This window comes from Hippoglossus stenolepis, chromosome 19, assembly GCF_022539355.2.
Source record: "Hippoglossus stenolepis isolate QCI-W04-F060 chromosome 19, HSTE1.2, whole genome shotgun sequence".
Classification (NCBI taxonomy): Eukaryota; Metazoa; Chordata; class Actinopteri; order Pleuronectiformes; family Pleuronectidae; genus Hippoglossus; species Hippoglossus stenolepis.
Genome location: NC_061501.1, coordinates 13,189,127 through 13,260,220, shown reverse-complemented (window position 1 = coordinate 13,260,220; position 71,094 = coordinate 13,189,127). Strand labels below are relative to the sequence as shown.

Here is a 71,094-nt window from a genome sequence, read left to right as displayed (position 1 = left end):
AAGGCAATGGGAAAACGCAAATATTTAAACCCCAAAGCTTTGTCTTCTAAAATTGCTCTCATACTAAAATAAGACAATCTTAGAATCCTCCTCTCAAGCTGGAACCAGGCGATTTAAAAAAAGAAATGATCCTCATTAAAAAGCCTCGCCACCAATATAGTGCAACACATGAGGCTATTTGTACTCATCTATCTGAGTCGAGGACGGGGCAGAGTTTCATACAGAGTGTAGATATGGAGAGTTTCCAACAACAGCCATGTGTCCACTTATCCAGTTCCTCCCGTCTCAGCCGCTCTCCACTCCTCGGTGATTAATTAGTCAAGTGAGTGGAATTAGTCTATCAACAGGCCGAGGGAGAGGATGAAAATATTTACAGAGCTCCCAGGAAGGGATTTCATTAGGAGTTGCCTTGTGGCGAATCGCCTCCTCTCTCTTCATGCCGACACAGAGTGGGAGTAACTTGACCCTGAATGTCAAGTTACATGGTAACCATGTTAAACACCGTAAAGGCACAGAGAGCAGACAGACAAGGCCCAACAGTCCCCTTAACTTCAATCAGGCTGCAACAAATTTCACACACTCATAGATGTGAGTACTCTAATTATACCAGATTTTTTTTAATTTAAATTTTAAATTATTCCCTGGTAAAAAATTTCCAAACAACTACAAATGATCACAATAAAGCTGCTTTCAGACAAGCACTGGACTCTGGGTAATCTCCGGAAATCAGCTGTAGGGGCTATTGTGTGTGTCAGTGGTTCCAGACATTCACCGGAGTTCTTCCTGTTAGCCCCCCGAGTACAAAGTCCCTAGAATGTCCAGTGAGCCGATGTGACAATACAGCAACATGCTCTCTGCAGAATTCTCCGAGCCGGAGTGGGCACATGACAAAAGAATTTTACAAATACCTCAGGAGGGAAAAGAGAATGAGATCAACAAAATTCCAGAGCTTTTTCCAGATCCATGCCAAAATGTAATGGGTTCTTTCATGGCCCAGGTCCAATCCTTCCACTATGTTCCACAGTAAATATTTAGTGAGCGTAGTCGTATAATTTGTCAAATCCTGTTTAAGAACCAAAACAAACCAACAGACAGGAGTTAAAACAACCTCCTTGGTGAAGGAAGTTAACAATTATTGAAAGACAAAAGAACAGCTTAAGTCGAGTATATGGTATAAAATATCTGAGGAACCAAAGCACAACCCAACTGAGATTATACGATTCAAGCTATAACCACTTCATCTCAAGGGTGAAAACATCACACAGTCTTGGGAAAAAATCGGTAAGCACCAGTGTTTTGGCTATAGTGTTTCTCTCTTTGCTGTATGCTGATTGGCATGAGGTACCCCGCTGCTGTGTCATTTCCTCTGGCTCTGCTCCTCCTCCCACCCACTGTAGCTCTCTCAGCGGGGGTTAACTGACCTTACACACACACACACACACACACACACACACACACACACACACACACTACGAGCACCCATGGGGCAGATGAACGCTCGGTTATTTTCCCCTGATAATCACAAAGTACATGCTTCTTATGACCAATTTAGGAGCCTGGGATTCCAATCCATAATAACAGCATATAGTATGACAGCTATTTTTTTCTATCGAAGTCCAACGACTTGCACAGATAATACAATATTTTGCTGTGCTGATGTTTAAAAGCTATGCCAACAGGCCATTTAGGGTTAATCCTAAACAGAAAAGCACAGATATTTATGGGGAATCGACTGAGAAAGAAAACTAACTTGAATGCCATGTATTCAATTTACAAATATTTTCCATTTTTCCCTGCGTTTATATTTGTTCTGCCAAGTCTGTTGGCATGATGCATTCTTCATTTGGGAGAAAACGTCGCAACTGAAAACACATCAGGCCGTTGTGGCTCCAGTGAGGGAATTCCCTGGCTTGATTCCTAAAACTTTGACCAACCTGCTTAGCATCATAAGGCCTTTATTTATTCAAACACTGTGCGTATGTGTTTAACATTTCATTTGGAGTCCATTGTTTCATTCATCAGTCTTGTGATGCAAAGTCTATGGGTACAGACCGTACGCATGAGCAGCTATATTTATTTAAACTTCTAAAAACATGAAAAACAATCATGTAACCCCACATTAAATGTTCCCTGGTTTTATGAGCATTCTCATACATTGCACTTTCCTGCAGAATAATTAAACAAATTCAGATGACTCATTGGGACGTATAGTCTGTGTGATACTCAGGAATACACTATATACCCACTATAAAGCTGTGATTTTGGTTTACAATACCACTCTCCTCCATTTACTTCCATTGATAAAATGAGCCTTTTTACACCCTTGGTCTTGAGAAAATTAAACATGGTCGTGTCAAAGTATGAATGCATTTAAAACCTACTTACTTTCTCACTGTGGGAGGATTTAGATGCTGTTCAATGATCCAAACCACTTAGAGGCAAACTGACACTTAATTCTTCTTTACGTTAATCTGATGACAGTTAAATACTTTATAACATTGTCATGTTTGATTTCATGGCCAAAAATCACTTGTAATAATCACTCATAATGTCAATGGACCCAGTAACATTTCCATATGGCTTCCAGAAAGCAGTTTGAACTGAGCACTAAACTTCATTTCCAGAGATCACAAACCCAAAATATCAGAATAAAGCCATAAGGAACTTTAACATTGAAGTATCTAATATAATCTATGTATGATTGACTATAAGGCTACACAGATGAAACCAACAGCTTCACGAAACATTGTTCTCCATAATGTGTTCACATGGTTAAAGGTGCCAGAAGTGCCGTGGCTGTGGTCCTAGAGGCTGCACTATTTATTTCTTCCTCCAGGTGACAGAGGTGTGGGTCCAGCTCTGACAGACTTTTGTTCTCTGGGGATTCACGTTTCCCTGTGGAACGTCCAATTCGAGGCAACCAAATGAATTCCCTGAACAGATTATTATCATCCCTATACTGAAACTATCCTATGCCCACATATTCCTCCAGGAAATCTGTCACATTACAGGACCTATAAGATGTTCTCTCAAATTAAAAAGAGCATAGAAAAGTAAACTGGAATCCAGAGGTCCTCCTTTCCAGGGACTATGTGCTGATTACGAGACCTTGCATGGTACCATCCACTAACTGGCACTCCTTCAAAACACAGCCAAAACAAACTGCTCAGACAAGGCCACCTCAGCAGGAAATGCTGGGAACAGGAACCCAGTCAAAATGTTCAAAGCTACTGTCTTCTTACAGGTCAGCAGACAGAACAGAATCGAACATCTGCGTCTCCATCAAAGTAATTAAGACAAAACATAAACACACAGCATTTCCTAATGTGCTTATATTTGCAGAACAGAGCACGTAACAGGACTGGAGAGATCGGGCAGTAGACTGTTCCGAGCTGAAGTTCTTGACCTGTTGCTTACTTTTAGGTCAAGTGAACTTGGCGTCCCAGAATATGCGACAAACTTGCAGGAACCTGATGACGAACAGGGAAAGGACTGAAAGACGTGAGTTCAGACCATTTTGAAGTTATTTGCCCATATTCCCATGCTTAGCATGAATAAGAATCCCAGTATAGTAATACACAATGGTCTTGAAAAATCTTTCCATTTAGTTATTAGTCATGGCTTTATAACACACACGGGATAAAGGGGACTGAAGAGGAATAAATATGATGGTATGTATGCTGATAACGCCAAAACACACACTTCATCCAATTTTTTCCCCCTTTCAATGTGGCTTCATTTCATTAGACTGATCATAATTATGGGTTCTGAACTGAATAGAATTTTAATAAAAGACGTGATTTTAAATGTTATTTTTGAGAGAATAAAGATTTCACCTTCCCTATCTGGGTCGAGAACAGATAAATGCATTTTAAATTTTTTGATACGATACTGGCGTGAAAACTCATCACCTTATACAATTTTCCAACTTGAAAAATCATGTTAAAACAAAGACAGTGTGTTTATTTGTTGTACCAGCAGGTTATAGAAGACAGAGCCATTGCCTCCGAACGTCTGTCAAAGACTAATCTGTTTGTTACTACAGAGATGAGGACATGACAAAACATCGCCAGCACCCTCTTCCCAGAGGACAGGGGTGTTTATATGGTCTGTAGGGCCCCAAGGCTATTGACTCAGCTGAGCCCAAATTCCCCAGCAGTCCCAGAGAAAGAGCATGGCCGGAGGTGGTTTGAGAAAGGACAGTGGGTACAAGCTGTGATACGGCACATAAAGTCTCAGATATACTGACGCGCAGATGCATCTTGAAAGCAGAAATGTTGTTGAAATCCAGTTGAATTTACTCCACAGCTCCTCAGTACTGGTCCCCTGCCTGGTTGTGGATGTTTTACAAGAGAGGGTCATGGGTGAGAAGGAAAGCTCAATGCTGTTCCCATGCTGTTTACATAAGGAAGGCCTGGCTGGGGTTAAGAACAGGTTCCAGATCCTTAGTGCACCATTGTGCGGGTGAAACTTTGTCATCTTGCACACACACTGAACTTCACTACAGGAACACATACATTAACAGCCAAAGAGCATACAACCATAGCCTCATAGGAGAGTCACTTTAAAAATAAAATCGAGTTCAAATGAATTTGAAGTGACAAGCAATTTGTTAGAATGTATCTGAGCTCAACAGGAAAGCCTTCAGAGTTGTTCTCATGGATGAGGTGGTTTTATGGTACAAAGTTGACAGACAGCGTTACCTTGTTATTCGTTAATTTGCAATCTACGGTGTAAAAAACAACAGTTTAACACACAGCACTTCTCGGATGCCTCGGTGTCGTGATTGTCCACTCCGACTAAGGCTTTCGCTTGCTAGCGTCTTCAGTTTTCGTGGCTAAACAACGTAAAATGAATGGTTTACTAAACGGACAGGTCTAGAGAGGATACGATAGGTCATGCTGATAGTCTCGCCCTCTGCTGGATCATAAGGGAAACTATTTCAGACGTTGTGATCTTCTTCTAAAAAGTAGATTTTGGATTTGCCACCACCAATTTCAGAAAAAGAAAAAAAAACTTGTCACGAAACTTTACAGAAAAAATAACAGACGTAATGAAATCAAGACGCACTTGACTTGAATAACAATTTAAATAAGGAACTACTAAGGAGGAAAGCACATAAAGGCTAATTTATTTGTTTACACTCTTCTAGCCTGTGTCTGCGATGTCTGAACACAATGACGAATCGCTTTAATAAACAGAATAAAACCTTGAGAGCAGCAGCACTCACTTCCTTGCTCGAAGGCAACACTGCCTCTTCCTCCATTATCTCAGTCTATAATGCACCTTTGGCTCGACAGATCGTACCTTAAGGAAGCTAAATACGCCTGCACGACAGCTCGTTGTCTCATTTAATACGAAGGTCAGGCGTCTGATAAACCTTCCAGGACCATGATGAGAGGAAATACAAATGCCCTTTTCTTTCTCCTTTCTTAATCCACTTCAATTCTAATAAAGGGCTTAAAAATATTCATGGGAGAGGTTACACTAATATGGAGCAAGCCTCCCTCAGAAGCACCCCCACCGCGAACCCTTCAGTATTTTCCCATCCCTCCCTGTGTGCATGTATAACTGCAACCTTGGGGAGCTCAGACCAAAACAACGTGACTCTTAGAGGCCTGGTAGAGGCCTTCCCACCACTTTCTCCCGCAATCTCTTGGACACTTCCTGTTTGTGTAAAAGATTTGTCTTTGACATATCTGTTCTTTAGCTCCGATCGAGAGGATTGCGACAGACATATAATTTTACATCTCCGGGGTCGACCCCTGGAGGTCGGTGATTTCCGTGACGCTGAGCAGGAATTGAAATTCAATTGGGCAAAAGGTCAAACCAAAACCAGCGTGATTACAGGTTGTACATGTATCCCTCGCCCCTTACAGTAACAAACAGGAAGAAATACACAGCTGATGTGACGCTTTCTGCTCTGGTACTCTTTGTTCACGTTCCTGCTCGTCCTCCCACATAAGTACAGTTTTTTTGAGTCGGGCTGATGCAGGCAGCAGCGCTAACAAGGCAGGTCCATGCAATGTGTGAGATGCAGTAAATATTTTCTGAGCCTTGACTGCACCAGAGGGATGGTGCGAGAGTTGTCCTTGACACCTACGCAGCATACTGAGAAAATAAAATGCTTGTTAAAGTCACATTGGACAGGTCCTTTATGGGCCATCACAGGGTGATTTATGTCGTGCTGGATATTTAGGCCTGTCAAGAGGCCCAGAAATTAGTTCTGTACAGATGGATGTTTGTTATGTCTATACGAAGCACGACAGAGTGTTGAGCTTCCATTAAATAAAATACACGTTATAAAAAAAAAGGTTGTAGTGGTGGCTTACCCAAGTCCAGTCTCCATTATCTACACTAAAAAAATGAAATGAAATAAAAACACATCATTTCAGAGTTCATTTTATAGCCTTATATAGCCAGATGTATAACTTGCCTCCCCTAGTGAAGTCAATCCTAAACATAAGGCTCATATGTTCTTAACACTTTAATAACTGCAGACGTTTAGAAGAACTATTTGTGAGTTAGGTGGCTGATACAGCTGATAAATACCTAAATTATCCTCCATTTTCATGTCTACATGTTGTTCTCCACATACCAAGGGTGTGTCAATATATGGTATATATTTGTATGTATTGATTTAGTTTTTTAAAATATATAAAATAATGTTTCCCCCGTCTTTAGGGCTTGGAGGAAGAAATGAGTTCCGAACCCAAGTGACAAGACATGGATTCGTGAGAATACAGAGTTCATCTCTGGCATCTACACTCTGACCTCATCAATCTCTGCAAGTATTCACCAAGTTCAGCAAAGCAGGGGGTGGGGAGCAATAATAATAATAATAAACATTCCTCGTCACAGCAACACATGGTATATATGAACAGCTTCACACAGTATATACTGTATTAACAACAACATATTAAAATGACGAACAGCGGCTGCAGCAGACAGTTTTCGCAGCAGTTTTTCGAGTTTGCAAATTATCAGAAAAGCAATGCACAGACAAATCACTTTCAAAATGTTATTCAGCAGCAACAAGAGTGTTTGACCGCCAGGACATGTTTGTAAACTTAATGCAACCAGACAGTGTTGCAACTTCTAAAACCACAAACAGGAAAAGAAGCATGAGGAGAGGAGTATGGTAAGAAAAAAGAAAAAAGCAAGCCGTCACATTGAGCTGTTTTCAGACATGACCTGCGGAGTCCTGAGAATTGGATACAGAGTTTACCCTCGATCGGACACTCAGACATTTATTCCCACGTGTGCCATCTGAAATGTCTGAAAGCAGCTTTATAGCGAGACCCAACATTGCAATGAGAGAAAAAAATCCATTGACATAGTGTCGCAATAATCAGAAAAATTAGTTACGGACTGGGAAAATTAACATGAACACCACCTCAACTTTGATATATTCATCACTAATACACATCATTTTATAATCAGCTCTGAATAGAAGCTTTTAGCGTGAAATAATACACGTTAGGTTCTTGAAAATTGTAAATCAAGCCCCAAATACCAGACTTTTTAGGCAAGGATTTTAGGATTTTTCATAAGCCTGTCACACTCGATCCTTTTTCTTTGATCGTTGTTGTTATACTCATATCGAAAAGAGGCATCAAGCTTTTCCAACGCTCTAAACACATACATACAACATAGTTTGTTTGTGAAGTCCATGTTTTTTTTCCACAGCGTGACTTCGAAACACTTGAACACACTTGTAATCAGAACGATGACTTCACAACTCGATGAAATGGGAGCAGGAAACCGTCACAAAAGCAGCAGCGAAGCAACAACAGCAGCCAAGTCAAACATGAGCGTTCATATATTTCCCCAACGTGCAAAGCAACAGCCAGCAAACGAAGAAATAAACCAAACCCCAAATAACATGAGCACAAACTGACAGTAGCTGTACGGGAAAGTTCAGCAGCAACAAAGACACGCAAACACAAACAGAGCAGGTTTAAATTTGCCGCCTCACATACAAAGGTGCGGCCAAGGTGCGTTCAGTTACGTAGTTTTTTTGTGTTTTTTGTGTGTGTTGTGAAGCAATGCTAGCTGCCTGTCACATATGGAAGAGTATTAGGGCCAAGCTAACAAAATGATTGTGGCTCTGAGGGAGAACAGGAAGATATTCTTTGCCATTTTGTCGAAATGTTGAGAATAAAGTCGAAATGTTTGAGACAAAGTTGAAATGGCGAGAATTAAATCAATATGCTTGAGAATCAAGTTGAAATGTTTGACAATTGAGTTGAAATGTCAAGAATTAAGTCAAAATGTTTGAGTAAAGTTGAAAAGTCAAAAATTAAGTCAAACTAAATCATCATAGAATTGTTTTAATCACTATATATCGAGAATAAAGTCAAAATGTTATAGAATAAACTTGAATTTTTCTCCTCCTTCTCTTAGTACGTAAACACAGTGAGTATGAAAAACATCATTGTCAGTCACTCTTCTAGTTGAATTCGATCGACCTGAGCAGTCGACTTTATTCTTCAGGTTTTGGCTTATTCACTAAATATTAGGCTGTTCTCAACATTATGACTTTATTCTCCAAACCTTGATTAATAAAATGCAAAAAGAAAAAGAAATCTTCTTCCTCTCGTTCTCTTTCTAATGCCTGAACCTTCCACTCTCTCGTAGCCTAAACTTCACAGCATTATTTTGTAACCACGTATCAACTTACTCTGATTTCTTCGCTTGTTTCTGTCTCTTGCGTGTTGTCGTTCCATTTGATTCACGGAGCCAGCCAGTGTTTTTGGGAAACATAAATCCCAGTGGATCAATGAAAAAACTTTTGCAATACCTAAAAAGGTCATGTTGAACAGACCCCTTTCCTCTGCATGTATTATAGCCTGTCAAACACAGGTGTATCTAATAACCTTATGAATCCTTGCATGTCGTTGAGGTGATAGCTGGAGAGCAGCCATTAGTCATTCATCTGCAGCTTTCTTTTCCTGATGTGCACCATGAAAAACTTTCATGTGTGCATTTTATTTGGGAACAATGAGGATTAGACAAAGGAAATATGGGCACGCTTATTCTATAAAACATGGCAGCCAAATCCAAAATATGAAGTCAGGGTTGCTCTCAAGTTCGCTGTTGTACACGAGGAGAGATCTTTGTGTGTGAAAACACTGTTAGTTTGGGCAACGTTGAAGTTTGAGACTAATGAGCAACATGTGAGGCAAGAAAAATGTTCCCCGCATGATGATTTTATTTTAATCAAATTCAGCCTGGCCCCTAGTCACCAGTTAAAATGCAATGGATTCACACATGGGTCTTTTGATGGAAACCATGCAGCCCTGCAGACCTGTAAACACGTCAAATATATTTATTGGCGTATTAAGATGACACAGCAGTCAGCACTGGTCAGCGGTTTACAGTCCGAGCTCCAGACCTCACAGAGTATTGTCTTTCTTCAGCAGGTGGCTGTGTCGTCGTGGTGTAAAAAGGTGCATCCTTTCCTGCAGAGCTGTGTGCTACCAGTAATTACCCCAGTCATCAATTCATTCTACTACAGCTTAGGTGCTAACACAGCTAATCTCATTAGTGGGATTTGATTAGCGAGAACATCCCCCACAATCACAGCTCCGGGGTATGAGCACTTGAGATGAGGCCTTGTCCTTTTTCTGGCCTTACTCGCCCAGAAACGATGTATTACCCAATACGTGATAGATGACCATATCACTTGGATTCTGCCTACAGATTCCAAAATGTTGCAACACATAAATTCATAAATACTCTTGGAAAAGCTACATATGTGTTTTTCTAGAGTGAATTATGGAGTTCATTTTCAGGACATGGAGTTTTTCACTTTGTAAACCAAAACTTGAAATAAACACCACCCATCAATTCTGAGCAGGTACAGTCTCAAAGGAAATGTCATTTCCCACCTATTCTTCTCCCCCCCACATCTCCATTTTTAAAATCGTCAACATCTGTTTCTGCTTGTACCCGAGGAGTGTGAATCAATGTTGTAGTGCCGGGTGTTGCAACAACATCCTGTCCCTACAGGGAATTATTTGTTTTGTGGAAAACACAGAGGCAAAGCTTGATACATAACTCTCCTCACTTCCTGAGAGGTCTCGTGGCGCAGATATAGATTGTTGATTATTCTCGTGGTGGCGGGAGCGAGGCCGTGCGAATGATATGATACCAGACAGATTTTCATTGCTGTGACAGGATATGCAATAAGAAAACATTTGCCTAATGGATGATTCTTATCATTCACAGTAATTGAAGACGTAATGGAGCAGGATCATAATCTCCTGGAGGTGTAAATGGCTCTGTTGCCGTGCAAAGTGAGTTACTCTCGTCCACAACCTGCCCCTCCTGAGCAATGACACGAATAAAGAGTGAGCAGCACTCTGGTGCATGTCATGTATGTTCAGAAAGTTTGCCAGATCCTTGTACCTGTTGCCTTTTGACCCCGTCTGACCTCCGGGAGGCTCGGAGCCATAGAGAGCTCGGTAAATGTGATCATTCTCAAATGACTCGGTCACACCTGACTGAGCAAAAGCCACCAAACAGGACCTCCACTCAGCCTCAAGTGTTTGTTTTTCCTTTCTTTCCTCGTTTGTCTTCATCCCAGGTGATGGCTTTCTTCACCGTCAACACTGCGGACACTGAAACTGAGGGGATTTAGGGGATGACAGCCCGGCCGCCTCATCCATCACTATCCGTCTCCTAGACAGCTGCAAGAGAGGTGAGGATGTGACCCACTTCTCAACACTGTCAGGACCTTGAGAAAGAAAAGAATAGTGAGCGACACGTGACTTTAGCACCAAACTGTGTGTGATGGATGTTTGACGTTTCCAAAAATAGCGATGCCTTCTTATAACAGCCGCTTTTCACAATCGCAGAGTACGAACGCTTCGAATACCTCCCTTTCCTTGCCGATCAAATTCTTTCACACATATTCTTTATTCTTTTTAGTGACATTCAGCAGCAAGGGCCTCAGTCACACTGAAATAGTCTGGACAAAGAGAGCTTGACCATGGGGAGTTGTCAGACAGTCACACACATTCACTCACTCCTAACAATACATCCACCTTGACAAATGAGTGACAACTGAATCACACACTAGAAAACGGGAAATAAGCGAAAACTCCACCCTCCACCCTCCCAGTCCCCCCCCTTTCACGTCGCCCCCCTGATGGACCCTGATCCAAGCCAAGGGCGAGCTGGAGGCAGCTATTAATACAGTGTGTCGACAGGCCCAATCACAATCAGAGCCTGGACGTCCCTTTCATGCTGTGCAGACGACAAGGGACAGAGGGACTGTCCTGGGATGAGAGATGATACTGGTGGAAGAAGAGGGGTGCTCGAGATAATAAAAGTAAAGTTGACCAAAGTGCAATGTGCGAGCGTGTGTTTGTGTGTGTGTGTGGTTACTTAAACTGTGTCGCTGAATTAAAAGCACTCAAAGGGTTGTGCAGCATGCAGGCCCAGATTTGGCACTTTAATCAACCTTACCTGTCAAGAGCAGCAATACATTTTAAATGAAAGAGAGAGTGTGTGTGTGATCAAAAGCAGACGTTAAGAGAGAGAGAGAGAGAGAGGAGAAATGGTACTCTGGGAGAAGGAGGAGGAGAGGACGAGATGTACTATTGTGTAAGATATTGTGTGAGTTTGTGTGTGTGCGTGTGTGTGTGTGTGTGTGTGTGTGTGTGTGTGTGTGTGTGTGTGTGTGTGTGTGTGTGTGTGTGTGTGTGCAGACCAGTCCAGAGAGAATTGGGCCGGGACAATACGTAGCTGACTCCCTCCAGTATAATTCATTCATTATTGTGGTGTGTGTGTGTGTGGGAGAGAGAGAAAGCGTAGTACGAGTGGGTGGGTGAGAGTGTATGTGTGTGTGTGAGAGAGTGAGTTTGTGTGTCAGACGGTATTCCTGCTCGTCTCGCTCCACCAGTTAAGTTGAATCAGAGGCGGTCACTGGCACACTGCGGTGGTCTCTCTGTCTCCCTCTCTCTCTCTGCTCCGAGAGCATCAGCAGCCTCCTGGTTCAGCACCACAGGTAAGATCACACATTACTTTCATCTGAGAAATTGAACTTAACCCACTTTTAAAAAAATACGTATGTTTTATTTTAGACATCTCGAAATGTTTCTGTAGTTATTTATCTCATAATTTCTTTGCTTAAAAATCACTGCTATTATCTCAGGAAGCCACACTTGCAGGGAATGAAAGCAAAAAATACAAAATTGCACGTTATAGATGTATTCTGCGACTTGTCCACTGCCACCTGTTGTTGCTGTTTGTTCAACTTGTTCATGTGCAAATCCTGTGTGTGCAGAGCCTTTAAAGCAGCTACTGAACCCTCGTCTGCTCTGTGCACACTGTATGAAGAGAGGGATGAAGTTCTGAGCGAAAGGTTCTTCTCTAACATGACCTGGTCTCATATGGCTACAAATAACTGGATCCACTTCCTGATAAACACTTGCTCTGCGCTCTTTGAAAATCCTCGCTGATGAAAAATGTAATCCCCGAGACGGACGGGGGAAAATGGGAGAGAGTGAAGAGGGCAGTGGAATAACAGTGACGGGGAAAGCTGGGGAACAGAAATTGAATTTTCAGCCTCATCAGTGTGAGAGACTGTTGCAGAAAAGAGAAATGATACGTGATATTAGGGATTGAACGGGTTGAGAACGAGAAGGAAGAAATCACTGCAGACAATATGCTCGTAAACCAAGAGTTATTTATGTGTTTCACTTTTATAGGTGCTTATTTTCCCCACTATGAGTTAATATGGTCTGTTATTGCTGTTCGGAGAAAGTGCAGGGGGCACGATTCCTAAAATGCATCACAGGAAACGAGGTGAAAGGCTTCACACACAGACGTCGCCGCTGTTTAATTGTGCAAGTCACATGAAAGTGGAGTGTTGTAAACAGAAAAATGCAGGCATGGTATCTGAAGCCAATGTTTCCATTAGCTCCTCTCCTGCAGGACACTGTCGCTCTCTCTCTGTCACACACACACAGACACACACTTAATATACACGTGTGAAATCTATAGATGTTTAATGAGAAGTGTGTTGGTTTGTTGCATCGCACTTCCTCCTGTCTCGTATCTTACAGGGAGTCACTTCAGCTAAAGAGTTTTTGAAGTAGGAAAGTTGACCAGCAGCAACTTCACTTAACTGCTGTGGTGCCAGGCAATTGAGAAATCTGCAATTTCTTTTAAAGATGCACTAAACAACACACTTCTCATTTAATATATATAGATATACCACATAAGTGTGTGTTTGTCTGAAGGGAATATTTCTATTAACTCCTTTGCAGAACAAAGTCGCTTTCTCACATATACACACAAACACACTTATGTGTGTGTTTATTCTAAAGGACAAGTTTGTCAGTTTGGTGCATTTTTAAAACAAATTGCAGTTTCCTTAATTGCATGGCACCACAACACTTTGGTGAAGTTGCAGATGATCAAGTTTCCTACAACCTGCGTTGACTCCCTGTAAGATGAGACAGGAGGAAGTGAGATGTAGGAGGCTACACATGAGGCGCTCCGCACTCTCAGGCAGCCATATTATACCTCTACAGGGAGTGAGTGAGAAATTAAGTTTGTTGATGTTGGGTAGATGGGTGTTAAATTTGTAATCCTTGTCAGAAGATACAGGAAACTAAGGGTCCGGTTCAAAGCAGCGCTTGTTGCAGAACGCGGTGTTGACCCTGAGGCCTAAATGAGCGAGTGATCATGAGGCGGGCGGCTGAGGTGGTGTGTTCCCAGTAAGATGAACCTCACTTTATAATGGGTTGATATAAATCATTAACTCCATCAACCAGCCGTTTTAGTGGCTCGCTCTCTGGGCAGCCAGATGGTGGTGCTCATGTCGGAGCCGTCAGGTGCTCGGGCCGCAGATAGCTCTGTTGATGGGAACTCAGACTCGCCCGGGTTGTGACTTTAAACCTTACTCGATTTAGCTTCTTTTTTTTCCTTTTTTTTTGATGAAATCCCAGGAAGTGGCTGATTTTATAACCCCGGAGAGGGATTATTGCTGGAATGTTGCTTCTGCAGTGTCACTGAGAACTCAGCCACCGCACGGCTGCAGAAAGACTCCCCGTACTTCCTTCCAGACGAGATCTTATTCATTGTGTTTGCTAACAGCGCGGTTCTATTGTCTTGTCCGAGAGGATGCAGCTTGGCCCGCGGACCTTGTGGAGTTACCTTCCTGTTTGTGGTCACTCAGGGTTTATGGCTGTCGTTCAGTAATGTGCCAGTATATAGCTCACCGGACTAAATCACCTGCTTCTGCGTCACCTTCTGCCTGTGCCACCTCACCTTTATTACCGGGCTCACTTACATATATAGGCAGCAATAACTTTCAGCCGTGTTTATACTCACTCACACACATCCTCTTGCCTCGAGCATCTTCCTCATGGAAAAATACTGGCGGACTAAAATGCCAAACCTTCCAATAATGGTAAAAGGCAAGCAGCGTCCATTTTCTGCCATATTTCCATTTGCGGTCACCAGACATCTTCTATAGCGGAGAGATTTTCTAAAATCTTCAAATTGCGATACGTGTTTTGTCGCTCTCGTCTGCGTGGTTTAAATTTACAGCCACCCACTGTTATAATCATTAAAGAGCGAAAACACGCGTATGGCAAATCTAAGCAGTGACATCTGTGTTGGTGCTTTACCCTGTACACCTACTGCACTTGGGCCTGTGCAGGAAACTCTCAGAGATATTTCATTATTGTGTTGCCCTTGGCACCCACACATCTTCCACACTCAACAAGCCCCACATCTGCAACCGATACGGCTGTTGCTTTAGTGCAGCGAAGGTTTTTTTCTTTTGTTTTAAAGAATTCATCCACTGTAATCTTGTGGAAAATGAGGAGATCTCAGACCTGGAGATAAAATAGTTCTAGTGGAGGGGCTCAGACTGTCTTGATGCCAACCAGAGGGCGGCAGGAATGCAGGTATAAAAGGTATTCGTGCAGTCAGATCTCTGGTCAAGGAAAAAGCAACTTTTCAATATTGTCTAAATAAATATACATCTTCCCTATAAGTTGTACACGATGATTTCACTGTAATGGAAGAGAGGCACATCCTGACGTTAGGATGCCATCTTGTGGCTGGACGCCTCCTCAGTTTAGTCAGAGTGGTGATCAGGATTTCTATTTCTATTCAAATTAAATAACATCAAATGTATTATAAAACTAAATATCCAGCTTCCTATTCTAAAAACAGCCCATAATATGTTGTTGTATAATATGTACGTCCATTTCTGCGCTCCGTTTTCTTTGGTTTTTAATATGATCACAAATGTGTTTTAATTTTCAAGTAATTAGTGACTTTGCAGCAACAGCAACATTATACATGAGGCTTATGCTAATATTATTACATCAGCCGCTCTAATGATGCTCACTAAGCTGTTCTATTAAAGATAAAGACTCTAAACAAAGGGGAGAATTTCTTTTCCCTTTTTTTTCTCCCCCATTTCACATTCAGCTCATACAAATGAACCAAAAACTCGCCCTGAGGCATATTTTCCGCAGCACGCAGGTTTTATTTTCTCACAGAGCAAAGTTTCCACAGAGCCGAATCCCTGCTGTCCTGTTTGTTTAGGTGTGTGCTGATTAGAAGTTCTCATGCTGGGTACAATGTATCTCCGCACACCGAGGGTTTGAAACGTGACATGTCTTTTTACAGTGACTGGAGCCTCAACCCGCTCTCTTCGCTTTCCTCCCTGCTCCCTCAGTACCCCTGTGTTTAATGGCGTTGTTATCCAAGCTCGCGCTTTGCCACGCAGCCTTCATTAACACAGGTCATAACACGAGGCATAAACGTTCTCCTTCCGGGTGCTGACGGTCCAGCCAGATGGACGGGCCATTTGATAAAACACTGTACAATTTTACTGTTGCCGTTCATTAGCCAGAGAGACGATTTAAAGAAGACGGCAGCACGCACTCTGTCTGAATAATGACGCTTCAAAGTGCATTTTTGGAATATTGAATAACATGCAACATCTGTTTTTCATGGCTTCTTATTTTACAGAAATAACATAAAGCGTCAGGATGGCTTTAATGTGCAGGTCTTTAATGAGCTGGTGTAGGACGAGCACTTTCATGGGTGCTCGTGTGGATTAGCGTTTATGGGCCATGCCAGCGGTAACGACTGCTCCTCTCCTAGACTGCCTGTGACATTTTTGTTGTGTTTCTTTTATAGGACTCGCTAAGGCCCTCGCCCAAGGCCTGTATCAGTCACCACAGACGCACCCTGCTGACACGGCCCTCTGTTTAAAAAGTCCCAGGATCTGGCACTAAAAAGGGAAAATGTTGAATAAAACTGGAGCAGCGACGGGCGGCATAGATCTGGCATGCGGCATGTCTGGAAACCACAAATTCTTCTTCCTCCTGATACCCATCGTCTATGGCTGCATCTTTGTCATTGGCATTGTCGGGAACAGCATGGTGGTGGCTGTCATCTACTGTTACATGAAGCTCAAGACCGTGGCCCACATCTTTGTCCTTAACCTTGCGGTTTCTGACCTCACCTTCCTCATCACTTTGCCCATGTGGGCCACTTTCGCAGCCAGGGGCTATCACTGGCCCTTTGGAGGATTCCTGTGCAAGGCCAGTGCCGGGCTGGTGATTTTTAACCTTTACACCAGCATCTTCTTCCTCACAGCACTCAGCATCGACCGGTACCTCGCCATCGTGCACCCAGTGCGGTCCCGTAGGTTCCGCACTGTGGTGTACGCACGTATCACCTGTGTAGTGATCTGGCTCTTTGCCTTTATGCTCAGCGTGCCCACAGCTCTTACCAGGGACGTCTACAACATCACGAACCCTAACACTACGGTGTGTGGCACTCTGCACGTGAACAATGGAACCCTACCGCTGAAGGAGCTCCTGCTCACCATCAGCCTCATGAAAAGCTTGCTGGGCTTCCTGGTGCCCTTCATCATCATCATCACCTGCTACTGCCTCATTGGTCGAGCGCTGGTAGGGGCGAGACACATCCAGAAGAGCTCCCGTTCACGGGACGACGAGGTCCTGCGCATGCTCGCCGCGGCTGTCCTGGCCTTCTTCCTGTGCTGGGCGCCCCATCAGGTGTTCCACTTCATGCAGGTGCTCACCCAGCTGATGATGGGGAAAAACTGTGCCCTCTTGGAAATCATTGACACAGCCGTGCCCTTCACTATCTGCATCGCCTACTTCAACAGCTGCGTCAACCCAATCGTGTACGGCTTTGTGGGGCACAACTTTCGCAAAAACTTACTGCGGCTGTTGCACTGCTCGCCAGTGGGACCCCATGGGCCTCACCCGAGCATCAGCTCCAAGATGAGCGCCCTGTCCTTCCGTGCCTCAGAGGTGCTGAGTCTTACAGCCAAAAGTAAGGCCTCCACCGACGTTAAGTGATAAAAAAAAAATGGAAAAACAAAAGAAAGTGGGTACAAATTCACTCTCCCTGCTCTTTTGGTCTTTTGTTGAGAGTCAAGGGATGGAGACATTCCATGTTTTTAAAACCCCCCAACTGTATTAACAAGCACTGAACTATGGAGAATGGCTGTAAAGTTGTAATCATGCTCCCTCTGAGTACATCACCACCAACACGTGTCACATCCATGCAGGCGAGCGCTTCTGTCAGTGTCACAAAGAAAATTTAAAAAAAACTGTAATAAACCATACAGAGAATTCCCTTGCTGGAAAAAATCTACATATACATGATTACAGATTGCTTTTGCCATTATTTATATATAAGATATGTATGTACTGCAGGATTCCGTCACCATTATACCTTGAGGATACAGTGAAGTAGCATATTGTGCAGTGATAACCATTCTGTGTGCTCCTCAGGGCCTCAAACTATCCGACACGTTATCATGCGCTCACCACTCGTGCATGCTCTGCCAGCAGTTGTGTACATGGAACAATTTGATCTGTGTAGCAAAGAACATGATGTAAAATCCTACCTGCTGTTAACATATTCGACAACTTGTGCCTATATGTTATATAATACAGTTAAATCATGTGATCTGTGTTGAAGCTGTATGATAAGTGTTTATAACTGCCTGTAATGCTGTTTCCATGTAACACACTGTATGAATAAGAGTGGTACACACACACACACACATGCACACACACACACACACACACTCCATGTTGGGTGATCAATGTCAATATCTATGGTGGTTGTATTTGTCATATTTAAACATGTTGATAGATTTTTTTTTCTACTCTGTAAGTGTACAGTTTGTGAATATATGAATTAAATAAAAGAATCTGAAAAAACAAAAACCTGAGTTGATTCTTTTTGATTGAGAATAAGAAAATCGAATGGCTTCGGCTCCACGTTTTCCCGAAAAGCGCCTCTCACATCAATTAATCATTGACTATGCATCATGCAGGACCCCCCCGTTCCTCCACCTAACACCTAAAAATAACAGGTGCACATTAGGGGGGGGGTGTATGACACGTTGCTGCATCACAGATGGGGATTGGTGGATGGGCGACAGGTCAGGGGGTTATAAGAGCCGTCCGGGGTCCAGACCGGCCTCACTCCCAACATGAAGGTCCTCCTGCTCTTTGGATTGGTGGCTGTTGCCCTGTGTGACAACACTCGCTTCGAGGGGTAAACTTTGAATTCTGCAATTCATTCTCTTGTATGAAACTATGACTGTAATATCAGGTTTGCAGGGCAGATTGTGCCTCTTTTTTAGCTCTATGTACTACACACAGTGTGTATCATCACCTGCTGGCTGTGTATCATAGTAATGTGGTAGACTCAGGTTCAATGCAATTTCCTTATTAATCTAAACTATGTAAATGTTAATATTTATGCACGTTGCCAAACTAGTTCCAAGCAAGACGGTATTTAACTTTTAACATTGGTCCCATCAGCTGAGAGGAGGCCTTCCAAGAAAGACACCTGACAGCTGTAACTTCGTCCAATTTATAAGAACTTATTTATGGCAGTTCAGAGGTGGAATTTAGCATTTTCAAAATAAAGCAAATAAGACTTATTAGGGTTATACTCTTAAAGAATATGGAGGTTAAAATGTCTCGTTAAAGATAAAACCAAAGACCTCTGCTGCAGTGTCATTAAATAATTGAATAAATCTCCACAGTCCATTTCCCTATTGTGACATTTTTACAGGTTTTGGACTCACAGTGTTTTCGTAGTATTATTTTACTATTACCTGTAACACAAACCATCATTCCTGTGTCTCCTGTTCTGTCTTTGTGATCGTTGTCTTGTTCTTCACCAGTGAGAAGGTCTTCCGACTGAAGCCCGTGCTTGACGAGCATGTGACGCTCATTAAGGAGCTGGCTGAGAGCATCGAGGTACCTGTCATGCTTTCACACACTCACCCCCAACCTTAACAGCTGCTATCCTCACTCACTGCAGGGGTTTCACTGGTCCGTTAATGGTGCTGGAGGAGAAACTGGGCCTACATTCTTCTAATTTACTCAATGAATGATTAAAAATGTCCATACATGCTTAGATCAAATAATTCCTCTGGTATTTTAACATTTAATACGTCTTTCAGTTTGTCACATGAGAGGATGAGGTGCTGTGTTTTGGATTCCATCGCTTGAGCGTTTCAATGTGTCCAAGTGTTTGACTTTGGCGCCATCTGCAGGTCGACTTCTGGAGGCCCGAGAACGCTCAGCTGGTGACGATCGACATCGATGTGGACATCCGCGTGCCTGCCATCTACCTGGATATGGTTTACACCCTCCTGCAGCAGAGTGACATGGAGCAAGAGTAGGTCACGGGACAAAGATACAACAAATAAAGCATCTAGGTTTTACGCATTAGAAGTCTAGGGTGTTGACACTGTTCTAATCCCTCATCAGGGTCCTTATTGAGGATCTGCAGTCTGCTGTTGATGCTGAGGCTGATCAGGGGCCCTCTCCCAGAGCCCACAGCTACACCAAGTACAACAACTTCGACAAAGTATGAAGCAGGAACATTATCAGCCAAAATGTCGACCCATGATGTTTTTGTTTTTTTTCTTATTTCTTATTCGCCCGGCTTTTTAATTTCAGGTCCAGTCCTGGATCGCCTCTATCTCCTCCTCCAACCCCGACCTCATCAGCAAGCAGGTGATCGGAAACACCTACGAGGGACGTCCCATGACTGTTCTCAAGGTATGTCAGGCATAACACAATGATACATTTCTAACTTTCCGTGTAACTCTATCTAACACAGGTTTCATGATTGTGTTTCACAGCTCGGGAAGAAGTCCAGCTCCACCAAGCCCGCTATCTTCATGGACTGTGGCATTCACGCTAGAGAGTGGATCTCTCCTGCCTTCTGCCAGTGGTTTGTCAAGGAGGTAAGGAGGACATGTGGACATGGCAAGCATTTATCCAGATGTTTCCTCTGATTACAACTCAAACCTTTTTCCCAATCCTCCTCAGGCTCTGTCCACCTATGGCAGTGATTCTCAGATGACCAGCCTGCTCAACCAGATGGACGTCTTTGTCCTGCCTGTCTTGAATGTTGATGGCTATGACTACACCCACAAGAGCGTATGTTCCAATTGCAAGCGTATATATATTTATAGTTCAGCCCAACGGAGACTTTACTGTATTGTTGTCTTAGAGAATCTGTTGATTTGTTAGTTGCAAGCCTGAAATGTGTATTTTATCCACTTGGGAACTTTAGAACAGGATGTGGAGGAAAACTCGTTCCAGGAAATCTGGATCCAGCTGCATTGGAGCCGATCCCAACAGGAACTTCGACGCTGGCTGGTGCTGTAAGTGTAACATAATACAAAGCTATATCTTATTAGGGAGTGTTGCACTGACATAAAGTGGGAGTTCCTAAAATGCAATTTGGTTATATCTTCGACTTGAATGATACTCAGTGGAACGGTCCCCTTAAATTCAATCAAGCCGCACCAAATTACACACACTTATAAATATCGGTCCCTTAAATATGCCAGACATATTTCATCAAGATCCATAAATTATTTCCTGAGAATATTGGGAAAATGTTGAAAAATGCCATGTTAAAGAAAGTGATTTTAAAAAATCACCAAAATTTAACGGGGTCTTCCCTGACTGATTTCACATCCTTCCACAGAGTTTCATGTTAATCTGTCGTGCAGTCTTCACGTAATCTTGCTTCCAAACAAAGAAACATACAAGCCAACCAACAAAAAAACAGACACACATATTTTTCCAACTCAGCCCCTCTAGTTTGTTGCTTTCTGTTACAAACGTATAGTCTTAATCAGAAACCGTGAGAACCTTTTCTCAGAAATGTACTCTTTTGCAACGATGCCTTTTTTAATTTCAGCAATGGGAGCCTCAAACAACCCCTGCAGCGACACCTTCTGCGGTTACACCCCTGAGTCCGAGATCGAGGTCCAGAACGTTGCCAACTTCATCCGCAGGAACAGGTCCATCATCAAGGCCTACCTCACCGTCCACTCCTCTACTCCCTTAATATTATTTCATTTCTGCTTCTTGTTATTTGTGATTACAGCGAAATAAGATTATGTCTACATAAGTTGTTTATTTACTAATATTATATAAAATATATACTACTACTAATAATAATAATATTAATACTTTTTATTTGTATAGCACTCTTAACAATTTCCAGACACTTTATTTAGAATTAAAAAACAGATACAAGCAAATAACTATTTACATATATATATATAATACTAATAATCACACATTGAAATAAAGTCATAAAGCATGTGTGAAATGAAGCACTTAATTAGATGCAGACTTAAAGCGTTGAAAGTGTCTTTATCAAAGGGGCCATGTGCATCTTGATTAAAAAAATATCAGCTAATCAGAACTTTCTTATTTCAATCAAATATTCAATGTGTTCTATGAATCGTTTCTAAACCCCCCGCCCCCAGCACCAAGGTGTTTCCAAAAGCTGAAGCAGGAATTCGGCCCATTACGACTCTTATCTAAAGGACACACTTAGCTGCTGCAAATCATTTACTCCCCTGCTCTAATGCCTCGTTCTCATGGCTCTTTCACCTCTCACTGGGGTGTCCGAGGGCTGCGTAGTTAACACTCACACCCCTGCTCCGGCTCTCTCACACCAACTCAGGCATGATCACATGTCTCTGCCTCTCTATTATTCCAATTACTCACTTGTAATTTTACACTCTCTGTCCTGACACATCACAGAATAAAAAAAAAAAAACTAAAAAAGAACTCTGGGGATACGTCATAACTCATCTGTCCGTCCAGAAATATCATTTCCTGCTGGTGCATCTCTCTGAGGGTTTCATTTCCTGCTGGAACTTGCTGAAGCTTTTTACTATTTTGCTGTAAACATGTTTTGTTTGAAGCAGAGCAATGCATGGCGAATGCTGCTGTTGCTCAACTCATTACATTCAGGTGTTCTGCTTGGTCTGGTATGAGCCGCATCTGATAGTCGCTCACGTTAGATGTTGCTGGGTAACTGATGCATGTTCTCTGATGCTGTTAGGGGCCAATAAATTCAGGAGCACAACAGTTTTTTATTCGCCAAAGTGTTCTGTAGTATATATATGAATATATTTAGATTTTATATGGTCAAAACCCTGGTGATTGCTTTTGATATGTGTGTTTTCTCTCTGTTTTGTAGATGGAGGTTGCTGAGGGAGCCTCTGCTGCCCTGCGCAGTCTGTACGGCACCCGCTACACCAGTGGACCTGGTGCCACGACCATCTGTAAGTACAACTGCATAAGTCTCCTTGGGGAAATATTGTATTGAAAGGAACCTTGATCATCTATTTTCACCTCTGCTATTATGCATTCTGATGTGTTCACCATACACGCACCCTTTGTTGCCTCAGAGGAAATCAGGAGCCAAGGCTATTTCCAGCAAACAAAGGATTTTTTGGCCCCCGATTTGCATAAAAACGCACCCAGGCTGACCCAAGTCATCAGCATATCCCACTCTGAATAATCCCTCTCTGCTTGTCTGCCCTCAGACCCTGCTGCTGGAGGCTCCGACGACTGGGCTTATGACCTGGGAGTGAAGTATTCCTACACCTTCGAGTTGCGTGACACTGGTCGTTATGGCTTCCTGCTGCCCGAGTCTCAGATCAAGCCCACATGTGAGGAGACCATGCTGGCCGTCAAGTACATCGCCGCCTACGTGCAGAAGAACCTCTATTAGGGAGCCGAACTGCCAGGACCCCTGCCAACTCAGCTCCTCTGTACCAGCCCCCAGCACCATCCAAGCTCTCAGCCAATCTCCAGCCCGTATCCATGGATACGGCCACCACCCGCCATGTTTCCTCGCTGTGCTTGACAGAATGTCAAGATGAGTGCAAACAATAAAATCAATGATCCATCCCCACATGCTGAATCTAATTTTTTCATGTGTATATGACAGCGTAGTGTCTGGTGGACTGAGAATGGAAATATGCAACAAAACAATGAAAGTTACACCTCATCACAAACAGGCCTGAAAACTGCTCTGCTGCATTTATTGAAATTATAATAATTTACTTCAGAAAATATTTCACGGTCCGGAAAATTATAGTGCGCCACTGAAATTTAACCAAGCAATGGGGCCCTGGAACATTCAATGTCGAAGATTTAAACGAGTCAGTGCTTCAAGAAACAAAAGGCTCCACCAATTTACTGTATCAGCCCCTTTGAACCCCGGTGATCCCTCTTGTTCAGCTGGCTCGGTTCCAGTGGTGGATGCTGGCTGGGCGGGGGATCAGCCTTCAAGGATTGTGGTCCAGCAGCACAGTGTGTGACGACCACAGAGCACGCCTTGGCAGCGTATCCACTCTACCAAGCATCTGCTTGACTGGAGAAAATAAAGGAGCCAAAGATCAGCGGGGAGTTTAACTGCAGTGGCTCAGAGTCGTGAGGCAGAAGGTAGAAAGGTGAAGTTCAGGGACTGTTTATTTTTTTTATTTTATGACAAATGCAACTCTGTAAAATCTGGAAGTTTTAAAAATTAACGATCCTTAAAAATCAGCAGAGAAAATGGTTTTAGGAAACGTTCTAACAAATATTTATTCTATGTGTATTTTAAATACCAGTGGTATTTAGTGGCAACTAGTGGTGAGGTTGCAGATGGCAACCAACTGAATCTGCAGTTATAAGTTAAATTGTCCTCTTGAGATCCAGTTGCTTATTTGGTTTGTCCACTCTGGGCTACTGTAGAAACATGGTGGTGTAACATGTCAGCCTTCATGGAAGAGGACCTGCACTTGATGTAGATATAAAGGCTCATTCTAAAGTAACCAAAACACAGTGAACCTTGTATACAAATGAAAATAACACTATGTAATGTTTCTGGCTAGCGATCCTAATATATATCCTACACACTGGACCTTTAAAGCACACTCATGTCCATCCATCCATTATCTATGACACTTATCCTTGACCTGAGGGTCAGGAGGGGAGCTGGAAACAGTCTCTGCTGACACAGGGCCAGAGGGGGAGGTTCACCCCGGACAGGTCGCCAGCCTATCACAGGACCAACAGAGACAAACAACCATTCATGCACACTCTCACACCTACAGTCAATTTAGAGTCTCTGCTTAACCTAACCTCAGTCTGCATGTCTCTGGTCTGTGGGAGGGAGCTGGGGAAAGCCCAGCCTCAGCCAAGGATTCCAACTTGGAACCTTTTTGCTGTAAGGCAACTACCTTTTAAATTTAAAATTCAAAAATAAATACCGTAGGGCTCAGTTTATGCCCTCTGCTCTGTATTAGACCAGGGTCCAAAAGCAACGCTACAATACTTGAGCTAAGAATTTATACAAGGGCTCTACTGAGGCCACCAAAAATACACCACTGTTGTGTAAGACAGCCAGTGGCTCCCACACTACCCTGCTGGTCGGTCTTTGCACCACAAGATGGGGCCAAAGTGCGAGATTTAAATTATGGAACATCTTGTTCCTGATGTCAGCGCCTCATTGCAGTATCATAGAATAGAATAGAATAGAATAAATTAGATTTGAAATGAAATAGAATGCATTTATTGTCATTGCACATCTGTACAATGAAATTCAGCGTGTCTCCCTCAGCGTTACACACAATATACATAAAACACGCAACAGAATCAGAATGCATCACATATTTAGTCTACAATAAAACAAAAACAGGAATGGATACAAACAATAAATGCTCACATACATACAGTGTATGTGAGCACTTATAAAAGTTGTGTAGTTGTATGAACAGTATATTGGACTGAGAGAAAGATATTGCACAGTATTCTTGCACTAACCCAAAGAAGAGTGACATGAATGACGTGAGTTCAGTTCTTTGATGGCATCAATATCATCATCATCATCATCATCATCATCATCATCATCCTCCTCCTCCTCCCTGTATTGACATCTTGAGTGAACATGTCACCAGGCAGGGCAGCTGCATGGCAGCTGCCCTGCCTGGTGACATGTTCTGGGATTGACATTTTCTGGGATTGTTGAAATTATGTCTGACTGAACCTTAAATCTACCTTTTTCCCACTTGTAAATAACAAATAACTATACTGATGTATCTATGGTATACTTGTGAATAGTTCAACTCCCTGAACTGGTGGAGGGGGCGTGTGCGTGTGTGTGTGTGTGTGTGTGTGTGCAGACTCACGCCAGGGGCAGGTGGGTGTGTGGAGGCGGTCACGTGACGCTGCCTCGCGCTGCTGTCACCCTGGTATAAATCACCTCAGTGGAGCTGCTCAGACCTTCTCTCCACGCCGAGCTGTCGCGTCCTGTCCGGGGACAAAGTAGCTTCGACTCCTTCCTCCTCTTCTGCAGTCATGGCTGGTACGTAGCATTGTAACATTGTAACGTTTCGAACCGTCCACTCTGCGCTGTCCCGTCTTCAGAGAGGAACTGCTCACGCGCTGAAACGTGTTGCCTTTGAAGTTTTTGGAAAGTCTCGCAAACTTTTATAGCGTTTAATTATCAATAGGAGGTCAATATTGTGACAAAGGTGGTTGCAGCCGGTTGCTCTGACTCAACGTGTGTGTGTTGGGTAACTGTGTTTGCACAGCAGCAGCCTCCTCTGGTGAACAGTGACTCAGACTCTGTACATTTTGTCTCCATCTGTGTTTTTCCTCTCTATGAAAAATCACACTGGAACTTGTCGTCTGACCTCCACTTCGTCGTTTTGTCAGACTTTTGTCACATGAGCCATGTCTACCTGTTTACACTGTATTGACCTTATAGTTAGAGAACCTACTGAATGTCATGATTCTCCATTACTCAACTCCCTCTTGTGGTTTAATCTTGTCCACACAAGTCAAAATGGAAGGGGGACATTTGCAGCCTGTACTGTCAACTCACTGAGCCTGTGGCTGTGGTTGAAGTGATCGTCCTCTGTCTTTAAAGCCACACTGTGTCACTTTTTTTACTTTAAAATGGCCGCTTCAAGTTTAGTTTGATGGTTCACAATCTTGGAATAGTTAGAATGGTGCTGCTTTGATTCACACTCCTCACCCTTAATCTCTGCTCCTGTGTGAAGGGGGTGTGATCTCCCGCAAGAAGAGTGTGGGCTCATTTATACTTAGCGTTAGATGCGTATACAGAAAAAAGATGGAGGTGTCTGTCCGTACTCTGCGTTCAGTTTGTCCGCATTTGCGCACGTCTTGTGTAAGGTTACGGATACAGAGGAAACGGAGTAGTACTACAAGAAATAGTGGGGGGGCAGTGTAGCCAATAGTTCAACAATCAGAGGACACGAGGAAGAAATTTCCACAATGGCTATACTTTTTGAGGAGAGACTTTGCGAGTTGAAACTTCACCTTCTCTTTTGCCTCTTTCTTAAAAGAAACATTACAACCTCTTGACTCTGAGCTGCCCTCTTGTGGATGTCTTGCTTAACAACCACGCTAACGTAAAGGGCACGTGGAGGTTCATGTATGTGGGCAGTGGCGGTTACTTCCTTTGAAACAGACGTATTTCTTTTCGTACATGAAGCATAAATGAGCCATTTAACTGACATGAAAACCACTTAATCGCTCGGACAGAACCCAACCGAACTAAGCACCAGGTGTGGCTGCAGATGGCGCTGTTGCTCAGTAACAGTCGCACAGTGTCGCTTGGAAGTTATTCTTGTGTTTCATGCAGGAATACTACACCACAGGTTGTACCAATGGAAGAAGGGGGCGTGAGGGAGAGTAGGTGAGGCAGCAGTGAGAGAGAACAAGTTCTCCTTGGCTCAAATTTACAGAAACATCTAGCCCTTGAACATTTTGTACTTTATACTTGTGGTGTAGTTTATTTGTCCATTGAATCCCAAGGTATTAATGTACAATTCATGTGGCATTCATGTTGCCCCCAGCAGCCACACTGATGTCATCATTGAGTTTAAATGTCCTCTCACAGGCGAGTCGTTGTTCAGAGACGGGACCTGGCAGGTAGCCGACAGATTTCCCCTCCTGCCGAGTACAGAGCAGGCACCACACTGCAAATAAAATTCACTTTAATGAGACATTAAGTCTGGTTCACAGTACTTAACTATTTCTTTTCTTGAAGCAAGTGAGAAATCCTCTCGTGAGGCCAAACCTTATCGCTTGTAGAAATAAAAGTTTTTTTTAAAGTCTAGCAGTTAAAGTGACTGTTGTCTTTAAGCACGTGAATTGATTGGAACATTAAGTTGCCGATTGTTTCAACTGCACAAGATCCACGCAGAGCTATTTACATTGTTGACTAAAGAGGGGGAAAAGTGATTGCTGCTTTGGGCTGATTTGATTGTTTATGCATCTTGATCCTGCAGATAACTTTTCAAGTCATTTCTGTCCCTATATGCCTGATCTGACCTGGAGCTCACGACATACGCATTGTACATTTGCACTAAAACCTGTTTTCTGGAATATCTTTTCAGATTTGGATGATTTTTTTAAATTTTTTTTTTTAAGGAAAGTTGCCTTATATTTAATAAGGACACAAAGATGACAGACAAAAAAAGTAAATGATGTCACCTCAATTCAAACTGAAGTCAATAATCTGAATTTAAGACCTTTATTCAGTAATAAATGTTAAAATATTACGCAGTAGATCATAAATGTGTTTTGGGAGGTCTTAGTTATGTTAACGTAAATGAGTTGGTGTTTTTTTTGGCCTTTGTGAGATAACGTGGGATCTTTTATGTTCTGTTATTCTCTACTCGAATGCTTCCCCTTATCTTCAGTTATGGGAAGTGGAGGTAATTCAATATACTTGACATTAGGATCTTGCAGAAACTCTGTATACTAATACGCAGAAGTGTGCTAGATTAGATTCACTCCTGCTAAACTTCTCTCCTGCTACTTTTCCTTTGCAGACCAGGCTTTTGTGACGTTGGCTACCAATGACAGCTACTCTCGGGGAGCCATGGTTCTGGGCATGTCCCTGCGCAACCACAACACATCCAAGAAGCTGGTGGTGCTCATTGGTCAACAAGTGTCCGAGCCGTGCCAGTAAGTAACCTAACCTCCCACCAGAGGCATCATTGAACATTTCTGAACCACACATGCGGCACCCCCCTCATGTTTTCCAGCTGCGCTCGGTCATTCAAAGTGTTGTGAATCATCAGGTCGGTGCTGAAGAGGATCTACGACGAGGTGAGGGTGGTGGACGTGCTGGAAAGCGGCGACACGGCTCACCTGGCCATGATGAAGAGGCCTGACCTGGGCGTCACCTTCACCAAACTCCACTGCTGGACCCTCACACATTACTCCAAATGTGTTTTCATGGATGCAGACACACTGGTGAGATGAAGTTAGGATTTGTCCTCAACAGTCAAACACTCTAAGATGCTGTATATTATTGTTCTACTCGAACCAGATATGTGGGTGAAGAAGATTGTGTTTATTTGTTTCTGCGTCCCCAGGTGCTTTCAAATATAGATGAACTGTTTGACAGAGAAGAACTGTCGGCTGCTCCTGACCCCGGATGGCCCGACTGCTTTAACTCCGGTGTGTTCGTCTTTTGTCCTTCGATGGAGACTTACGGCAAACTGCTTCAGTACTGTACAGAACACGGAAGCTTTGACGGTAAGCCAGCAAGGACCAACTTCTCACACTTTTGTTTCAGTCAATCTAAAGACGATTCATTGAACGAGTTACTTGTCAAGCTAAATGTTCAAAGTTATTTTCCCAGCTGTTCAGGCAGCGGTGACAGCCAGACGCATTATGTTCTCAGGTTGTCCATCTGTCGCAATGTACATTTTGACCTTTTTCTCCAGTATCCTGCCTGGTCAGCAGAGGAATACAACCACCAGCTGCTCACTTTAGTGTCAGGGCTGGCACTTTTTCCAACAAACAAGTTTGAACGATTTGACATGAAAAGCCTGTTGGTTCACATGTGCTCGCACGCAGTCAGACGAGGCTGGACACTGAAATCTCAGAAAGCAAATAAACCGACATCCATAAATATTCCTAAACTTCTCCTTTTAGTCCACAAACGTATTAGTTGTTCTTACGTGCTGGTATTAGATAAGATTAGTGTCCTTTTACAAGTTTCCCTCAAAAGACATGTTTCACGTCATCACCGAATGTATTACAAGAAAGAATTTAATATGTCAAGGGTTTGTGGTTTACCGCTCAGCTGAGGTTGGATGTCACTGGTCTTTTTTCAGTCGTACTCAAACATTTTTGCTTTGAACTGTTTGGACTAACACTTGGCTCTCGGTAACGTGATGTTAAACTGAGCGTGTTTATCTTTCGCTGTAAGTAAAGTCTTTGTTGAGCCCGGTGCGCTGACACAAGGTCCTCCTGTCACACACCGTCTGGCCGAGTTATTCTCAGGGGCTCACTAGGGTGGGGTGGGGGTTAAATTTGAGAGGGCCTGTTTTTCCCGGAGCGCTGGTTGACATTCAGCAGCTCCTCCCGGCGAGGCACGCTGCAACTGTAACTGAATCGTGGTCGTTGTTCTGCCTCCATGTCGGGTCTGGTCCCTGCTGAGCGGCTCCTGTTCAGACCAGTGGCTGAAAAGATCATTGGTCCACATTTCTTCAGGGCACGTGGTTCTTCTTCTCTGCAGGTGGACTGACTGTTGCTTTTGAGGAAAATCATTACATAAAAACTTGAGTCAGCCATTGGTATTTGGAAAAAAATAGAATGGCTCTATTGTAGAGTGCCGACCTCCGCCAAGGCCCAACAGCCCCCTTATGGAATCACATTAAAATTCACTAGATCCATATTTTTATTTGGATCTGCACCAAATTGCTCACACTCATAAATATCAGTTCCCTGAACAAGATCCACGATTTATCTGCTTGTTAAGTGCGATGTCATGTGATGTTTCTTTTTCTAAAGTCTAAGCTAAGTCTAGCTAGCAAATGTTAGCGTAAACAGGCAAAGAAATGTTTTGTGTCGTATTCAATCAATTTCCCCGGCATCCAAACTTGCAGCGAGGGACACAGCAACATCTTGAAAACACCACAACTCGGACAGATATCACACATCACGACTTAACAACTGAATTCTCTGATGTAATCAAGGAAAATGTCACAAATGCCAAATCGAAATGTTAAAGAAAGTGGGGGAAAAAAATCCTGGATCCGCTCTCTGATCTGGATCTACACCAAAATTGAATGGGTTCTTCTCAAACCCATATCACATCCACGACGTTTCATGGTAATCTGTCCAGTAGTTTTTGTATAATCATGCTAACAACCAAACATACGAACAGACCGAGTTTAAAACATAACCTTCCTGGCAGAGGTCAACATCCTTGCCCTGCCATGACATACATTCATAACCTTTTGAACCAGCTCAAGTATACAGTTGCATAAGGCTCAGAATGACCTACATGTATCTTGCTCATTATGTATCTTTGATCATCTGAAAACCAGCCTTGAATCTGCTTGAAAATCTGGCATGCGAGTTTCCTCGGGTTGTTTCGACCTCATAAATCTCACAAAAGGAAGCAGCTGCAGAACAAACAAAAATAAACTTCTAGTAAAAGCTTGAAAAAAAACGGGGCTTGTCCTTTTTAAAAAAAAACAAATGACAAGCTGCGTTCCCCTTGCGATGCTGTGAAAGAGATTCCATCGGGGAGAATTTGAAAAACCAATTAGTTTGCTGACAAGCAGCCAAACGCTTTCAAGCTCCGACTCATTCTGTCTGCACCGAGCGTTTGTTGGCAGGAGCTTCTCCGTCACAGTCGCATCAACAGACAAGACGCTATTGTCTTAACTCTTGCAGGAAACACTTTGTTTATCACAACTCATGTCTTTTTATTGTCCATTTCTTTTTATATTGAATATTCCAGTGTGACACCGGCGTCTGTAAGCCTGATGGTGTTCTAATGAGTAGAGCTGTCTTATTTATAGCCAGGGACGGGTTTTTTTCCTACGCGCTGGAGCATGAGTTGAGTTGCTTTGACCTTTAGCATTTCAGTCCCGCTCTGCTATAAGGAAAACATGATGTACACAGGCACCTCGCTCTCTCTGCTTGCAGGTCATGGAGGAAACTGAACAATATTGAAAAGATTAATATTTTCTGCATCTGTGCTTCCTCTGTTGTCCGTTGCCAAAACATGCTGGCAGAGTTAGGAGCACATTCTTGCCGAGCTCTGCTCATCCCCTCAAAATGAAAGATACTCGGTTCCATATGAAGTCTAGAATTCCCCCGGCGGAGGTCGCGGGTTTCGGCCACGTGTGTTATTTTAAACTGCAGCAGTCTGTGGGTTTCCAGGCACAGTGCAGTCCTGTGCTTGTCGGGATCTATATGTGAAAGGTCTATTAATGGCTGAAATCTCAGCTTGTGCTTGTGACAGTCCGAAGACTTACTGTATGGTTTAGTGTGTGTGTGAAGCGATTTCAGTAGGAATGAGGTTGTGGTTATTTAGCTTGCGTCAGGTTTTCAGACTTCAGGTCCTGGTTGGTCAGCTGCGGATTTGATGATGTAACACATGCTCGCTGGAGGAGAAAAAAGGTTCAGCTCTGTTTACTGGAAGTTTCACTGACCAAACGTCTCCCTGCACCCCAAACTGTTCTGTGTTTACGTAATCCAGCCCCATGACGATGCCCGGCCCACCTCTACACCAGTCAGACTGAACTGAGCGGTGCATCCCTCCAGTCAGGTCTCAAATACTGGAAACAACTCAAGTGCAAACTTTTTAAAACAAGCCAGAGGGCTTAACGATAATTCACATCAGCAGCACAAAGAGACGACATGTCTTAAATATTTGTGTCTAGTTGTGTTATTTAAACTTGACTAGTCACCAATGGAGCTGTGTATCATGTGGAATGTGTCTGTACTGATACTGACATACACAAGGAGAAGAACTCAAACTGAAGCAGTGACAGTAAATCAGAGAGAACAGTTTCGAGCAGGAGCTGTTTGAGTGAGGAGAGGGTTTCGAGGGAAAGAACTGGATGTGAAATGATTCTAAATCAAAGACAACACTCTTGTACAAAAGAAACTCATGTTTGGGCTGCTCTCTTCTCCTGATGAACCAATGTGAGCAGAATGATTCATTAAGCTGTCAGACGTGTGCACATCATTCGACTGCACTCAGCTTTTCCTGTTTCACCAAAACCAACAAGTCAAACACTGAAAACCAAAGCATTTTATCAGTTTGCACCGCCACCACATCACTGCATCTCCACACTAATGATACAAATCATCTACAGATGAAAGCTCAACTAATCTCAAACTTCAGGTTTGTACAGATTACTGAAGAGTACCAAGTTATAAAGAGCATTTGTCGATATTTAGCTGCCAAGGAGGTCATGTGTTCGAGGTCATTTTTATTTGCTTATTTGTTTGTAAGCAAGATAACGCAAAAAGTACTGGACAGATTATCGCGAGACAAGGTAAAGAGATGCATTATGGGTCAGGGAAGAACCCATAAAATGTTGGGGCAGATCCAGGAATCATTTTCTCACTTTCATGGATCTTGATGAAAAAGTGTCTTTATATATTTTTTCCACTCTCTGTGTTGCAGGCGGAGACCAGGGTGTTTTGAACGGCTTCTTCAACACCTGGGCAACAGCTGACATATCGAAACACCTCCCCTTCATCTACAACCTCAGCAGCATAGCCATCTACACGTACCTTCCAGCCTTCAAACAGTAAGTGTCCGTCTGCCAAGGTCGTGCTTCTGACTGACGTTCACACAGACGTAGGAGTGATTTCTAAAGTTTTATTTTGGTGCGCTTCTACTTGCACAACACAGTTGTATTATACTCCGGCAGACAGACACCGAGCCAAGGCGTAAGCCAACACTCGATCACATGAACGTGTAGATGCATCGTGACGTGACATCAGGTTACGAGCGAGATGAGCAGTGAGATTCCAGCAGCTCTGCCCCAGAGTCGCCCAGCAGGCCGTCGTCTCTGGGTTGGATTTCCACCCTGAGCTCCCAACAGCTGATACCAAACCCTAAAATAGAGCGGTTTATTTAAAGACCTTTTTATGTTCGCCTCTCAGACCCGTTATTGTGCATTGCGTCTTAAGCTCCCCCCCCCCTCCTCCTCCTGCCTCTCTGCGTCTGAACTGCTCTCCCCCTCGAAACAATCCTCATCAACAGGCTCTTAAATTTGGCATTTCCTGGCAACCGAGTCAGAACGACATGATAATAAACATGTATTTAGTTGTTGGTGCTCAGAGGACAAGTTTATTTACGTACGCAAGCAGTAAAAAGATGCTCGTATCTGTTGTTGTCTATTACCTCCGCAATAACAACAAAGTTTTCCGGCGCTTGAAGATATAATATGTAACAATTCTTCTTTTAAATGTCTTAAAACAACGAGACATATACTATAGAATGATAGACACACAGATAGGAGCAGAACTTCACTGACAGAGCCAGTAACAACAGCAAAATATTACTTTTACGGTCCAAACATTTATGAAACAACCAAACAGCATTTGTTTAGAAACGATTCTGTGATTCTTCCACTGTATTTTATTATTGTTCTGATAAAGTGACCCCTGGTGGCTGAAGATGCATATTATACATAATGTATTGCAATCCAGTGCAAAATACAGGCCTCAGACAATCTCATAATTCCGAACCTTGATTAAAGACCTGTTATTATTAAAATGATTCAGGATCTGCATTTTAATCCTCATTTACTGTGCTACTCTCTCCAGATATGGTGGCAATGCCAAGGTGGTCCACTTTTTGGGGAAGACCAAACCGTGGAGTTACACATTTGACCCCAAAGCCAAAAAGATCACGGGGAGTGTGCACGAGGCCACCGAGCATCCCACCTTCCTCATGGACTGGTGGACCCTGTACTCCAGCGCCGTGGTGCCGATGCTGCAAGAGCAGTATGGAGAGAAGCCTTTTCACTCCGGATGTGTGGAGGTGAATAAACGCAGGTTTTACTGCTTCTGTGACACTTCAGTTACACTAGAAACATTATGATCAATCACTTTATCTGATATCTCATCTTTTTTTGCTAGATTTTCTATTTAATCTCCTGTGAGAAGTGTGTAACAGACTGTAGATCAGTTAAAGACTTTTAAAACCGGCGTTTATCTCCAAACATTTCAAATATGAAGAATTCGAAGCAGTTTGGTTTGTTACAGCAGCTCCTCTGGTTCAGGAAGCCGGGGATCATGGGTAATATCCACCGTTCAGTTGGTTCAGTTTAGTGAGTGGGTCAAGAGATCAGTGGGCTTTGATTCTTCTCTACACGAAAACCACTTCATCACTCAGACATGGAGCCCAGCAGGGTGAGTCACCGTGTGTGGCTGCAGAGGGCGCTGTTGCTCAGTAAAAGTTGCTTTAAGAAAGATATTGACAAATTCTTAGCAAAGTGTGGAAACTCTGAACCAATCAAATTGCTTCTTTGGGATTTCCTGTGTAACGTTACTTTTTACACAATACAACTTTATTGAACATCAACATTGACCAACATTTCTAGCTTGTTAAGCTCTATAAGAAATGATAGGATTGCCCTAAAAGATTTGTTTATAAAGTTGCTGTTCAGTTTTCATATAATCACTTGTGTTTCTTCCACCTTTTATTTATTTCATTTTTTTAGCGTTTTGCTCTGACTCTGGATGATTTACGTATTCTCTGTCCTAAACATCTCAAAAAGTTCCAGTATTGTGACATGCTCACTTTTGAGAGCGATCAGGTACGGAGATAGTGATGTGTGCTTTTTATAGCTTAGCGATAAATAACGGTTTGTTGGCACCTGGTTAACGCTGCTGCTACTGTTCCTCTAAAAGCTGAAGCTTCTGCGTTTGTTCGCCTGCAGCCATTAATGTAGAAAAGCTACGAATGGCAAATTGAGCACTTAAAAAAAAGAAGCAATGAACGCACAGTTGGTGTTCTCTGCAGTTTGTCTTTCTTTCCTTTTCGTGTATGACTTTTTTTATATTTCTGCACAGGGTGAAAACTTCTCCTCACTCGCACAAGAGCTACAGCCCGAGCTGTCATCGGAGGAGCGCAAGGAGAAGTGGGAGCAAGGTCAGGCAGACTACATGGGAATGGACTCGTTTGACAATATCAAGAGGAAGCTGGACAGTTTTCTGAAATGAAGAGCGTGGAGATCAACGCAGCTCTTGCAGTTTAACACACTCACCACGTCTTTGCAAAAAAATACTGTAAAACACGTCTTGTTTTTTCCTTCCTGCCCGTTTCCCGACGAAAATTAGTCTCAATCTCTTCACCAGCAAAACCTTCAACGCCATTTAAATATTACGAAGGGCTTCAATTATCTATGCAAGACTCATTACTGAGTTGACCCTGTCGCAGGGATCTGTTGTGCTGCAATGGAGGGAAAATTAAAAAAAACAATACTAACAAAAACTCACTTTTTCTAGGTCTTTTGATTAAAACGTTGCGTTTTTCTTTTTATCTGAGTGTCCTTTGTTACTAAAGGGAGATGACGACAATAAAGAGTTGAACTGGAACTCATGTATCTGTGTTACTGACTTACATGTACATTCTAATTTCTTTCTTCTTTTTTTTTACGATAGCCATCTAACATCCTCCCAGTTTAAATCGTAAACATGTTTACAGCGCTTCTAAAGGCCATAGTGTGGTCCTGTAGTCGCCATAGATACGCAGCAGATCCTCAGTGCCTTGGTGTCTCGCGCTCTCTGCTGCCATCATCCGGTCTGTTCTTGACTTTTTAACTTTCTTTGAGTGTTCCCTTGTCCATCCTGGACAGTTGACTGTACCACGGACACTTTACACCTGGAAACATTAAAAACATGAGAAGTTCTGGACTTGTTCAGGTGTTTTTTTTTCCTCCTACATCTGTAAGTACACTGGAGTGTGTTCATTGATGCTTGTGTGTAGAATTAGGTTGAAATGATATAGAAGCACATATTTGACACATTTTCTGTGCATACTCACAAATCTGTCTTTTAAAACATTACCAGCATTTATAAGTTGTTTAAAAATGAGGGCAGCTCGTTCTGTCAGATGGTGAATGAGTGCACACATGCGTATATCTTACCCAATCCCTATCTATGGGTGTGAGTGTGAAAGACACAATGGCTATTTCACAAAAATGCGTTTCTTCCAAAATTGTGTCAGCTTTTCTCCATTTCCCTCTTCAGCCCCATATCTTAAAACTAAATGAGTATGTGGAGCTTGGAGTCGGCTGATTTCCAAATGGGTGGTTACGAGTGGTTCCTCATTTACAGGGTGACAAAACAACTTGGTTAAACATGCAGGTGCTTGTATAAGTAATACGTTGTGTTACATTCCAAACTATGTAATATAATAATAAACTTTACAGAGTTTACAAAGCAAGAGTGCTTTGACAAAGCAAGAAAAGTAAATGTAAGAGAAATAACTATTAGCAGGATGTAATGTGACAAAGAGGCCAGACAACCACGTTTAGGTAGAGTTAAATTAAATGAATAAATAAAGAGCAGCTGTGTCACATGAAAACTTGAACACAGAAGTAATATGTAAAAATAAATATACATATATGTGCATGTGTGTATTATGTTTTTATAAGCATCTTAATACATTATATACAATACATAATAATTATAGTTAAACGTTGAAACTGGACCCTGGTACCAGAGTTCTGGGGGTGTGGCTTGCTGTGCCACGCCCCCTCGGTTCTGACTCTGCTCTCCTCCACGGACGTAAACACAGCAGCAGATCCAAGATGGCGCCTCAGTCCGTGTTCCGAGGGGCTGCGCTCGTGCTGTTCTCGGTGTTTCTCACCGTGCTGCTCGGGCTCGGTCTACCGGCGCTGCTCAACGCGCTCATGCGGCTGCTCGGCTTCCCGGACAGCAGCGTCACGGAGTGCGTGGTGGTTGTGTACGCGGGGTTCGTGCTGTTCGTCGCGACGCCCCGGATCCCCCGAGGACTGGAGCAGGTGACGTCATCACCGCGCCACTTTAAAACGTCATAAAACTAACAGGAGTAAAGTTATTAATGAGCATTCACCTCATACATGTGTCTGTTAATGCTGTTTAATAACTTTACTACATGACTCACTTCCTAACGTTGTAATAACACTGTCATACACAGCCTGTTATACAATTATTTATTATGTACACAATATTTTTAATATATCAAATCAAGATCTGTTTTTCAACATACAAAGGATTTCGTATGAAGTGTAACACAGTGTGTAGTGAAACGTGTGTATTATGTACATATTCTCTGTATTTGTATTTATTTCTATGTTTTATTTTCTCTTTTATTGCCTATTTGATTCTAGTTTTATACTTTTATGTGTTCTCTTGTCCGCCTCATTCTTCTGCTGCTGTAATAAGTGCATTTCCCCTGCATGGGAATAATCAAACTTATCTTAAGAAGTAGGTATTGTAGTACAAATGCAATATATATATATATGTAGATAAGTAAAGTATGAAGACACAATGAACGTTTTTTTCCATTCTTCTCTTATATATTCTGTATTTTTCAGTTTTTCTGTGTTTATCAATATGTATTAATGTGTCCGTCTCTGCAGGTGAGCGGTCGAGCCGTGTTCATCACTGGCTGTGACAGTGGGTTCGGTCACGCGCTCGCCAAACATCTGCACAGGCTGGGCTTCACCGTGTTCGCTGGATGTTTTCTGAAGGTACGACGGTAACCTGTACCATATGTTCCTGGATCAACAGTCCAAACCAGCAACGAAGCTTTTCATCTGTAGAATTTCTTGCAGGATTGTTGGATTTGACTGTATTAGTTGGTGGAGGATTAGGAGGGTTAATACCTCCCTGGTTTTTCCGGCTGCTCTGTTTGTTCGATACATTTTTCACAGCTTAAATGACCTGAATTGTAAACTTGATTTGGTGGAACTCTGTCCTCTCTGCAGGATAAAGGTGGAGAAGGAGCCAAGGAGCTCGAGGAGTTCCACTCCGATCGCATGAAGCTCGTCCAGCTGGACGTGTGCAGCGAGGAGCAGGTGAACCAGGCTGTTGAATTTATCAAAGAGAACCTGGAGGACTCTGAAAGAGGTAAATAACTGGAATGGCCTCCATAACAGAGGATCAAGGTTTGCTCCCTCACAGATTTAATCCTGTGTCCCTGTTCCTGCCGCAGGTCTGTGGGCCGTGGTGAACAACGCCGGCGTGTCAACCTTCGGAGAGGTGGAGTTTACCTCCATGGACACGTACAAGAAGGTGTCAGAGGTCAACCTGTGGGGAACCATCAGGGTCACCAAAGCTGTTCTGCCGTTAATCCGCAGAGCCAAAGGTCAGTGGCTGGAGAATCTCACATGATCAATTTCACAAGTTGAATAGTGTCCAAAACGGCAAGAATCATAAACCTGGATTTTACATATTTTATATATTTTACTCAGGTTTTTTTTTGGATGGATTATAAACATTGTTAGGATTCCTGTTTGAAAGAAAACTAAGTTGTGTCCCGTGAGTTCTGTGAAGAACGTTAACAATGCAAACAAGCCTCATGTTGAAGGACAAGTTTACAGTCCTCCTCCATAATAAGTGAAACTGTTACTATAGTAACAGTTTGAGGAGCACTAGCTTAACAAGAAATATAATATACAGTAAATTAATTGTACAATGAAAAGTAAAACCATGTACGATTTGGTAAATTGACAAATGAAATTGAATCATCAGTTGAAATGTAGTTTATACCAAAGTTTAGAAGCAAAAACGACTGTAGATAATGTTTAAAAAAAAGAATTCTGGACTCAGCAAATGTTTAGTGAAATAGTTGAGAAAAGCTCCAGAATGTTGTTTTTAGGTCATGAGACTGTTGAACTCTGGACCTGAAGGTTTAACAGACCCTGAGGATCTGAAGCTGCAGTTAAAACCTGTTCAAAAACAAATTTCTATGGTGGTGCATTAACTGTCAAATCTCTTTATTTATTCATTCTAAATTTAACCAGTAAGGTCCCAGTGAAATACAATATCTCTTTTGCCCTTGCAGGTCGTGTGGTGAACCTGGCCAGCCTGTACGGCAGGATGGGAAATGTCATGCGGTCTCCTTACTGCGTGTCTAAATACGGCGTGGAGGCCTTTTCGGACTGCCTGCGCTATGAGATGAAGTCCTGGGGAGTCAAAGTGTCCATCGTGGAACCCGGGAACTTCATCCCGGCCACCAGCATCCTGACCCGCGACATCGTGGCCAGCACGGCCAACAAGCTGTGGAGCGAGGCCCCCTCCATCGTGAAGGACGATTACGGGAAGGCCCACTTCGAGCAGCACACGGCTCTGATGCGCTCCTTCTGCAGCAGCGGACTCAAGAGCATGGCCCCCGTCTTGGACGACATCACCGACGCCATCATGTCCAAGCACCCGTACGCGCGATACTGTCCCTCAGAGCCCCACTGGTGGATCAGACTGCAGCTCATGACCCACCTGCCCACCGCCGTGTCCGACCTTCTCTACTTCTAAAGGAGAGTTTTCTCCGTCTGTCACGTAGTCAGAACACATATCGACGATTCTTCAACTGACTCAGATCTACAGACTCTGCTTTCTATTCGTCAGCACCTGAAGTCATTCACTGATCAAGCCTTAAAACTTAATGGTTTCTTTAAACTGTGAGTAAACTATTGCACTTTTGTTACATATACCACAGCTTTATCTAGACAGATATATTCAGAGATAAGTAGTAAGTAACTACTTGGTGTTGGGCTATGAAAAACTTGTACTTTTGCTGTGATGCTTTCTTTTTAAAAACAAATATTTCTGCACTCTTTTATTTTCTTCCTGATTCTTGTTATTGTTTTGCCTTATGGGAATCTTCTGGGGAAGCTGGTGGCGCAGCTGAGAAGGCCCCTGCTGTTCTGTTGTGGCTGTGCCCGGAACAGACCAAGGTCAGCTACTGTAAGAGTTTGGGGAGATTTGGCTCCACTCGCCACCAAAGTTATGTAACGGCAACACAAGCCCACTTTGTCTCACATGCTCGTGAGACTTGGACAGTTTGGTTGAATGATGTGATGAATGGGCTTAAACAAACAGGTTAGCCCCCCCCCTTAACTTCTTCTTGGGGGAAAGGTACTTTTTATTTGAAATAATGTCAATGAATAGAGCATTTTATTTTTGAAAATATTTTAATCTCAGTATTACTTTTTAATAAATGATTTTAAATGAAGTGACCAGATTTTATTGGTGTGTTTGCTCAAGGCAGGTTGTCCTGTGTGGTGCCAGAAAATGTCATGATGCATTTGCCCACCAGGTGGCGCAAAAGCACCATGAGCCCAACCGACCACTCCTGTCTCCCTGCAGAAATCATCTGCTGCAGGTCAGAGGATGTTAATGTCCCAATTTAAACTGCATTATAATCACATTAGAGCAAAGATGAAGCACAGACATGAAAGAATACACAGTTTTCATATAGTGACTTGGAGATAATTTAAGAATAAGTATTTTTGTAATACAGTAAATTAACAAACTGTTCCTTTATGAAAGCACTTTGAAATTCTCTCCATCTGGATTATTATTTATTCACACACTCATAGATATTAGTTCCCTAAACGTGCAGAACTTTTTCCAACGAGATCCATGAATATATCTCTGGGAAATTTGCGGATTGTTTCCTTATCCGCACCAAAATGTTTTGGGTTCCTTCCCGACACACGTCCAATTCTTCCACCAAGTTTTGTGGAAATCAAAACAAACAGACAAACGGATAAAAGCCAGTAGCGTGGGAACATTTTTTGAGGAGGCCAATGGAGACCAGACCTTGAATCTGTCTTCAAGCGAAAAACTAAATTGTATCTTTATAGTTATTTACAGACACTTTCGACACTGACACAAACACAGTCCTACTACAAATTCAAGCGTGATTAAAATGAATAAATAAGCACCAGGAGAAGTTTAACCTTAATCTTTCCTTATGTCCTCATCAATTAAAACCATGTCAAATGTTCATGACACAACCTCAAACACGATCAACTACCAGGCCCAGAGGCCGTGAACAACCATCTCACCTGTTCAGGTAACGTGGCGCAGTCCGTGCTGCCATAGGAGCTGACTGGGTGAACACTGAACTCTATCTATAAGAAGAGGAATGAATCTCTGTCCAGAACCTGACGCGTCCAAAAATCTTCAGTTTCACAGCACAATCTAAAGCCGTTTTGTGACATGACCTCCACAGGATCTGGAGAAGATCCCCGGAGTTCGGTGCATGTCTGAAAGAAGCTTATGTGACTTTTGGATTTTCCCTGCGTCTCTACAGCCCGTGACAGGTCGAAGAACAATCCTGGAGGATTTGGATTTTTATGAGATGAAGACCTGGGGCACTCGCTCGTCTTCCATGCTCTGATTTCCCATCGGCCTTCAGCTCGGCCACAACAACCAAACTGTTAAACGACAAACGAGGTGTTTTTTTACGAAAATGACATCAACAGTCAATCAAATTCCAAACAACAAAAAAATGTTCCTCCCACGACCGACTTAAGTGAAATGGATGAATCAGAGCACGTCAACAAAATATTTATACAACACACACATTAGAGAGAAAAGACAGTGACTGACAGATGAAGGGAGCAGCAGTAACAATAGAAATGATAGAGGTATTGGCAATAATGGCAGAATATGTAAGTAGGCATATTGTTTATCTAAGCATTCTAGTTTTGATCATAATCCACAATCAGCTGCCACCACGATCACAAACAGCCGAGCTTCTCTTGGCCTCTGGGGAAAAGTCAAATTGTAAAGTTATTATCTCAAACCACTTTCACAATGATAAAAACAGCAGCCATGATGATTTTCATGTGGTTTATTACGTCTTTTGAACACTCTAATAAACTCTTCTAAATCATTACACCTGAACACATCTCCCCTTTTCATAAGAACAGTATTTAAGAGCATGACATTTTTTTTCACAGCACTGCCTTGATCATTCCACAGCATGGATCTGTTCGTCCATCCCTCTCTCTCTCTCTCTCGCTCTCAGACACAACGATCAAAGCTTGGTGAGACAAAGAACACCATAGAAATGGAAGCAGCACAAAAGCACCAAAGTTAAAACACGGGCAGTTCGTCGTCAACATTATCAAGAAATCGATACACGACATCACGTCAGGCTTTGTTCCGTCACGAGTTCCTGCTGCAACTCCGGTGGCAAACGAGTTGAGGGAAGTGATCTCTTGATAACATCCGTCCCAACTGACGTCCGTGTGTTCTTGAAGCAGATTCAAAACCATGTCTGTACAGCTACGAGGCTCTGCTCATGCGGCCTTCTTTGTAAAACGAAAAAAGATCCCAGTTCATCATAACATTACCTATGCAGGGAGATACTGTAGTCAAGTAACACGTTTAAGTATCAATGATCTTTCTTTTTACATATTTAAGTGGCTTAACTGCAGAAGTGAATGTCTTACACTTTACATACAGACATTAAAAACCGTTTCCGTGGAAACCCTGACATACTGTACGTGACACCGTTACGTTGAGGTGCTCGCACACGAGATCCGGGTCACGGTTACATCACACCTGGGGTTATTGTTTCTGAGTGAACGTCAGCACACGTTTCCAAACTGTACATGAAGTTTACACTGGATGAGATCAGCTACGTTAAGGTCACTTGAAACTACACACAGAATCAACTAATGGGCATTTTTTTTATGCATGACAAGAAAAATAATTAAATTAAAAAGTTAGACAATGACGTTATCAGCGAGCGCTAAATAAGGAAATAACCTTTTCGGTCAGGATGATCAGACTCGACTGATGCACATGCAAAGCTTGAACCAAATAGCACGCGGCGGTGACAAGGGGGAAGAACTGGATGGAGGAGGGAAAAAAAGAAAAGAAACAGGGCACTAAACCTTTGGTTGACAGAAAGCTGTGAAGGCACATTAAAAAATTCCGTCCTAAATCCTTCAAACTGGGACACGGTGCGTTGGCGTTTTGTCACTTTAATGCTGCGTGACGTCGCAGATTCTGCAGAGATCAGAGCCAGGGAGGGAATTTCAGCCCCCACCCCCCAAAAAAAAATCTAATAAATAAAACAAAAATGAGGTTGCTGACAGCAGTGGATTACTCCAACTGCTGCAGGCAAACACCGTCTCTCAGGAAGTGTCAGCAACATGGCACCGATACAGCAGCAGCAGCGGCCAGGGACTGGGTGTAGTAAATGACATGCAACAGGATTCTTGTAACCCAAATACTTTATCTGGCGACTGGAAACGAAAACGAGGGAAACAGGCACAAATATCCTACACATGTTGAAATCGTGGTCGTGTGTGTGAAAGTGGAATAAGTCTTTAGAGATTTAGGACCTTAAATGAACAAAAAAAACAAAAACTAATTCACTCAAGTCGTGTGATGAACAATCCTGTGATTTACACATAAAGAGGCATGAAGTTAGAAATCTGCTGTGTTCATGTTGGAATGTTGCTTTTCTTCATATATAAAACTGTTTCACATGTGTCGTTACAGTTGTATTAAGGGTTCTTCGAGCGCTTGGAGGTGTAAAATTAGACGTTGCCATTTCAAGCCATCGTGAATCAAACTGACAAGGTTATTGTTTCTGTTTATAATTCATCTTTTACAGCTGGAAAAAAATAAAATAAAAACAGTGTCGTCCCACAGCTCTTCAATCCCAAAGCTGTCAATCACCTGGAGGATGGAGAGGGAGGAAAAAAGGTTTACACCCATGTTTTCTGTTCCGCGTGGCACCGCCAGATTGAGTCGACCTTAAAAGTTCCAAAAATCTATTATTCTCTTCGGATACATCAGCGTTGGCCTCCGTCCATTTTCCCCACCCGAGCACGACTGGGAGCAGTATTCCAGATACTCATCTCCAGTGGAACAGATTCTCAAAAGTCTCCTCCCTGGATCCTAATTCACTGCTTTTTTCCTTTTCCTTTCAGGATTCATTTTTCCATTCGTCCTCTGTGAAATCCCTCTCGTTCCCTACTTTCTGTGCTCGAGTCCAAGAGGCCACAGCTGGAGAGCTCATCATCGCAGGCACCGTGATCATCATCATCCTCCTCCTCCTCTTCGTCGCCGTAGTCTCCCTGAGCCCACTGCTGGAGCGGCGTCTGAGAGGAGCCGCTTCAGCTTTGATTGCAGGCACTGGTACGAGATGCTCCTCCAACATTCAAACACTACTTGGTCCATTCTTCACTCGACAAACTCCAGTTCACTAAAGACTGTAAATACAAGTCATGTGTTGTGTAGGCAGACTTTTCACTGGGAAAATCCCACTGGTTTCCCCAAACTGGGACCTTACAGAGCCCAGAAAAACGCATTTAAACCAGTTTACTTCACTTCCCGCAGCACTTCGTCGTAAGGAATTGTTTTCTGAAGAATCCTTTGTGGCTGCTGAGGGAAAAGGGCGTCTCTCAGCTTCATGTATACAGTCTGCAGCCACACAAACACGACCCATGCGTGACCTTTCTCACTCCCTCCAGTGATCACCAATTCCAGATCAGTGACATCATCCTCTGGACTTCGCTCCGTTTCCCCTCCCAGCTCCACAGAAGTGGTCAGCGTACAGGGGGGAGAGGGGGGGGCGGCTCCAGGCGGCTGTGAGGAGGGAAATACTTTACAACCCTTCAGACACATGGATGAACTCGGTCAGTATCTCCCAGTGAAGGGGTGAGGACGTGATTCTGTCTGCATGCAACGTCCCGGCCGCCTCTGGTGCCTCGGCCTTGAAACATTCACATGATACGGATACAGCAATATGTGAGACAAGCAGTTCTGGAGAGGAAAAGTCGACAATATAGTTTGACTCTGCAGACGCACAGTGTGATGTTCCGATCGCCGCAACCATAGAATTGTGTCAATAAATATATTTTGGTCACTTAATTTTTATTCATGATTTGCATTTAGCAGAGGTTGAGGATCGGTGCGTCCACAACCGTTAAGACAGCCAACACAAAGACGAGCGGAGATGTAGAACCTCTCTGGGATCGATTCTGAATCGGCTGGCAAAAAAAAAAAGAAGAAAAGCCTCATGGGGTCCTTTGTTGTTTTGTGTTGGATATAGTTTTTAAAAAATCATCACATTTTTAAAAAAAAAGAAACTGTTAAAAGATTATATATTATCGACAAAAACAAACAAAAAAAGGAAACTAAATGCAACTAATAGATACCAAGGTGGAAATACATGGCATTGCCTATGACCTAACACATCTGGATAATTTAAAATAGGCGACCAAGAGGTCTGTAGTCAACTCTCAGGAGTCCATAGTCTTTTCTCTTTTGTCTCCCCCCCCCCTCAAGTTCTCAGAGTCTCTCCCATGCTTTTTGCCTCCATGCCTCCTCTTGGAATGCTCACAAATCGGGCATTGAAGTCCTGGCGATGTGTTAAGTCCTCAGGCTTGGAGTTTAAATGTTAGTGTGTGTTCTGCTGTGAGTATCTGTACGTATATATATATATATATATACTGTATGGATGCAGTTAATGTGTGGAGGTGTGTGTCTGTGTGAGTGTGTGTGTGCAGCACAGAGGGATCAGGAGGCTGCCAAGGCCTTGACCAGGTACAGTTTGTCTCCCTGCTCACTGGTGAAGATGGGGGCTTTTTTGTAGTGTTCAACAAGCTCCTCCATAGAGTTGAACTTGCGCTGTCCGATGCAGTAAAGGGTTTCCTTCAGCTGCACTTTGAAATGCTTGTTCTTGCTCTGCGCCTTCAGGGAGATGGAGAAGTCGTTTGGCTGTGAAAAGAAAACAGAAGAACACGATTATTATCCGTGTTCAGACAGTTTCAAAGCAGCAACAAGCGGCAGAAGAAATCAGCGGCTACTGACCGATGACTCGCTGTCTCGGATGAGGAAGTCTCCCTCCGACCCCCTCTGGTTGAGCGCCACCTCCGCCTGATGGCGCGTCACCTTTCCGTAGTACCACTCCTTCCCTGCGAAGCGCCCGGTGCCTGAAGGCGAGATGTAGTCACAGTCAGGTGTGGGCGGCCCGGCGAGCCCCGCTGCGGGTTTATGGGAGGCGGAGTCCAGCACGGTGACGTAGTTCTTAGGCACCAAGCCGAGCTGTCCGTCCGCTTTGCGGCACTTCCACCACTCGGGGTCGTTCTCCGGCTTCTCCACGACCTCCATCACCTCGCCCTTCTCAAAGTTCAGCTCCTCGTCGTTTTCTGAGCTGAAGGGGTAGAGCGCCTGGACCGTGTGCAGCACCCTGTTCCCGTTTGTGGTGCTGTTCACCACGGCCGCCAGCTTCTCTGTTAGCGATCCCACCGGGTCACCCATTCCCCCTCCCCCCGCTGTCCCATCCATGTCCTCCGTCACGTAGTTGGACGGAAACCAACCCGAACGTCCATTGTAGCTGCCGCGCCACCACCCGTCGCTGCACTTCTCCATCACTATCACCCGTGTGCCCTTCACAAGAGACAGCTCGTCCTCGCGCTCAGCCGTGTAGCTGAACTTGACCAGGGCAGGCAGGTTGAGGTCGTAGAGCCGCTCGCCATTATCGGCATACATGTCTGTGTCAGCGTTGGACGCCGTGTCCCTCATCCCTCCTTTTCTGCTCTTCACCTTCCCAATTCCTACACAAAACAAGAATCAAGGAAATGTGTCAGGGTTTAGAGAATCTTGACTGAAATAGCGTCCGGTGAATAAGGTCAGACTAAAAAGCAGCCAACATTTTAAATTGGCACACAGATGGGCCTCTGGGTAATTTGTGTAAATTTCGTAATTTTCCAACAAAACAAACCATCAGAATTCAGTTTTGATACCCCCCCTCCTCCCGTTGATGTGCAACAAGTTTCAACAGAAAAACAAAAACCACCACAAAGTTAAGGGAGGAGGAGAAAAAAGCCCTGACAAATAGCAGGCAGCGATAATAAGCATTAGGGTTTGTAGAGGGCGGCAGGGTGGGTAAGCAGGGATAAATATCCTTCCCTTTCCACATTACAGTGCCCTAACCCCCCACATTCCACATCCAAATACATTCTTGGGGATTAGGCCTGGCTGTAGAGGAAACACAAAAGTAATGGTTGAAAAAAATTGAGTGGGATGAAAACTTGTTTTGGCACAGGGCTACAATAAATCCTGTGGAAACTAAGAAACTTTATTCACTATTGAAATTAATTACCAGCTACACTTGCCTTGAACTCTGCAGGCAAAAAGCTGCAGTCACATTTGATTGCAGCTAATCACATTGCACTAATCACCTCGGCCGCCCTGAAACCTGCGGCCGAACTCGCACTGCAGCTGGACACAGACCTCCGTCATGTTTCTACCATCGCTCTTTCTAGCTCTCAAGTCAGCTTCTATGTAGATTGGAGGACGTGCACTCAGTGGCACCAGCTCTAAGCTGAAGGGGTATTACCAGGCCCTCTGGCCTTTTCCCTGCATTACGGAGCCTGTGGTCATCGTCTTAACTGGTCAAGAATTTCAACTTGGGAGCTTGGCATGCAAACAGTTGTGTGAAACAAATGTGTGGCTACCAGAGGAGTGGACGCAGTGGTGAGATCACGCCTTGAGAACAGCTCTACTACTCACAGCCTGAAATATCTACACATTACTTTCTCCTGTGGAAACAAGCAACCAGGGTTTCTGCAGGTTTACACAAGTTAAATTTAAGACTTCTTAAGATGATAATGAATGAAATTTAAGACCTATGTCAAATATGACAGATATATTACAAACTTTGCATTCCACAAAAATATTTCTCATAAAAAGAACGCACAACGGAAGTAGGTTTAAACGAAAATATAATGATTATCCTAAAAGTATTAAAACCTTATACATAATCTCTTTACATTAGATTTTGTTAGACCCCTCTGTGACTGCAAGCAACAGTCAAGCATTTTGCTAGATCTTGCAAAACTAATATAACATTACTGTTATCACCACAAGCCTCTGGTCTCACTGATGATGCAGGCAAACCAGAGTGAAGCTGGTACAAGTCAGACACTGATACCAGACAGTGAGCAGAGCAAAGCAGTGGTTCTGTTTATGATTACGTTTGCAAGGCTTTTAAGTCGAATAATTTAAAAAGTCAGCAGGGTGAAATTATACACAGAGGCAGGGTGTAGTCCTCAGGACAGTGCAGGGAGGATGATGAGAGTGTGTGTGAGTGTTTGTTTTCTGTCGTGGAATATGACTAATGTGTCACAACGCCACACTGGATCTGTTTCGCCGCAGATAAATTGTAACTGAAACGTGTCCGTGACTCAGGGAGCGCAGACAAATTTCATGGTTGTGCTTGTGTCCAACGTCAAATTGCTTCCAGGTAGACCCTGTTATTAGTCACAGCACTGTACATAACTACAGAGTGCAGACAGGGTGTTAGGAGCTCATGTCTGTGGGTCTAGTTATGCCTCTGTGCAACCTTAACACCGCCTTAAAGGGAGAACTGGAAAACGATATGAGAAAAAACATCTGTAAATTTACATATTTTGCATTACAAATTAAAAAGATACAGTCAGAAACTCACAAAACCTGGTTGTGAAGTTTCTTTTTGCCTCAAATGATACAAAAATTACTCAAACCGTCTCTAGATCGACAAAAGATAAAACATGACATGTGCATGTTGGAGGAAAAACTACACGTGCAAGCCCCCAGGATGTGTCTCGTGTACAGTAGAAAATGACCTAGTTAGCTTAAGGTTAGAGGTCAACCCTGCAGAATTTAAGTTTATTCCATCTACAGCTGAAAACGGAGACAACAGTTTGTATCTTATCATGCTGAGCAGGTAACTCTGCTCTTATCAGCATCCCCTGTTCACAATTGTATTTGCTGCTTCCTGTTCCAGTCACACGAAAGCTTTACATTAAAAAAGCACAGAGTCCGTAACCGCTGCATTTGACTAGATGCTCGATCTAAGCCAAAGGTAATAAAGGGAAATTGGGATTTGCCTGCGCAGCTTTAGGCAGATGACAGCAAGAGAAGATAAGGGCTTGTTATTGAGGGCATCGGCTTCTCTGAGGGCCCATCAGTCAGGCTGTTGTGGGTTAATTGCTGAGAATTCACTTGTGTGGCCGAGCAGAAGAACGGTGAGTTGGTGCTTTCTTTTACGACTCAGCAGTGGCTCTTATCTCACCGTGCTGTCACACCAAAGACAAGCTTGGAGTGGGGCCACTGTTTGTTACTGGACACAGCTGCATTCTGTTCAACTGACGGTAAAGTGATTCCTTGATACCGTGCCAAGGCTTTGTGCCAGATTTGAGAGTTCAGTGATGCTGAACTTAGGGAGCAACCTTTGGATCCTTAAACATGCTGCTGACCTCTATGATACATGTCCAGTAGCTTTCACGTATTGACAGGACACTGTGTGTTTGACTAGACTTCTGGCATAAGTGGAGCAGTGCACCGGTGATGTGTGTACAATGACAAAACCAATATTAAACTTGAAGGTCACACACATCCACCAAGGCCCTATCTCATCATGTTAAAGAAAGTTGAAAATAATTCCCTTGTCTGCCTGTTTATCCAGATCCGTCCCGGTTGAGTCATTTTAAGTAATTCCAGTGAAAGGCAGACAAATGAACAATCCAACAAACGGCAATGAAAACATCTCGTTGGCGGAGGAAATCTGGAAAGACTGAGGCTACATCCATATTTCTACGTTCTACTCCGCTACAGATGCTCTTGGCGTCAGCACAACTCTTAGAGCTCCTCATTTCTGAAATGAAGCTGGACTTATTTTAGTTTGAAAACTGTGAAAACATTTAGAAACAATGATGTAGACACTCACAACTGCTTGCTGATTGGGTCTTTTTTAGTCATGACGTAGCCTTTGCTGACTTGTCAGACTTTTATCACATGAAAGACTTATCTTCCAGAAGAAAACAACCAGCATTAGCCTCAGATACCAGTGTAGTAGAATGCAACATGGATCATCAATTGCTGACTCTGTTGTATTTACCAGCTGACGGTAGTTCTGCACTATACAAAGATACAACTGCTTACATGTGCAGACGACAAGCTTTCATTCAAGCAATTCCTGTTCACACCGGCGCGCGCATATCCAGTGTACGTGAGTGGTCATGTAATATGCATTTTTACAAGGGTTAGTATGGATGGGGATTCAATCTGAAACGGAGCCGAAACGCTCGTGTGGACAGACATCAGTGTTGTATGGCTGTAATGCAACCTGAGCTTTTCAACACAGCTGAAGATCATACAAGTATTTTCAAACCTAAAGAAATACCACTTAATTTAGAGACATGTATAGAGAGCTGGATACATGTAAAATTGATCTCACCAAAAATAGCCTGCTTCTGACTTAAAGCACTTTGACAATGAGTAGTCAGAGCACCTCAGACAGGACAAAGCTGTTGTGACGGAGACATCACTGATTGATATGAGGACTGAGGCAGTCTCCATCTTACGGTGCTGTCCAGACAAGCCACCTTTACCACAACACAACGGTTTGAGGACAAGCAGATGTGGATTAAACACCAATTGAGAAGTAAATCTCTTGTAGATTGAGCTAATTCTGTGCACAAATACAGTGTCAGGAGAAGGGAAGTAATCGTAGCGGATAGAGGACCTAAAAATACACACCATTAAGCCCCCACCCCCAAAAGCTCCCTCATCTCCTCCCTGGCTGAGGGAAGCACAGTCGCCGTCCCACATGTGCTCCATCCACCTGAAGTTCAGCCTAAATACAACCATGAGGTTTACATGAGCATATGCAGATGTGGCAGCTTAGTGCTTCCTCTGAAAAACACGAAGCATGCCGCATCTCAGCTGTAAGAGCTACGAGACAGGAAGAGACATTCAAAAGTACTGTTCACTGGAAATTTGCTCTCTTTCTACGTCACATGCTTTTTCCTGTGTATTTCCTGAGGAGGAAATCGTGTCGCTTCTGATAGCAGTTAATCACGGCGAACAATGATGAAGACCTTAAGACATACATATTTAACCCCTCCGAGAAAAAAAAAAAAACAACTTTGATTACAGATGAGGCGCAGGAGGAGGAGGAGGAGAAGAAGAAAGTTCTAGGAGTTTGTTCAGCTACAAGTGACAGAGGAACTGTTTTTTTTCCCTTTTACTCTGGCCTCCTCACGCTGGCTGGCCGTCCATTGTCTGCCAGGGCCCTCTCGACCCCTCGGCTTCCCTCCATTCCAGGGCCCTTCCTTTGTGGACGACAACACCCCGCGTCAGGCTGTCTGACAGTGCCTGAACATCCCCCTACTTGAACAGATCACTGGAACATGTTCAGCGGCAGTTGCTAGCTAACAAAGAAAAACCTCAACATTTTACAGCCAAACAACACGTCACTATCATAAACAAGTCATCTCAATTATGAGCATAATACGTCACACAATCACGCCGTCACTCGTGTAGCCTCAAAGGGTCTCGAATGAGACTTGCACATTAAACATAATGACACCACATCCCGTCAGAGTGAGTCACGCACACTAAAGGGAACCTACACACTAGTGAGGTAGGTGATATACTCTTCAGTGGGGATGGGTTGAGGCCTCCTCTTAACACTAAAGCTTCAATCAAGCTGCTAACAGGGCTGACTGATGTCGCTGTGCAGGAAACAGACAGAACCTAACTTGCTTTATCTGAGTCATCAGCCATCAGTCTCTGTGATGGAGTCAGTAGAAACTATCCTGGTTGTAAAGCAAACAGGTTTATCAGGGTATTGATGCATGTGTACCTGTGCCTCACTGTAGCAGCAGTGGGATGATTAGCTCACTGCCAAAGTCCAGCTTCACAAATTCAAAGGAATAAAAGTGTCTTTGTAATAACGGTAATTTCATTTCACTTTTGACCCACTTTTTTTCTTAACCTCTAATCTGTTGACCTACATTTAAAGCAAAATGTGTCAATGCAAAAGTGAATATGGTCGTGATTCTCTAAGTTGACACCTTGGTTATATACCTTAAGATTTCTAGAGCTTTGTTTTTATAACTTTTCATTCTGCAGTAATGAAGAACATACCCATAAAGTATATATAAACATATATAAGTTACAGTTAGAGATACCAACACAATTGACACTTAATTTAAGAACCAAAATCAGACTTAACTTTAAGGAATATCAACATGTTTTCCTCCACAACAATTTTTCATTTCATTCAAAATTCTTATATAAATAAATGTTTAAACATTAAAGCACATTTGAACTATTCTGAAATCAAAACAGTCACAATAGGAGGAAATAATTCACATCAGGATCTAACCAATCAGAAACAAATAAACAAAATTACAAAGCCGGCCAGACGCACGATAGAAGCTTTATAATGAGGACAGATAGAAGAAGAAACATTTTAGATGTGACCCTGTAACTCTGGGACATTGCAATGATTTGTTGATATTTGCCATCATTATGTTGACTGAACGGTTCCATCTATTCATAGAGTAAATAATCTCTACATTAATCAATAATGAAAAAGAATTGTGTGCAGCCCACAGACCATTTAGTTGAATAGACAAGTAGAGCAGTAGTGTAACTGTTTCTATGGCTGGCTACACTTCAACAAGCCCAGACCACTGCTCACTTCCTCTTGAGCACTTCGTAACGGCAGAAGACACTTTAAACAAAGATGAGTGGACAGATTTAGAAAAACAACATCTTAGGCCTAAATGGTGTTGACAACTGTCCTCATTATGATTATGTCTTTTTGCCTTTCTGGTCAGGGAACATTGAGCATTGGTTTGGAGAGAAGAAGGGAGTTGAAAAAGATTGAGCGAGGGACAGAGACTGCCAGAAGGTCCAACTGACGGACCCCCGCACAATGATTCAACTTCCTCCCGACTTCTCACTTCCTCTCTGGCCTGCACTCCTCCACAGCTCGGGAGAAATGTGGCTCAAATTAGAGTTTCCGCTCACTGGGGATGCTGAGAAACAGGATAACAGAGGGAGGGGAAAAGGGAGAGCGAGAGATAGGAGACTAGTGGCGCTCAGTTTACACAAGCGAAAAGTTTGTAAGCTCATCTCTGTGTTCTTGTCAATCTCTGGATCCTCTAGACTGCAAACAGGCCAGTCGGTGGATCCACACACACACACACACACACACACACACACACACACACACACACACACACACACACACACACACACACACACACACACACACACACACACACACACACACACACACACACACACACACACACACACACACACACACACAGGGAAGACAGACAGAGGCAGGACATAACACTCAACAGTTACAAGGTGAGATTACAGCATGGGTGTGCGCCAGGGCTTTTTGAAAAAGTGTGGCGGCGTGACTGTAAAGTATCCGCGGCCCACAGAGCTGCCGGGGTAGTGACATTCCTCTGATAACCAAGCGAGGTGCAGAAGATGGGAGCCCAGGTCCCATCAATCAGCAGAGACCCCTTCCTCCTCACAGCACAATGACTACAGTGTTCTACATGAGCACCCCGTGTCCCTTCAACTGTAGCTCATGACTGGCGGTGGTGGAGGTGGTGTGTGGTGTAAGGGGGGTGGCGACCCTCCCAGAGTGAGCGAGATCGCCCTGAGGGTAGAATAAAGGAAAACAGACTTTGGCTAAGACTTGAGATATTCCTAAACAGGGTGGAGACGGGGTCTTCAAGTATGATAAAGTAATCCTCTGAGTTGCAGCCCACTCACTAGGACAAATGCTAGAAAAAAATGAAGTGGGATTACTATGTGTGTGTGTGTGTGTGTGTGTGTGTGTGTGTGTGTGTGTGTGTGTGTGTGTGTGTGTGTAAAAGAAAGAGACAGAGGAGGTTTGCTGAGTCAATTACAGGCTTCTGCTCAGCAGAAGGCTTTTCAAAAGCATATCCACCCAGTCTTTGCAGCCGCTCACACAGACACAGCCTCAAAAGCTGTTAAGACACCCGCTCCCTGTCTCTGCCAGCACAACATGTTGGTACAAAACTCAAGTTTCCGCCTGCTGTGTATATGACACATCATTTGGCTAACCTGAACTGAAACTAACCAACGACCAAAGCAAAAAGAAAATCAGAGAAGGAAGATAAAAAAAAAACACCCCACACTGCTCCAGCACAGCAGAGGGAGAAAAGAGCCGCTCTAACTTCACACGAAAGCTCTTTCCACCATTTTAAAAACAACACACAAACCAGAACTTCAAGTCACTACAGAAGACGAGGAAAGATGAAAAACTCACGAAAGAAATGTTTGAATAGGTTAGCCATGTCCATTTTGGGCTTCGCTGCTCTCTCCCTCTCTCTGTGTCTTTCCCGGCCCCTGCTCTCTTCCCACTGCAGCTGTAGAGTTATTCCATTGGAACACCCAGAGAGCTGGGCGGACAACGGAGCGGGGCAACCCACTCCCTTGACCATGTGGTCACGCTAAGCCAATGAGAGAGCGGGATAGAGAGGCCTCCAGTCCAGCTCTCGAAGGCAGAGTACAGAGGCCTCATGGAGAGGGAAAGAAGAAGGGAGGAGGAGGGGGGAGTTAAAGCTTAGACTTGAGAGAAAAGAGAGAAAGAAAAGGAGCGAAAGAAGATAGAAACGGGGATTTTAACAGAAGTAAGCGTCAAGTTGATAGTTGGAAAGAGTGCCGGTTTCTTGAGAAGAGAAGGAACGGAAAAAAAGGATCTGTTGCAAAGGCTGAGTGAGTCAGTGAGTGCTCAGCGTCACATGACTGCAGTTGTTTGTAGAGACACACTCAACTTTACAACAAACCCGGGGAACACGAGTCGTCAAACACGGAGACGCACCATCACACACACACAGCAAAACACAACCATCTGCAGACAGATCATACCCTCACACATTCTTTCTAACGATGACACCATTCCACACCCAGCAACAGCCTTGTTTAAAAAAAAAGAAAAGGGAAGAGGGATACATTTTTTTCCTCCCACATAAAACATGTCAGTGTGATCATCAGGCCACTGCTCTCACTCCTCTCCTACATACATGTACAAGAAAAACACAAACACCCATAATCTCCCCGTTAAAAATCTCCTCAATCTACTTATAAATCATAAACACCAAGACATGAAGGTGAAGTATTTACAAGCGCTCTATGATTTCATTAGTGTTTAACAAGGTTCACGTTCGCCAAACCAATGTTTTACATTAGTGTGCGTTTTATTGGTTGTGTGTTAGTGAGTGAGACCTGAGCCAGTGGGTTTTTATGTGTGTGTCATTCATGCAGCTGTTCACCTGAGGTTTTTTGATCAATGGATAGAGTGACAGGTGGGAAGGTAGTGGGCGGCTCATGGCAGTAGTGCATGACCACACATGCTCCTAACACAACCCCAAACACACACACATGAATACATGCTACAACTAACGTATGGATATGGACACAGACAGAGCCTTTTGTCCATACTCTGCTTATGCGAATACAGACAAAAGAGATTAAACAGAGCAGTACCGCCAGAAACCATGAGCGGCAGAACTTTTAGAGTTAAGACTTTGCGAGTTGGTAAGAAAGTAGAGAGACAAACAGCCGCTTTGACCTGCTAACAGATACATTATCACAACCCCCTCCACCATCTGAACGTTTGTTGTCGTCGGAAACTCTCGACTCGGTGCTGCCCATTAGTGGACATATTGTTTAACACCCATGCCAATGTTAGCTGTGACGGTTACTTCATTTCAAACGGACGCATCTTTCCATATGTACAAGCAGCGTAAACAAGCCTTTAATAGAAAACAGACTTGACGTTAAATTATGTATGTGCTTGAGTCAAGTGATAAATATCAAAAGTGTTGTAAATCAAAGTCCGTTTTATCAGAGAGACAAAGTGGAAAACCCTAATTAGCCCTCTATTAAAACCATCAAGAGACCTCTTCCGGTTCTTTTTCATCGGGGTGTTTCTACACACAGCACAGCCTGAATGTCACCGCAACATTAACACACACTTCCAGCTAACAGGAAGACTCATATCCCGTGTCCAACAGATAAGTGTTTTGTAAACACTGCGTCTATGTGATACAGTTATAAATTCAAGAAACACTTCTGGTAAACATTACCCTGAAGGGAAAAGCCACCGTGGGGCCCACGACTTTCTGGCAGGTCATTCTTTGTGTGTCACAATCTCCGGAGGAGGTGCATGTGTGAACGCAAATGTCAGAGTGAGGGGCTCTTTCTCCGCCTGGCCTCCTAGTATAAAGTCTGTAGAAATCTAGGAAATGTCGATGTGAGAACACAACAGGGGATCCCCCGCTGGATTCACCACGAGCAAGTGGGGTGTTGACAACATGTGACAGACACAAAAAAAAAAAACGGTGGCGCACACATAGAAGACACAGACGAAGATGTTAGGAGAGTTTGTGGAGATACGAGCCGACACCGAAGTGTGGTAAAGAAAATCATGTGATCTCTGCAGTGAAGTTAATACGTCTTCTACGTTGTAAACTACAACAAAACGACAATAACTAGAAGTACTGCATTCATATCACAACCAGAACACACCCTTTGTGAAAAAGGTCAATACAATCAACTGTCAATATCATCCAGCCTTTTTATATTCTGCCTCAAGTCTCCACGGTGGCAAATGTTGAGCAACCTTTAACCTCATCTAATGAGTATTTGAGCCAAACAAACATGGCTCAAGCATAAAAGCAAACATTGCTATTCCGTCCTGCCCTTGTTTCGGACAACAACGTCATGCAAGATCCTCATCTTTTATTCAAATACATGAGAGAAGTTATCAAACTAAGAAGTCACAGGCAAATCGAACACCAAGCTGTCTGGATGGACGCCAGTGGTCAGAGAGATTGTCCCAAATTATCACGAGTCTTTCATCAAGAAGAATCGCACTCGGACAAACGGTAACCTTGGCTTACATACACAGTTACGTGTGGCTCGCTCCTGGCATTACAAAGCCCTTGGCAAATGGCAGTGCCCAGAAATATTACTGTTGTGTTGACAGGGGAGATGACACCTGTGCCGCAACAATTCCAGTCATGATATAATGAGCAGGATGAAATCCTCTTACCCACAAACAGAGAGTGGAGATATTTAGATTTGCTGACACTAAACAGATATGCTCGTTTTTGTAAATGCCACAAGTTGCTAAACTAAAATCTAATGTGTATTTAAAGTTTAAATCCAGAAAGTATGTGACTGTCTTACCTGAGCAAATGTTCTGTCCACTGACTTGAAACACTAAACTGTAAACACTCCTGTCACACACTAAGTCTTCACTTTGAGTGCACTGTGAAAAAAAGGGGCTTACAGTGTTTCAACCAATCAGACATCAGCCTGAGACCATCTTCCAGTACAGTGCATTGAAATACCACAACTATGTGGTCAAAACAACCGAAAGTAGAGCAGATGAAACAGAGCTCTGTGACACGGTATTATTTTGGTTCATGTGCATGAAACATAAAGTAAAGTTGGCCTAGATATAGAGCAAATACCTGTGTGTCAACTGGAATTGTTTGAGTTTCTAATATCAAAATAAACAAGGACTTAGGAGAGAGTAAACATGAACATGGTTTCTGGCCTATGATTATTGAACTATCGACAAGTAGAACTGAGGAAGCCATAACAGATTTTTTTTTACCGAGTGTATCTTTGAGGTTCTTGACAATCGACGCTTTCCTGGCACTGTTTTTTCTCTCCACGTAGTTGGACGGCACAAAGCCTGTTTTGTTGGTGGCATTTCGAACCCTCCACCAGGACTTGGAGTCATCGAGGAGCCACAGGCGCTCGTTTTTCTTGATGTCCAACTCCTGGTCCTGCTGGGCCATGTAGTCAAACTTGGCGATGACAATCACCTCTTCCGTCATCTTGCACTAGGTTCACTGATGGAGAGCAAAAGAGAAGACGAAAAAAGTTAATATTTTTGCATTATAGACTTTCAAATAATAGATCAGCAAAAGGTTTCTATACCACAATGAAATCCTGGCCATTGTTTCACACTGTAAAGATTGACATGATGACCCAAAAGTGAAGTCAAAGTGTCTAAATTGCCAAGTTATAAACCCTGACTCCCTCATGTTAGTGAATGAGATATGGGCCAGACTAAAAGGTTCTCAGAGATGGTATCTTTCATTTTAGGTAGACCACGCTACCACGCCTCCACAGCATGTACGCCCCAATGACAATGGCCTACTGAAGTAAAACTTCACAGGGTTTCGCCCAGGAAACTGGTCATTGTAGTTGAGGTGCAAGGTGTTTTTTACCCACATTATGTTGCAATAATGACAATTCAGTTAACTATATAAACATAACTAAGAAATGAACATTACCATGTACTTTTACTACGGTCTAGATCCTCTCTGTCTGCACAGCCTATATACGCATTTTATTGTTTAGCTGTGCAGTTTGTTTCAACTCTAATGATTAGGAAAGAGATGCACCAAAAGTAAATTTAGAGACTGTTTGGAAATAGAGAGCTGTACCTGTACTGCATCAAAGCTGAGAACTTCCAAGGGCTCCGATACGTCTCTGCTGACCTAGAAACAGAGCACAAACAAAGCAGAGGAATTACAGATTGGGTCGGCTCAAGATTTTTCTCCATATTTCTTAATAATGCATAGAAATCTGTATTGTTGTTTGTGTGTCTTAACTGTTACACACAGCCTCGCCACTGACTATGTAGTAATGTCATAATAATAATAATAATAATAATAATAATAGGCCAAGATGCAGACAGTGTTGTCCAACTATAATACAGCTAGGACAGAACGCTGATGAAATGCCAGCTTCTGCTTCTGTCTCTTCAGATACAATCCCGCTCCACCACCAATTGTATTCTTGAAATAACAGATATAAATGACTATTCTTCTCAGTCTTCAACACTGAAGTCTGCCAGAGAGTAGAGCGCTAATCTCTCAGTATCGACATTCTTCATGAATTTACAGACGGGATGATTTCCTCTCAGGAGCAGTCCAACGATTGTCAATTGTGTGAGGCATCAAACATGAACCTTGGAGACGGGAAGATGGCAAAAGATTACTGGAAAAGGGAAGTAAAAAAAAATAAAATAAGGGGGTGCTGTGCGTCAGCAGGGTGGATACGTCACAGAGTAAGGCTCTCGCTGAGCACTAATGATGGAGGATATTATCTTATATTTAGCTATGGCCTATAAATATATCCCAAGTGAGCAGTCTATATGCAAATGCTGTGATTGTGGGAACTACATTGAGACTCCACTGCTGCTATTCACTCAAAGTTCCCTAGGCTAAAATTATGACTTGAGAGTACTGTGAAACACAAGCATAACTTATTCATGTTCAACAATGAGCACATTCAGAACAGCTGGTCTTATGACCCATGTAGCTATCAGCACAGTCAGGCTATGCTTGGGTTAATACTGCAGATTCTCAGGTCAGCAGTGAGGGAGGGAGTTTGTGAGGCTCCACTGAAGCTGCTGCTGAGCTGCTCTGATGTCATGGGAGTGGATGGAGTTTCACCTCCCCCCCCGACTGACTTTAGGGACCAGACACTGACCTCATTGATTGAGAGCTCTTGGTTTTTTTTATTTGAAGCAGCAGCGTGTAAGTTTCAGCTGCAGCTGGCCTTGAGATAGGCCCACAACCTGATCTTAGGCAAACATGGGGAGAATAGGGAGGTCAAGCTAACGACTCAGCAGCACCAAGAGCAGTAGAATAAACAATACATGAGCATTAAAGTGGTTCGTCCCTTCATAAAACAAGTGACGACAGAGGATGACAGTGCCACATCTCATGACTCGCCATTTATGGATAAGAGCAAAGATTGCATATAAAGATGGACGACATGACAGCTCCCCAAAAGTGAAAATAAATCATTTTGATATCCCCCTGATGGCTGGCTTCAGTTTGAGTCATAAACCCCACCTCCTCGATGTTAGTTGATGGAACCAAAGCACACGCAAAATAAATTCTCCTCAAAGATGGTTCTTGTCATCTTGGGTAGTTCAGATTATCACACTGACGTAGAAGTGTTTCATTTTCCTGAAAGTTTAGATTTAATTAATTATTTGAGGCTATAGAAATGGGATCAAACATCATGATTGACAGCTGAGACTGACAAGCATGTGCATCTGGGGGACTTTGATGCTACTGCACAGTCTCTAGCTCCAGATGATGCAAGTTGCCAGCACATATCTAGGATTGTATGGATTCATTTCTTTTCAGTGGGAGGAAGTTGAAACCATGAAAAGTGGAGGCCCCAAAGCTAAAATGTAATTCCCCATGAGGGGTGCTGTTGACTTAACTTACCAAAAAAACCATCAGGGTGTATGTTGTGGTTTTATCTCATGGCATGTCATTGCCTGCTCCTTCTCCAGCTCTAATTAAATTAATGAACACTAGGAGGCATGTTAGGGAGCGGCACACAAAAACAAAGAGCTGATTTACTCTCCTTGAGTGCTGCCTCTTTCACCAAGACAAAGGCAACGATCCCTCCACTCCCTGGGCTGGGCTCTGTAACTGTCTGCCAAAGAGGCTGAGAAGTGAGTATATGTGCTCTGTCTCCATTTACAACATCCCTCCCTGTTAATCTTTTTCCTCACTCTCTCTATTCTCCCCAACATGACAGAATCATCAGTGTAGGGCCTGTCCCTTTCCCACTTTCCCAGCTACCTACCATTTTCAGAGAATACATTGCACCCCTGGGCTCACTTCCTTTAATTGCTGTCACCCCCCGTGTCTAGGGTGGCTCACCACTAAGTGCACATTAACACTGCGGTGACTTACGACAGTGCAGATGTGAGGGGAGGATCAAAAAGTTAGGCGACAGATGCTCGGAGCTAATCACGCAGCTGCAGACTGAGCCAAGGCCACTCGCCACTCCAAAGCATTAAACGCAAGGTCAGACAGGTCAAAAGGCTCAAATGGTGTCACATTCACGTCCACTGTGGGTCTCCGTTTACCCTGCTGCCTGGCAGAATTAACAGGTAGCCCAATCCATCACCACTGCCACGATGGTCTTCAAGAGTATAGTTGAGAAACTCTAATCAACGTATCTGTTGTAGGCCATGTGTCTTCACTTTTTCAAAAATGAAACTAACTTCACTTAAATTTAACAATAATTGCAGACTGATGTAAATTTGTAAACATTTTGTGAAATAGATTGTCACAGACGTAATGATGTCATGAATCATTTAGTCATCATTTCTTATACAGATGTTTTGAAGAAGTTACTTCACTTCTGAAAACAACATAGCTACCAAACATGAGCAAAAACAGGATCTGCATGTACGAGCTGTGTGGTTGTCAACAAGAGCAACCATTCTGGGGGGGAATGGTAGACACGTGGTCAAATCTGGTGGCCAGTGGTAACGACAGTGTTAACCTTCTCACTTAGGCCAATACTCCTTGAGCCGTTTCCCCCTTGCAATATTTAAAACTCATCTGCTGACAGAACAGCAACATAAAGACTGTCCATTATTACCATTAAGTTTTAAATTGAACAAAAAATGAAGGCAATTCAAGGCAGTGGATCCTGTAGTTGCTTCACAATAAGAGATTTCCAGTTGTATACCAGCAGTGTACCAGCAAGAAAATGTCCCTTTTGTGTTAATACGGTTTGAACAGCAGCTGACTCTGTTAAAGCTCTGATTACACAGCAAATAATAACAGCATTATGTGTGATTATAACACTTAATGTTGATTTGCAAAAACCCCTACATTAAAAAAAAAAAAAAAAATGTCATTAGCGTATAATATCAACAAAACCTCCAGAAAGTTTCGTCGTTGAGTTGTTGCTGAGATCATTACTTATCTGAAGTGGCATCACATCACTATTTCATAAGTGACTGCAGCAAAAAGCAGCAAACCCTTACATCTGAGAAATTGGTACTGGAAAATATTTGGCATTTAAAAAAAAAAAAAAACATCCAAAACAATGAAAAAACTTGTTTGTTGATGATAATAATACTATGATACAAAATGGTTTTGCAAATTAGTGGTGAGCATATTTGTGTCTATAAATAGTACTTTATATTAATAGATTTTACTGTAAACTACTAAATACTAAAGGATAATGTGCGTCTGTCTTATCTCCTGCCATAGCAGCAGCTGTGGGCCAGTGACAGGTCAACCAGTGTTACAATCAGTAACCCACTCGTGTTCTCAAGAGTGTCAACACCGATCACAAATGTTTCTCATCAGCAGACGACCACTCATCCTTATCTGCGACTGTTTTCTAAATTGGTCAGTGATAGTTAGATTTCAGCTAATACAATTCCACTAGTTCATAAATTTTACAGAAGCAACGCTGCAACACTATCGAAACCACAACAACTGCGCATCAGTGGTTTAACAGAGATGCATCAGTGCAACTTTGCGAGTTTTAACGTTACTATGAAACAACAGTGACATGAGTTCACCACATCCTGCAGTGTACAGCTGCTGCCACAATCCCTTGTGTATCTGCAGGAGAAAAAAAATAAAACACACACGTGCAGAAGACCTAGTCTAAGAGCACACCTAGTGGTCTATCTGGTAATACATAATACAGGGACACTATACTAGAGATTTGCATGAGAAGGAAGGATTTGGAATAGTATTTTTTTTGTATTTAGTATTATGGTCAGTGAAGATGCTTGTTAATGGCCCTGATTTTATTGACCAGACTGACATGAGAGGTTGTTAGGAATTAAATCACAACAACTGGATACTGTATAATCTAAACAAACGTGTCTCTTCACATCGAGAGCAAATAATGTATCGCTGCTCAGCAGGATTGCTGAGGCACTGAGACAGCAACAGCATGAGCTCACAGAGGCAGACAGAGTAACCTAATCCCTGTGACAGCCTGCTAAAATCACAGGGCTCTGCTGCCTTCTGGAATGTGCTCTGTATGCTCGCTGCTCGCTCAGCCCCTCTGGCTCGGCTGCACTTCCTCCAGCTTACACCAAAACGTACATTTCAGCCTCGGGCAGGACTGCTCCGCCGAACGGACAGTGCCGGACGGCGACCGACCGATGAATACGCGCTTGTGCTCTTTTTTTTCTCTCCACATCGAACCACGGTAACTAAAAACCATGAGACTGCATCTCACCCCAGCTGTCCTAGATTCTCTCAAAACAAAACAGCAGCATAGCAGCAAAGGGTCATGGGAGACTTGGCAGGCCAGCTGTGAGACAGGAAATGTGGACACAAAGGTGACCGGATGATGGGAAAGTGATGCAATCTGACGGAGTGCAGGCTTGACCCCTGAGTCCAGATAACTTCTTTGCATTGATACATGTAATGCATCAAATTTAAGAGGCACGAAGTCATGTCTAGGATTAGTGTAAACTTAAACAATGGCATTGCAGGAGGAATACAGACTTTTCCTAGAATCATATTAAAACCTAATTAAGGACAGAGGGGCCTCTGCTGTTTGGGCTGTACATATAGGCTCATGACTGTGTGAAAGCAGTTGGTTATCCACCCCTCGGGATCACCCTCAGTAGTTGGGAATGGCCTAAAATAGACCATGGCTCATGTCCTTTGAGAATTGCCAGAGATTTTCTCTCATAGCAACAACCAACACCAAAAGTTTCAAGCCTCCTTTTAGGACAACTTCACATCAAACGGTTCCCTCTTTGTGAGAAGCGTACACAAATGTCACAGTTTGAAATACATTGCAGAGCAATTTAAACACTCATTTCAGAGTCTCGAGTCAAGCCACTCTGACTAACAGTACAGATAACTTATTCTAAAAAGACAAAAGTATTATTTATGAAGCTCGGGGGGGGGATCTAATCTAGAAAAATGTGCATAACCTAATACCTCTTTGAGAGCTAAGTGTAATCAACTTCAGTTCACAAATCTGCAGGATGGCCTGAAAGGTTGAGCACCCAAACATATCAGAGGATATTCATGACTCAATATAAATAATCATGAAACTGTCCACTATACAGATAAAGCAAATAAACAAACGTAACTGCAAAGGGTTTCCACTTCCCCATTTTCACCTCCCAACTCATTATGGCTGCATATTCTCACATTTCACAGGCCTGGAGCTGAATGTTACTGTCAGACCCACAGAGACAGAGAGACAGAGAGAGAGAGAGAGAGAGAGAGAGAGAGAGAGAGAGAGAGACGACACTGATGAACTCAGTTGCTGTTTTTTGTGAAAGAGATGCCACACAGTATGAAGCGGCTAACAACACAATTTTAGCAACAAATATCTGCGACTAACAAATGTCTAATTTAGTCATCTGAAGGTTGTTTTTTCTCTGTAGAAATAAGTTGGTAGTTGATAAAAGCAAACCAAAGTCGTGCATTTGTGGCTTTGTATTGTATCTGATTGCTGCATTGTATTGTTTCATATTAATGAGGCATTTTAATCATGGGTTATTTAGGTGTTTTTAATAAGATGTGGTGTTTTAATCGTTGGTTATTCACTTGTTTTTATAATCTGCTATAGTGTGTTAATCATGGGTATGTTAAAGTTTTGTATAATACAAATTATGTATCCATAGATATTTAATAATATAAGATGGGTAATTTTATTTTATGTCACCTTTTTAGTTTTTATACAGAAAATTCTGGCTCTTTTGCAGTATTCTGTCTGTTGATTGATGCACAGTCTAATATTCTGTAATAAGCAGAGTAACATGCCAACACAGACGCCCATCATTCACTATACATTAGCAGTACAATATTCAATATTATATAAAGTAATGGTGTAGAGGCAAACATTTGGAATTGTGAGACTCACTCAACATGAAAGGGGATCATCACCTCCTAATCATATATGACAGCACATTACATAACCAAATTGCATGTAAAGAGCCTACAATGTATTGATGTATTACTTACATAAGCCAAACACAACAAACCAATTAGCACCTATTAATCGCAGGAGGCTGTACATCTTCTCTGTAAACAGATACCAACAAGAACACAATACCTCTGTGAAAGAAGGAATCCATTTCCTCAGACCACACCGACATCAGTAGAGCCTATACATCCGTACCCACACCCTGCTGTTGTCAGTTGTTGTCCTTGATGGCCTATTTGCTTACAGTTTCAGGTCTGATGGCCACATCCAAGCAATACGGGATCAACAGTGACAGCAAAAATAAACCATGTTACCTCACAAAGTCTGCGAAGTTCAGGGGTTTTCACAATGACTAATCCAAGTTTACAAAGCAGAAGCGTTCCTAACATCCAGTACTACAGTATGATAGAGCTGGTTGTGTGGTTTGGTCCTGTGTGTTGTCAGGCAACTTAACAAATATTAGCTGCATTAAGAAGTCAGTAAAACAGATTATAGCACACAATGCCCTGGTAGCTGTGTACCTCCTTGCAGCTGCACTCTTCTGGAATGAGTTACTGTTGCAGTCAAAATATCAGATCATTTGTAAACCGCGAGATAATAATTCCAGACAGCCAGTGCCAGAGCAATGAAATGGATACACCATCTTAGAATTTGTACATCCTGGCAAATATGAGCCCAAGGGTGCTGTCACAATAGGACTGAACAAGCCACTTGGGACATTAGTCTGAGAGAGCCACGTGTTTGGACTTGTCTATGAGCATTTCGAGTGCAGGAGGCATTCCAGATTGCACCGTGATGCCACAAAAATCTTGAGTGAGTGCAAATCAGCGAAAAGAAAGACAACATTTCTTAGACAAACTCTCACCTCTGTGCGGCCTGTGTTACACATCATACACATTTTAAAACACTGGGAGGAACGCTCTTGATTTTCTCGTAGAATTTTACTTGAAGCCTTCAAGTGCACCGGTAGAACATTTCAACTTTGGCACCCCCAAGTGATAGAGTCCAACATGACACTGGCAGATGACATGCATGTCCACTGCAAAGGACAAAACCTGTCACAGCGATGTGATGGGGATAGAGGAATTTGATCAGTTGCAGAGTCCAATTACAAACATGACTGCTATCAGCCATATTCGCACTGATTCCTAAGATGTCATTATCAAACCATTACGCCAAAGAAATGTAATTGAAGCTCGACAATTTAACAGTTTAAATTTATTAAGAATAACTTTCAATCAAAATAAAATACCGTTGCTAAACAAACAGTTAATTTTATGTAAAATGTGAACATAAATACACATCTGATGTATATTGGTGCATATCACCAAAACAAATGCTTTGATAGGTTGATAGGTTTTGTGAGAGGCACACATCCGCTGATGCTTGGCGGCTAAGTGATTAGTCGGTCAGGCTCTATTCATATGAAGCTACCATTTAAACGTTTTGTAAGTTTTAATGGTTCTTCAAATGTGACCAATAACACCGATGACGGGACCACAGACTCAAAGATTGGCTTAGATGTTTCATTATAGGATTACTTGTCATACAGTTTCCATTAAAAAGTATCAAGAGAAAACAGGCAGGGATCAGACAGTGAGAGAAAGTGGTCAGATCAAAAGAACGAGCGAAGCCTCAGGGTTAAAAACCACCTATAGACCCCCAATTTCATATTATGTGATTTCAGATCCTAAAGTACAGTTTCACTGCAGCCTGTGGCCAACAATGTGGTGGACTGAAGTAGGCTATACCTACTGTTGGTTAAAAAAATTCACACTGAATATCTAGAAGGTGGGCCGACTAAATATAGCTTCAGTGAATCACAGTGTGACTGTTCTTCACAAGTCATCTTTCATCCACATTTCTAAGAACATATTTTGAAAATATTGCTTTTTTTGGCCCATGGATACACAACGACTTCTGTCATCACAGTGACAGATGTGGTTAAAAGCGCACGCATCCTCATTTTTATTTCTGCTAAAACCACAGAACGAAAAACAAAAACCCCGAATCATAATGAGCTAATAAAGAAGAACACTTCTGAGGAAGTAAAATCTCTCACGCCGAATGAGAAATGTTGTATATCATAAGACTTACACAAGTGGGAGGAATATCGTCATACTTTGTACCACTGACTATGGTTTTACATGCATTTATAGTAGAACACTAAAAAAAAGTGTTCTTTTTTCTGCCGCTTGTTGCTCCTGCTATTTGCACCTTGATAACAAGTTCCTTTTCCAACAGGTGACCTGAGCCAACATATAAAAAGTACCTTTGTCGGTGACTGTTCAAATATGTCTACATGCATGGGCAGTCAAATGCATATGTGTAAGACAGAAACAGAAAGAAAAAAAAATCATGACAGAAAATGAGGAAATGGAAAAGAGCTTGAGTAATAATTGAGATGAGGGAGATAACGAGAGAAGAGACATGATTGCAGAAGCAAATTCCCCCTGTTTCTCAAATACAATAGAAGCCTAAAGCTGACTAGATTCCCGTGGTTGTCATTTGGCTAGGAGCATTTTCAGCCATATTAGTTTTTGGCCATCATGAAAATGCACAGTTGGTATTTTCCTCTAGGCTGCGGGGACAGATTTGGCTGCTGGAGGCCACTGGTAGCCTTAGCCAGGCACTGTCTTCTACGAAAAGGGGCTCATCACTGCATATTCATGAGATTACACTGTCGAAACATCCAGATAGGTTGCTATAAGAGGGAATCCAAGTCAACAGGAGCTAGAAAAAGGACACAGATAACAAGTAAATAGGGCTACAGGGGCGAGAGTTAGCAATCCTGAATGTGAACTATCATTAGCCTCCAAGGAAATCATGCTGGAAAGCAGGTTTCCACCATTTCCCTCCCTTCAAACTGTGGCTACCCTCTCTCCGACTCCCACTGAGAGGAGAGCTACAGCGAACCAAATGTCTCTCTCCCCCTCTTCACCTCCCTGAAGCCTTAATGAGAGACTGTGAAGAGGTCTGTCAGTGTGACAATAATTACAGAAACTGTACTTTTCAGCAGCTGCAAAAGACCCCCCTTTGGAAAGACACACACATGCTACACCTCTTAAAATCATTCAGATCTAACTAACCACCCATTTTTATTTAAGAGCTGGGAGATATAACACTCAAATCATAGACATCTGACAACTTTCAAGCTTTGTACGAGGTTACACAAACATAAACCGCAAGAGCTGGCAAACAGGTATACAGATTTACCACCCATTGTGATGCTAGAGCATGACATTTACTCAGGCTTTGGTTGTGTATGGTAGTAACAATATTAGGAGATAAACAGAGGGTGCGAAATATCACAAACCTGTCCAAGAAAAACAGAAATTTTGTCACTTGCACAGTAAATTAATCTGCCTACTGCTTTCCCTAGATTGAGGTGGTATAAATTGGTTTCTCTACTTCTAAGCAGAAATTTTTCTTTTGTTTTATATCACCATAAACATGGCTCTGGAGCTGTTAGTCAGGAAAAATAAGACATCAGAAGACATTTATTCTCCGTAATGTGAACACTGATGTTGACGACTAAAGCCACTGCATAAGTGTGAAGACATAGACATAAGATACAGGCGCCATTTGTGGTTGTTTACAACAAGTACAGGAAATCACAAGTTAATGTTACGAATTGACTGTGAAATAAAAGTATATACATATGGTCCTGCTAGCTTACAGTTGTTAGTTTCTCTACCTCAGTCGGAGCTGAAACTATTAGCTGACTGATATATATATATACACACACACACACACACACACACACACACACACACACAGTGTTTGGAACAAAACCATTTGTCAAGTAAAAAAAAATAAACCAAACCAACAATCTACTGCCAATTTGTCAGTGTTGAAATTATTTGTGTTAAATATCACTGTAAACAGAGCTGCTGGCCAGAAAAGATGAGACATCTGAAGACATGTTTATTCTCTATTCTTTATTCTGTAAGGCACAGGATCGTTAACGACCCGTCACACACTCTGGTCTCTGAATTTGACCGGTTACCTTCAGGTAGACGTTACAGAGCCTATACGTGTGAGACCAAGCTCTCATTCATCTGAATAACCTTTGCACTTTCTCCGGCACATATTAAACTCTGGTTTCTAGTTCTTTTTAGTTTTTCATCTTTTATGCATTACACCCTTTTAGCGTTTTATCTTTTTAAATGTTTTTAGGACAGATCCAATATTCAACTCACTTTTATTCTGCATTATTATTCTGGGTTTTACACGGTATGTCCTTGTTGACTGTTTTTGGTTGTTTGTTGCACAGTGTACTGTTAAGCAGCTGCTGTAGCACTTTGGCCCAAGAAAAATTGCCCCATGGGGACAATAAAGTATATTTGATTTGATTTTCAAATTACCCCTACGGATAATCCAGAAATCCATCCATCACCCTAATTTCAAGGTGGCTGGATAGTTTCCATTAACATTGTATAGACTAAATTGATTGTATCATTGCAATAACTAGGTAAACCAATGATGAAAATGATCCTTACTGCCTGTGCATCAACTTAAGGTCATATTAGTGAGCAGGCCAGACGTGATGGACTGAATACAATCACCATTTTCCGTTTCTTTGACACCATAAGAAATCACAAGTTAATATGGAGGGGGATGACTACATCATGACTGAGGCCAAACTGGATTCAATCAGTGCAGCAACACCCACTACTTACCCGGGGCTTTGGTTGAATTAAGAACCATCAGTAAATACATTGTGGCTGCAGTCAAACAGAAGACAGTGTTTGTCAAGCACTGAGGCGTCCTCTCCCTTTTCCACCCCCGGGGATAGAAAACGCGTTAACGTGGTGCACAGCTCGACGTGGAGCGGAGCCACATTTTTAAAAGGCTATGCAGCAGTTTTTAATTGGAGCTTCTTTTTTTCCCCCCTTCCACCTTCTGACTTGACAGCGTGTCAGGCTACCTAACTTAGCCGCCGGGAACCTGCCCTGAAGCGGCGGCGGCGGGGGGGGGAAACCCCTCGCTTTCCACGGTTACAAACATGTCGGGTCACTAACCGTTAGCCGGCCGGGGGAGCAGTACGTGGTTGGCCATGTTGGCACAGACGGGTTTATGTCTGGGTTCACAGTTAGCCGCTAGCCCCTGGAGCCCTAACGTTAACGGGTGAATTGGAGGTTAGCAGGAGCTAGCCTGTAGCTGCGGTTGGGGAGGGGGGACGGTGGGTAGCTTCGGTGGCAGCTCACATTCAGTCACACATCGCCTTACCTGCTAGCTCCGGGTCCTGGTGGTGCTGGTGGCCGCCACCTCGTCTTCCTCCCCCGGGGGAAATATTCAACGTGTGAAGGCGTCCCGCAAACACCCGAGTGGTCTGTGGAGTCTTGGCTCAGCAGACGGTTAATTTTCCATCCCGACACGCTAGCCTAGCTCGATGCGACGCGGTGCCCCGGTGGAATAGCATTTCTGTGCCACAGCATGTCACTGCTCCGCGGCGCAGCTAGGCTAACTAGCTAGCTAGCAGCAGCGGCTACACAAGCTGTTCCGACCACAGCTCCCGCCCGCCCGCGTCTCGATTGGCCGCGGCGGACAGGACTCCCCTCTGATTGGACGGCGGCGCTGTCAGTCGATCGCACTGCAGCTGCTGATGTTTCATGCTGTGAAGAGTCAAGATTGCAACTGAGTGTGAGAGAGGAGGAAGAGAGATTTCTTATTGTTTAGAGGAGTTAATCAATAAAGCACATTTCAGAACCTGCAGAGCTGCAGCACAGGAATAAAACACATGCTAAAAATTCAATAAAATTACAACTATGGACAATCAAAAGCCTGATAAAACATATGCGTGTTTGTAAACTGAAAACTACAATAAATTAATTTACTGTTTTTTATATTAATGTATTTTATAATAATATATTTCTTACATATTTTTATTTTATTGCTGTTTTATTCTATTTCATACCTTCACTTGCTCTCTGGTTGGCCTCGTTTTGTATCTGCTGATGTGACAAGTACATTTCAATATCTTATCTCACCTCAAACGTTCGGTGTGTAGAATTTTGTGGTGAAGTTGCATGTTGCAGCTGAATACCCCTCACCTCAACCTCCCCATCCAAACATGAAAGAGAAGCCTTCAGATGTCATAAAGACTCAAACGATGTTTAGTTTGTCCAGTCTGGGCTACAGTAAAAAGACATGGTCTCCTCCGTAGGGAGAACCCGCTCCTGGTGTAAATATAAAGTATTTAAATATAAAGGGCCCATTCTAGGGTAAAGAAAACAACAATTTGTACAATTTAGATGAAACACAGTCGTGAAAACATCACTAGGATAATTTTATATTCAGTTTCTGC

At 42.9% G+C, this 71,094-nt stretch overlaps 5 protein-coding genes across 7 annotated transcripts; 4 read left to right on the top strand and 1 right to left on the bottom strand.

Annotated features, from left to right (window-relative positions):
* Positions 1-11,721: 11,721 nt before the first annotated feature.
* On the top strand, positions 11,722-18,254 carry agtr1b (angiotensin II receptor, type 1b). The gene is made up of 2 exons (XM_035142832.2): positions 11,722-12,016; positions 16,180-18,254. Exon 2 carries the CDS (start codon positions 16,287-16,289, stop codon positions 17,373-17,375), a length of 1,089 nt encoding a protein of 362 aa, XP_034998723.1. The 5' UTR covers positions 11,722-12,016; positions 16,180-16,286; the 3' UTR covers positions 17,376-18,254.
* A 137-nt stretch (positions 18,255-18,391) lies between these two features.
* cpb1 (carboxypeptidase B1 (tissue)) lies at positions 18,392-23,286 on the top strand. The gene is made up of 11 exons (XM_047337931.1): positions 18,392-18,588; positions 19,226-19,301; positions 19,601-19,725; positions 19,818-19,917; positions 20,010-20,111; positions 20,195-20,299; positions 20,385-20,495; positions 20,632-20,722; positions 21,268-21,446; positions 22,567-22,651; positions 22,916-23,286. The coding sequence occupies exons 1-11, from the start codon at positions 18,524-18,526 to the stop codon at positions 23,101-23,103; spliced, it is 1,227 nt and encodes a 408-aa protein (XP_047193887.1). The 5' UTR covers positions 18,392-18,523; the 3' UTR covers positions 23,104-23,286.
* A 2,276-nt stretch (positions 23,287-25,562) lies between these two features.
* On the top strand, positions 25,563-36,076 carry gyg1b (glycogenin 1b). 2 transcript variants are annotated; one of them, XM_035142835.2, is made up of 8 exons: positions 25,563-25,722; positions 28,223-28,358; positions 28,475-28,649; positions 28,772-28,934; positions 32,836-32,962; positions 33,987-34,203; positions 34,886-34,981; positions 35,238-36,076. In XM_035142835.2, exons 1-8 carry the CDS (start codon positions 25,716-25,718, stop codon positions 35,385-35,387), a joined length of 1,071 nt encoding a protein of 356 aa, XP_034998726.1. In that variant the 5' UTR covers positions 25,563-25,715; the 3' UTR covers positions 35,388-36,076. The 2 variants fall into 2 exon arrangements, with proteins under 2 accessions (XP_034998726.1, XP_034998727.1); XM_035142836.2 differs by lacking the exon at positions 34,886-34,981.
* An 873-nt stretch (positions 36,077-36,949) lies between these two features.
* Positions 36,950-40,386, top strand: bdh1 (3-hydroxybutyrate dehydrogenase, type 1). Its single transcript, XM_035142833.2, has 5 exons — positions 36,950-37,192; positions 37,793-37,903; positions 38,141-38,282; positions 38,368-38,520; positions 39,220-40,386. Exons 1-5 carry the CDS (start codon positions 36,980-36,982, stop codon positions 39,684-39,686), a joined length of 1,086 nt encoding a protein of 361 aa, XP_034998724.1. The 5' UTR covers positions 36,950-36,979; the 3' UTR covers positions 39,687-40,386.
* A 1,614-nt stretch (positions 40,387-42,000) lies between these two features.
* On the bottom strand, positions 42,001-70,312 carry nck1b (NCK adaptor protein 1b). Of its 2 annotated transcripts, XM_035142830.2 has the most exons (5): positions 70,017-70,312; positions 58,484-58,537; positions 57,643-57,883; positions 45,999-46,744; positions 42,001-45,905 (listed from the first exon to the last, which is right to left on the bottom strand). In XM_035142830.2, the coding sequence occupies exons 3-5, from the start codon at positions 57,866-57,868 to the stop codon at positions 45,705-45,707; spliced, it is 1,173 nt and encodes a 390-aa protein (XP_034998721.1). In that variant the 5' UTR covers positions 57,869-57,883; positions 58,484-58,537; positions 70,017-70,312; the 3' UTR covers positions 42,001-45,704. The 2 variants fall into 2 exon arrangements, with proteins under 2 accessions (XP_034998721.1, XP_034998722.1); XM_035142831.2 differs by lacking the exons at positions 57,643-57,883; positions 58,484-58,537; positions 70,017-70,312 and adding an exon at positions 54,283-54,511.
* Between the last annotated feature and the right edge of the window lie 782 nt (positions 70,313-71,094).

Bases quoted from the DNA above. Each gene is read 5' to 3' on its own strand.
- agtr1b (XM_035142832.2), top strand. From the start codon at position 16,287: ATGTTGAATAAAACTGGAGCAGCGACGGGCGGCATAGATCTGGCATGC.
- cpb1 (XM_047337931.1), top strand. From the start codon at position 18,524: ATGAAGGTCCTCCTGCTCTTTGGATTGGTGGCTGTTGCCCTGTGTGAC. The intron at 20,112-20,194 runs GTATGTCAGGCA...TGTGTTTCACAG, and splicing joins GTCCCATGACTGTTCTCAAG to CTCGGGAAGAAGTCCAGCTC. The intron at 21,447-22,566 runs GTGATTACAGCG...TCTGTTTTGTAG, and splicing joins ATTTCTGCTTCTTGTTATTT to ATGGAGGTTGCTGAGGGAGC.
- bdh1 (XM_035142833.2), top strand. From the start codon at position 36,980: ATGGCGCCTCAGTCCGTGTTCCGAGGGGCTGCGCTCGTGCTGTTCTCG. The intron at 37,193-37,792 runs GTGACGTCATCA...CCGTCTCTGCAG, and splicing joins TCCCCCGAGGACTGGAGCAG to GTGAGCGGTCGAGCCGTGTT. The intron at 38,521-39,219 runs GTCAGTGGCTGG...TTGCCCTTGCAG, and splicing joins GTTAATCCGCAGAGCCAAAG to GTCGTGTGGTGAACCTGGCC.
- gyg1b (XM_035142835.2), top strand. The intron at 28,650-28,771 runs GTGAGATGAAGT...CTGCGTCCCCAG, and splicing joins TCATGGATGCAGACACACTG to GTGCTTTCAAATATAGATGA. The intron at 34,982-35,237 runs GTACGGAGATAG...ATTTCTGCACAG, and splicing joins TCACTTTTGAGAGCGATCAG to GGTGAAAACTTCTCCTCACT.
- nck1b (XM_035142830.2), bottom strand. From the start codon at position 57,868: ATGACGGAAGAGGTGATTGTCATCGCCAAGTTTGACTACATGGCCCAG. The intron at 46,745-57,642 runs GTAAAAAAAAAT...TGTTTTGTGTAG, and splicing joins GAACCTCAAAGATACACTCG to GAATTGGGAAGGTGAAGAGC. The intron at 45,906-45,998 runs GTCAGTAGCCGC...TTCTTTTCACAG, and splicing joins TCCGAGACAGCGAGTCATCG to CCAAACGACTTCTCCATCTC.